The 56373-nt window shown below is 39.8% G+C and overlaps 1 protein-coding gene across 8 annotated transcripts; it reads left to right on the forward strand.

The window, feature by feature from the left end:
- Positions 1–1511: 1511 nt before the first annotated feature.
- On the forward strand, positions 1512–53985 carry PDE6C (phosphodiesterase 6C). 8 transcript variants are annotated; one of them, XM_036880115.2, is made up of 23 exons: positions 1512–1645; positions 5271–5745; positions 11525–11677; positions 11782–11871; positions 12824–12964; positions 16304–16378; positions 17272–17336; positions 17439–17505; positions 21746–21793; positions 25655–25804; positions 26374–26517; positions 27714–27782; positions 31106–31252; positions 31488–31595; positions 31987–32096; positions 37033–37120; positions 47950–48050; positions 49783–49905; positions 49987–50050; positions 50994–51068; positions 51183–51266; positions 51635–51788; positions 53690–53985. In XM_036880115.2, exons 2-23 carry the CDS (start codon positions 5293–5295, stop codon positions 53845–53847), a joined length of 2667 nt encoding a protein of 888 aa, XP_036736010.2. In that variant the 5' UTR covers positions 1512–1645; positions 5271–5292; the 3' UTR covers positions 53848–53985. The 8 variants fall into 8 exon arrangements, with proteins under 8 accessions (XP_036736010.2, XP_036736011.2, XP_057362079.1 ...); XM_036880116.2 differs by having other exon boundaries at positions 49798–49905; XM_057506096.1 differs by having other exon boundaries at positions 53580–53831.
- The last annotated feature ends 2388 nt before the right edge of the window (positions 53986–56373 follow it).

Raw genomic sequence — 56373 nt, forward strand, 5'->3', positions numbered from 1 at the left:
CAAGGAAATTGGGTAGCATTTATCTTCTGACTACCTTTAAAGGATGCCAAAATAATTGGTGGAAAAATGAATGAAAAAATTAGTTATTCAGCCGACATTTTCAGGTCCAAGGAGTCACATTAATTTTTTCAATGAAGTTTTTTCAGGGGTTGCAAAGCCATCAATCAGTTTCATCAATTTAGGTTATTTATTTCATCAAGTAACATGGGTCTCACTAACCGAATTATCTCTGAGATAGTTGATCATCCACAGCAAGAAGGAGAGCAACTATGCAAGGATAAAAGGCCCTTTGCAGATGGCTGCCAGGATGTGCCTAAAATCCCTGCGGTGAGGGGATGCCTTTCCGTGATGAATAATAGTGGGAACAGAGAACTGGGCTAAGGTGGAGCCGAAGAGTGGGTGCAATATGCTGGTCCAAAATGCACTCAAGTTAATCCAGGATGCCATTGGTATGTGTTGGTGCTTCAACCTCATGTGCATACTGTCTGTTAAAATAAGCATTACTTTCAATCTCTTCAATCTCATAATCATTACTTTCTGTTGAAATAGCTATCTGCAGGGGAAAATTTTAACAATGATGAGCTTAAATATTATGTGTGTTCATTAATACAGTATAATGTAAACTTGTTAAGTAGAAAGTTGAAGAAAGTTAAACCATTCTTTGGTACATCTGTAGCTTTTAAAAAGAGCTCCTAGAATGTTTGTTTAATTCTCGTGTTTAACAATTTATGATGTATGTCTAGATTTTTAATTTCTCAAAGGAAAAGTCTTTGTACATCCTCCTGCAGCAGCTAGTATGATATCTTTTTAATGGGTGTACTTTTTAATTTAATCTTATTTAAACTGGTAGTTTTGGGGTAGGTCACTATCACTTACTAGCTGTGTGACCTTGAGCAAGTTACTTAATTTCTCTGTGCTTTCATTTCTCACCTGTAAAATACAGATAATAATAGTACCTACCTCAGATGGTTATTGTAAGAATTAAATGAGATAATACGTGTAAAGGCCATAGCAGAGTGCCTGGCACAGATTGTATATTATAATGTTAGTGATTTTATGATCACTTTTTTCTGTGGCGTATACTTGCAAAAATATTCTGTATAAATGGAATGGAGTTTTCACATTGACTTAGTTATTGTTTCAGAGATATTATGTCTAAATAAATGATTTTATCAATGTCTAACCTCTAATTAATTAACATTTTCCCTCATCCTCCCTACTAGGTAGTGCTCTATGTAAAAAAAAAAAAATCTATGCTTTAAATGAGCTGACAATGCTGACATAAAAATTAAACAGTGACATTTAACAAAGTTACCAATTACTTTGTGGGGCTAACAATTCATTCTAAGTGGTCTGTTGGCTAATTTTTTAAAATACTGCATTTTCTTCAGTTTTGTTTGTTCAGTGCCTAGGAGTTAGCAGCCAATAAGCCAAAAATCACTAACATTATAATATACAGTCTGTGCCAGGCACTCTGCTAAGTCCTTTACAATCTGTGCCAGGCACTCTACTAAGGCCTTCCTCAAAAGGTGTCAGCACAAGCCAGGGACTCCGCAAGGACCATCTGGAGGACGAAGAGCAGTGGAGATGGTCAGACTCAGTCAAGGACAGGAGAGAAGAAGGATATTTGTGCGTGTGCCAGGAGGTAAGCTTGTGTTATTTGCCTTTAAAAAGAAAAATCTTTGTCTTTATAAAATGTCATCCACTATTCAAAGTAGTCGCCCATGATCCCTCTTCCTTGCTTGCCGTTTCTCACTAATCAACGGCCTAGTTCTGGCAATTGTTGCCTGGAATTGTTTCTCACATTTGTCCCTCCTTTTTCATCCCAATCACACTCACTCATAGCCTATGAAAACAGCCTTAAAAGCTTTTTGAATGAATACATTTTTCAATTTCACAAATTACACATGTTCATTGTAGATAGTTCAGAAAAATCAGGTAGGCAAAAAAAGAATCCCACCACTTAGAAACAATCAGTTAATATTTTGCTATATACACCCCTTATGTGTGTATGTGTTTAGAATCATTATGCAATACAGTCTGGTAAGTTACCGCATATCATAAATATTTGGTTATATCAATAAATAGACCTTTACAAAGGATTGTTAATAAATGTATATTCCTATTCTATGGCTATGTCATTTATTTCCTCAATCAACCCCCTATTATTCAATATCTAGGCTACTTCTTTCACTTTTATAAGCATGCTTTTGAGGAACCACCCCTATAACAACATTAATCATATACATTCTTAATAATTTCTGTAAGATAAATTCATAAAACAGAATTGCAGGATCAAAGCCTATGCACATTTTTAGGGTATTTAATAATGAACCAAATGCAATATAGCTTCTTATTCTGCATCCAAATGTCTAGTATTTCTTTTCTCCAATTCCTCTTTCTAAGCACTACCAGATTAAGTTTGTAGAGAAGAACCCTAGTAATGTCTTCTCCAGCCCCCAAAACCTTCCAGGGTTTAAAATCCTCAGTCTAGTCTTTGAAGCCCCTGTCATCTGGCCCCACCTGCCTTTCAGATTCATCCCTCACTATTCCCGCTGTTACTCTACACTCCATGTTATTGCTTCTGCTGTTGTTACCATCTGGAACACACTCAAGTCCTATTCCATCTCCACCCATTCTAGATAAGATTCTTTTTGTTAACTCTCCTAGCCGTATGTATGTACCTCAGTTCTGCCGTTTATCATATTCTATTCTATGCCTCAGGGATCTTTGGGTACCAGTTTTACCTCCCTTACTACACTACAAGCGCTTGTAATACAGGAACCATGACTTATTAATCCCCTGCATCCCCTCTGCACTAGAAGTGTGACAGTTAGGACTGACTGGGTTATACTGCGGTGACAACCCTCATATCTCAGAAGTTAAAAACGAGCAAGGTGGATTTCACACTCATGCTACATGTCCATCTCAGGGCAGCAGGGGGCTCTGTCTGTGACTCCCTCACTCTGGGATTCAGGGGACCCCTGCATCTGGAACTGATATGGCAGCAGGGAGAATGGACAGTTGGAGGGTCCCATGCTGGCAATTAACTGTCCCTACCAGAAAGAGACATTTAACCCAGAGGCCAAAGTTAGTCACTTGGCCCTACCAGTGGAAGAGGGCAGAGAAGAATCTTCTCATATAACTAGGAGAGGAGAATCAGAAAGGGAGGAACGTGAAATTTCTACCATAGGAGCTATTATGCTGTCTTGCTTATAATGGGCAATCAGTATGTGTTGAAAGCATGAGCAAATGAATGAATCTAAAGTAGTTCTAAAAGCAAAAGAATTCTAACTATTAATACACCATGTTACATTTTCAAATCAATTTCCATTTTTATAAGTAGAGGCAATTTAACATAAATGGGTATTTTGTTTTTTCCTATTAAGTATAAATCTGTACATGGAATATGGATATGGGTTTTTCTCTCTCTGCTTAAAGACGGAAGCATGGAGTCAGGGAAGTGTGAGCACACCACATCCTTTGGGAAGAAATAGGAGTTGCACTATTGTCACACAAAATAACCAGATAGAAAGAGTGATCAAAACTGTGTTAGAAGATGGTGCTTCTGTAGGAGGGTGGCTCAGCTGACAGCACTCCTTTCTCTTAGGAGGCTCTGCTTTATTCTAATTACAACACAACGAGATGCTAATGGAATGTTATGCAGTAAATAGCAATTTGAGGAGGGCTCTCCAGAGACTAGACTTGGGTGTGACAGAGGTGTGTGCACGACGGAAAGATGGGTGCATGACAAGGCCCTTTGAGGCTGCGAGGGAACTTGACCATGATAAGTGACACAGCTTAACAAATGCCAGTGTGAGTTCTGGTCGCCTGGGGAAACAATGTTCTGACCAAGAATCTCTCATGACCTGGAACCTGTAAACTCAGTGGGCCTTTTCTTTTCTGTAAGACGACTATTATCACTCTCGTAAGGTGAACTTTTAAGTTGAGAGAAATAAATGAAAGCATAGGGTTGCTATTTTTGAAGTGGACTTAAATATGGGTGTACCAATAACTTTCAGAGTCACTGTAACATGTTATATGCATTTTCATTCAAGAGAATTTGTCATATAAATTTTGTAGCTTTATTGAAATGTTTAGAAGACCTTGACTACATTTGAAACCAGCATTTAGATATTTGAGGAAATTGGTTCATAAAATGTGTAGTTTGAGTTATTAGTTGTACATAGTGTTTAAATATTTGAGAAATTGTGCTTAATCAATGTAAAAGCTTTAAAAAATGAATATTAAACAAAACAAAATAGTGGTAAGTGTCCTTTCCACTCCAGAAGCCCCTGAGATGTTGAAGATCCTAGCAACAGACAAGACAGGTTTTATCTGGTAGATTCAACAGATTGTACCTTGGAGCAAACACGTATGAGGTCTGGCTGTTGGTATTGAAAACAAAATCTAAACTAATATGCTTAGCAGGAAAACCCTGTTAGCAGCGGCATGGGCTGTCTTTTATGATTTCTGTCTTTTGACAAGAATTTTTAAGTTGTGGTTTGATTAGGCTTGGATCATGGGCGAATGTTTTGCCATGTTCGCCTCTCTGGAATAAGCCCAGGGTTTGTTCCTTCAGAACACTTAAAAGATCAAGATTTTAGGTGAGGGGAATTAAGCAGTGAGGGTTGTAGAGAAATGAATAGGCCAAGCAACCTGAATGATCCTAGGACTTTTAAGGGTAGATTAATAGTCCTATTATGTTGCATTGATGCTAAACCATTCCACATCCTCCCAGTGTTCATTAAAGTTGCCATATAAACAAATTAGGTCTAATTTTGCTCTAAACACTTTCCAGGTCTAAATAATCTCACTTCATATAACTGTCAGGATAAAAACAAGTCAAATTGTCAGTGGATGCTAATGTAGTATAATTAACAGATATGAGGATGGTTCCTCTGGCTGCAGAGAGCAGCCAATCAGTATGTTTCTGGGGTAGTCACTTTGACTTGCCATTTGCCTGGCTCATGTAAGATGCTCCGAGGATTCTCTTCGGACTCATGAGCTAATAATGCTTAGGGATTTCGTGCCCTGAAAATTCTTTAATCCTATGCTTCCTGAATCCCACTTTAAGCCAGGACCTTCTGTCACACCTCAAGATTTACAGGCAGTTTGAAAGCTCTGCTAAGCAACCATTCCTGTGGCCTTCTGGGGATCCAACACAGTGCCACAGTGCCACTCAGGGCTTCCTCTCTAACTTTGACCAGGATGCATTTCCTCGACCCTCTGACCCAGCTAGTTCTCTGAGGGTCTTCCTTTCCAAACAGCTGCAGCAGAGCGAGCCACACCATGGGTGAGATCAGCCAAGACACCGTGGAGAGATACCTTGAGGACAACCCTCAGTTTGCCAAGGAGTACTTCGACAGGAAGCTGCGGGTGGCGGTGCTGGGGGAAACCTTGGAGCACGGAGGCGCGGGGGACCCCACCGGCGAGGCCTTCTCGTGGGCCCTGTGCGCGGAGCTGCTGCGGGAGGAGGAGGCGGGCAGCGGGGAGCAGGTGGTGCACAGGGCCCTGCAGAGGCTGGCGCAGCTGCTGCGGGCCGACCGCTGCAGCATGTTCGGGTGCCGGGCGCGCAACGGCACGCCCGAGGTGGCCTCCAGGCTGCTCGACGTCACCCCGACCTCAAAGTTTGAGGACAACCTGGTGGTCCCTGAAAGAGAAGTTGTGTTTCCACTGGAAATCGGGATAGTGGGTTGGGTTGCTCACACAAAGAAAACCCTTAACGTCCCAGATGTGCAAAAGGTAGGTGGATTTATAACGGGGAGAAATGAGGTCTTGGCGGGGTCCTGGTGAACCAATGGGAAGGAGAGCTCGGGTTCAGGGAGCCCCAGGGCGGCGCCCCTCCTTGGGGCACTGGTTTAGCTATAACCTAGGGGGTGGGGGCAGCAAGGAAGAGGGGCAACAAGGTCTGAGGGTTACCAGATTTAAAAAGTATGAGTAAAAGATGCCCAGTTCAAGTTGAATTTCAGATAAACAATGAATAACATTTTAGCGTGTGTCCCATGTAATATATGGCATTTTCTTAGGCAACCTCACCTGGGTCTGGTACATTCCACACCTGCTTCCTTACCCCTCCTTCAGGCTCTGGGAACTTTCTTTCTGAAGGACACAGTAGAGCAGGCCACCCACCCAAGATCAGCCCCCAAGCCAGATGCCAAGACTGGGGAACTGCTCCCCACGCCTCTCTCACAACCCTTCAAGGACCCTCAGTTCTCTGGGATGGCTTGTAAATGAATTCTTTCACCTATAGACCAAATGTGCAAAAAGAAAAAAAAAATGGTACCGTTTAAAGTTCAGATGTTCATATTTGGATCATTGAAAACGTCAATTTTGGTGATGATTAAGTGCAATTGACCATCCCAACCACCCCCCAGAACTCAGAGCTTTCAAGAAATATTTCAATCATGTAAATGGGGTATTTGGACCCTCCTAAACACCAACAGCTTTCTGCACACATTATTATGCTCTCTTAAAAACAGAAAAGAACTCTTATAACCACAATGCTTGTTCACTTAGTAAAAGTTATAAAACACAAATAAACAAAAGGGAGGGAATGTAAATTACCCATAATCCCTCTGCTCGGCGTATAATCATAGGTACCAGCCTGGAGCTTCCCCTCCTAGCCCCTTTTCTATACATATTATTACGATTTGCTATTAACGAGGCGGGAAAAATGGATTATGATGGAACGGAGCTGCTGGCAGCAGTCCCTGAAGTGTTTTCTGCGCAGGAGTTTATTTCCAGCCGTGAATGGGGGCAGCTAGAGGTGGGAGGGTAATCCCCTACGGGCCTCCTGACGCTGATGATGGATCCAGAAGGCACAGAAGTTGTCAAACATTAGCGACGCTCAGTAAACATCCACAGGGGCAAGGGTTACCTTTGGGCACCATAGGGCCCTCGGTCCTTTTGGAGCCCTCCCTTAGGTGAGTTTGAGCTAGTTAAAGTTGGCTTTTGAGGCGGACCACAGCCCTATCAGGTGACAAAACTGATGTGTACCCTTCAGGCAAAATTCTCTTCAGACCAGTTAGAATGCCCACACATTCTGAGGTTTTTTCATGGGAATATACTTCTTGCCAGTCTCCAACTGAGGCCATCTCCAAAATTACTGACATCAAACTAAAGTGACATGCAAGGTTTTTTCTGACAAATTTTTTTTTTGAAGAAGAGATGGGTAAAATAATTTCTGCTGTAATACTATTAATGAGCTCAATTCTCCATTTGGGTCCTTCTAAGTACTGCATGGGGACCTTAAAGGATCAGGTGGCCTTGGTCTGTTGCTGCCCGTGTGACTGTCGCAGTCATAGGAAAGGCAGGAAGTCGGGGCACGGTAGGCATCACCTCTTCCCTGTCTTTCTTTTCCTAAGGACTCCCGGCTGTTATGGGCAGGACAGAGAAGTATGTATTGAAGACAGACACCCTCCTCAACTCAGAGGAGATACAAAGGCCTCATTTGCTCCCCCTTTCTACTGCTGCTATGCATTTTTTTTCTTCCAAGAGTGGTGCTTTTCAACTCTGAATGCACATTAAAATCAAATCGTTGCTTTTTAAAAATACCGATGTCTGAAACTCTCAACAGACCAGTTACAGCAGACTCTCAGAGGCTGGAATACAGTCAGCAGTATTTGTAAAAAGTTCCCCAGGTGATTCTAATACTCTGCCAATGTTGAAAAGCACTGGTCTACTGGGTAAGCAGATGGAGGAGGAAGTGGACTTCAAATTAACTGTGGAATACCGGGTGAAAGGGGCTCCAGGAGTCGCTAGTCTGACCCTTTCCTTGGCAGACGGGAAGCTGAGGTCACGGGAGCTGTATCTCTCATTGCATTTGACAACTGATAAAGCACTGTCTCATTCTTCATCTCATTTGATTCTGGCAAACTTCCTTGCAGAAGAGGGGACCGTATTTTTACTTCCATCCTGTATATGTAGGAATTTTCTCAAGGTCAGTTAGGCAGGATGTGATGGGTCTGGGGCCATAAACCAGGTGTTCCGAGGCCTCGCTCTTCTACCACGCCGCTGACCGCACGTGATTTCTCTCTGGTGGCAGGGTGCGTGCAGGCAAGAGAAGGATTCTCACCCCTAGACAAAGAGGCAGAGTGGACACTCCTGATCTCTGGGGTTCGTGAAGGTAGTAGTGGGGAAGTCACATGGTGTAGCATGAATGCTTTGGCATCAGACAGACCTTAGCACAGATCCAGGTCTGTGACTAGGTCACTGTGATGGATTGTATTTCTGCACCTAAGAAATGGAGTAACCAAATGTATGGATTAAATGTACATAAAGTCCCCAATTCCTAGTAAGTGCTAATAAATGACAGCTATGAAAACATTATGCTTATTATTGTTAATACATATTAATATGTATTACAATATTACAACATTACTTCTTTTATATAAAGAATGTATATGTTTATATAAATATATGGTGGGGGGTGGGAGCTGGGTATGGATGGCCAAAAAAGGGTCAATGATTAATGCCTGTTTTTAAAACAGGTTAAAGACAAGGAAACTTTTAATAACAGGAAACTGAGAGATATCCTCCTCAAGTTAATCATTTCCTTCTCTACTGGGAAAGCTGTTGATTAACTCTATGGGTGGTTTTCATTCTGACTGTGCTTTGAAAGAAAGCCCTGAGAGAACTCCTGAGTTTTCAATAATTAACAGGGTGCTTATATCTTCCTTCCCTCCCTCTTTTCTCTTCCTTCTCTCCTCTGTGTCTGACTCCTGATCTCAAGGGATAACTGTATTTAATCAGAATTTAACAGTGCTAAGTTTGGATGAGGGAGTCCAGGTGGCCTGCTGCTTTAAACAATGTTCTCCAGGTGCCTTGAGTGGCTTCTTTGAAGAGGACCATTAGGGAAGTCTAAGAATCCCAGTTATATGGGGTTTACTCAAAGGAGCCACTAAAGATTGTTTGAGCTAGTGAAAATAAAAAAAACAGAAAGTCTTACCTCATATATCCTGTAATCAGATGGATGGTTTAACTTAGGGCTTACAGATTCTGTAGTAGGCAAGAATTCCATTTTGAAACATATACTTTGTTAAAACAGCCTGTTGAGCTTAAGAACATTTCCTTGTGTTTAGAATCTAAAATAAAATCAGCATCAAGTTTTGAAGTTACACAGCGAAGCGTGTTTGCAAAGAAATGCTGCCTGACTCCATCCCAATGTGTGTGCTTCTGATATTTTGATTATTCCTTTAGTGTCCAAGATTGCTGTGTAGATGAAAGTGATCATGATCTGTTAGGAGAGAAATGGGATGTGAGCTGCTCTGGGCAAGCAGTCATTAAGGGAAAGAACCTAACAAAGTCTGGGGACATCTTAGCCTGAAAGTGAGGATGCTACCAGAAGCAGAGAAAAATAATGGATCAAGCAGTTAGGAAAGAAAGAAGGCTTTTGATGGCCTGGGGCAGAGTGCTGTCCCTCAGGAGAAAGTGTGCTTCCAGGCAGAGTAGGCCTACACCACCAAAGAGCATCTAATTTCTTTTGTGATTAGAACTGGTTATAAAAGCTAGAACTGGAAGCAGAATGGCAATTGCAAAAGAGAACTACTTCTCAGACAGGAAGGCTCAAAAAAGCCCCAGGTTTCTCTTTCCAGCATTTTTTGAGCACCCTCAGTGCTTAAAACGCTTTTGTCAGACACTTTTCTAAGTGGTCTACCCATACTATGTTATTTTATCTTCATATAACTCTAGATAGTAGATAACATCAGGATCCCCATTTCACATCAGAAATGAGGACCAAGAGACTAAGTAGCATGTCCAGGGTCACACAGCCAGGTAACTGCCTGATTTCATCCAGGAAGTCTGACTCCATCACCTTCTTCAATGTTATGCAATGCTGCTTCCTAAAGATACTTGTTTTGTGTGGCTCTGTGCTGGGAACAGTATAGAAGAGGTCTGGAGGGAGGGGCACCTCACATTTTCTTTGCGAATGGTCCCATTTCTAGGGATCCCTCGCAGGAGTGAGTCACCTGCAAAACACACAGATTCCTGGGGAAGGCAGAATCCACTTTAGAAGATCAGGACTGGGTGGGTCTGCTGTGAGATCTGTGAATCTGCATTTACCAGCAGATGACTCTGAGGCACAGCCCAGGCTGCTGCTCTGAGCTGAGCTGTGAGCTCTGTTGGCCAAGCAGCCTCTGTTCCTGGGTGGAAATTCTGGCCTGAAAGTCACACACCAGTGGACTCTCCCATTTTTAATTTGGGAAATTGAACAGAGTCCACCCTCCAAGGTTTGTGCTGCTCTTAGAAGCACCGTCAACACAGGGAAATGAAAATACTACAACTTGTGAAAGGAACATTAATTTTGGCCAATGAGTTTCAGAGTCAGGCTGAAAGTTCAGTTCTAACTGAAGAAATCTCAGGTTCAAAGGAGAGGTGACCACAGAAGGGGGACCACAGAAGACAGTCAACACCCATTTTGAGTGGGTATTCCTCTAAATTGCAGCTAATAAATCAACTGCCATCCTAGACCTTCTCAAGCCCTTCCATTTGCGCACCTCTCCAAACTCATCACTCTGCCCTTTCCATGATTAGTATGTAGAATCAGCTCTTGCATCCACTACAGGAGGCTTGTATTTGGGTAGATCCATTTCCTCTTTCCCAAAGGGAGAAATAAAGCATATGAATAAAAGACATGAGTTTGGTAGGACACTGAAAATGGAAAAATGTCTGGTATTGGCAAAAGGGTGGTCCTCTTACACATGACCAGTCGGAGTGATCATTCCAACCTTTTGTAAAATTGTTCTGTGTAAATAAAAACTGCACATACCTGTTGATCCAGCAAATGGGATTTCTACTTTGGGGGAATCTATCTTATAAAAATAAAAGCAAGAATGATTAGTGCAGCATTGTTTTCAGTAAGGTAAATAAGCTATAAACAGACTAAGTCAGTAGATGATGGCTGAGTGGGTTATGTTCCCACACCGTGGAGTATGTGCAAGAATCTTGAAAGTGACTTCACACCCATATCCACTGGCCTGGAGAGAAGTCCGTAACATATTTCTACTTGGTGAAAGCATTGGATAAAATCAGAAAATTTTATAAAAAATAAAGAAGAGAAACCCTTTGTCTAAGCATAGAGAAAGGCATAGAAGGAGACAAACCAAACTATTAACACTGATTTCCTCAAAGTAAGCGAGATGAGGAGTTTGGGGGATTATCAATTTTTTATGTTCTAATATACCAGTTGTCTGGTTTCAAGTGTACATTTCACTTTTGTAATTGAAAATGGTCTTTGAAATACACCTGTACTCCTGCACTCTCCTTCCCAGTGTGCACTTTCTGTCCATTGCAGTCCTGTGTCTTCTCCTCCCTTCCTCTCAGTGCCTCCTTTCCACCTGGCTGTGACATCACCTCTTTGCTCTTGGCCCAACCTCATGGTAACATACATAAGATATATGGTCCAGGCAGGATATATAAACCTGGACTAGAGAGAATGATCTATTGCCATTCCTTGATCTCTACTCGTGGTTCTGTGCTGCTTTGGCAAACACAAAGCAAAACATTTGAATATATTTTTCAGAACAGCCATTTTTCTGACTTCATGGACAAACAAACCGGGTATGTCACAAGGAATCTGCTGGCATTCCCAGTTGTGATGGGCAAGGAAGTTCTTGCTGTGGTTATGGCAGTTAACAAAGTAAATGCATCTGAATTTTCCAAACAGGATGAAGAGGTAATGCTAACCCTGAGTATCCAGTAGGAGGCTCAGGATATTTATTTGTTGTACACTGAAAGAAAGATATCATACCTAATTTGTTTTTCCTTGGCCTTCTGTAGGTCTTTTCCAAATACTTCAGCTTTGTTTCTATCATCCTAAAGCTTCATCATACCAACTACCTGTACAGTGTGGAATCCCGAAGAAGCCAGGTAAAGGGAAGTTGACATTAATCACTCTATACTGACCTGTTCTTACAAAGAGACCCAGAGATAGCAAGCCCAGACCCCTCCTATCCCTCACGGGAATCCAAACCATCTGGAATAGATCCCCAAACTTCAGTTCCAGGTGTCTCATAGTCTGCCCCCACCTCCCATCCCACCTCCCTGCCCCTCAATCTGTATATACAACTGTCTTGCCCTTCTTCAGTCTTTATCCTAGGTAGCCACAGTTTCTTCATCTGTGAGATGGTGATGATAATTTTAGTACCTATCGCACAGAGTTGTGACTATTAAATGGTCATTAGATGAATTAGTTCTCATAAAGTTCTTAGCATTTCCCAGTAAATAGTAAAGTTAGTAATTTGAGAAGCAAATCATTCCTCTGAAATCTGTGGCATCCTTGAACCAGGGTTAAAGAATAGCATTGGTAGCCAAGATACCTGACTGTGGACCACTCTCTGGACCTTAGGTTACTCATCAGTATGATGGTGTGAAGGGGCCTGAGAAGGACGGCTTCCAAGGTCCCTTCCCATTCTTACTGTCCAAGTAAGGTTACCTTTGATTATCTCAGGATGCAAGGAAGGAGGCAGGTGGCTTCCTCCCCATGAGGACCTACAGGAGCCAGTGGGCCACCAACAGTGGACCCTCTTCCCAGGCATCTCCATCCAATTTTAGGTCACTCACACTTTGAAGCCAAAACATTTGGACATGGGAACCAGTCATGGCTTCTCCCCCTTCATAAACCAAGACTTGCAAAAGTCTACTATCATCCCACTCAAAGAATCTGAGTAGTTTGTTGGATATGTACCTGTTCAAAAATGGAATTGCATTGTTTAGTGATAGGTATTTATTTTATTTGATGCAGCACCTGTTTTCTTTTGGCTAAGGCTCTATTTCTTCACAGTGCATTTTGTTCTGTTTTCTTTTTAATGCCTACTTTCAGATTCTTATGTGGTCAGCCAATAAAGTATTTGAAGAGCTCACAGATGTTGAGCGACAGTTTCACAAAGTGCTCTACACAGTTAGAAAGTATCTGAACTGTGAACGATACTCCATTGGACTGCTGGACATGACCAAGGAGAAGGTCCACAACTGTTCCATATGTTTTGTCTCACCTAAAATCACCTATAAAATGCACATCCCATGAAATGTGATCCATTAAAAAATGCATATGCTATGTAAGTAATCAGTTGTGAGAGATAACAAGAACGAGTGCCACGAAAGTACAATACAGAGGTAACTGTGCATTTGGGAGCAAAAAAGATCTAGGCTTAAATATTGGCTTTTCTACTTCCTAACTGTATGAGTCTTCAGCAAATCTTTTTCTTTTTTAAAGATTAATTCATAGACTTTATTTTCTTAGGGAAGTTACAGTTTTATGGAAAAAATGAACAGAAGTTCATAGAGTGCCCATATGTCCTCATCTCTTTGCCCCAACTCCAGTTTCCCCTATATTAACATCTTTCATTGATGTGGTACATCTGTTGCAGCTGATGAATCGATATCAATATATTATTAACTAAAGTTCATAGTTTGCATTAGGGTTCACTTTTTGTGTAGCACAGTTCTATGGCTATAGCTATGTAGGTATTTACATTACAAATGCATAATGTCATAGAATTACCATTATAGTATCAAATGGAATAGTTTCCCTACCCTATAAATGCCCTATACCCCACCTATTCATCTCTCTCTGTCTACAACCTCTGAACCCCCAGCAACTATGGATTATTTTACTGCCTGAATAGTTTTGACTTTTCCAGAATGTCATACAATTGCAATCACATAGTTGGTAGCCTTTTTCAGATTTCATTCTCTCCTTTAGAAATATGCATTTAGGTTTTCTCCATGTCTTTTCATGGCTTGATAGTTCATTTCTTTTCTTTTTTCTGAAAAATATTCCATTGTCTGTGTTGCCACAGTTTATCCATTCACCTACTGAAGGAGATCTTGGTTGCTTTCAAATTTTGGCAATTTTGAATAAAGCTACTATAAACATTGTATGTAGGTTTTTGTGTGGACATGTTTTTAGTTCATTTGGGTAAGTATCAAGGAGGCTATTGCTGGAGGGGTTATGTGGTTAACACTATGTTTCATTTTGTAAGAAACTGCCAGAATGTGTTCTGAAGTGGTTGTAGCATTTTGCATTCCCACTGGCAATGAATGAGAGTTCTTATTGGTCCACGTCTTCACCAGCAGTTGTGATGTCAGTATTTTAGATTTTAGCCATTCTAATAGGTGTGTAGTGGTTTCTCACTGCTTTAATTTGCAGTTCCCTGAGGACATATGATGTAGTACATCTTTTCATATACTTATTTGTCATCTGTATATCTTCTTTGTTGAGATGTCTGTTCAGATCTTTTGCCCACTTTTTAATTAGATTTTTTATTATTGGTGGGTGTGGTTAAGTACTTTAGTACTCAAAAGAGTACTTTGTATATTTTGGATACAAGACCTTTATTGGATATGTGTTTTGTAAATATTCTCTCTCAATTTATGGCTTACTTTTTCATTCTCTTCACAGTGTCTTTTGTAGAACAGAAACTTAATTTTAGTGAAATCCAATTTTGCAATTTTTCTTTCATGGAGCATGCTTTGGTGACGTATCTAAAAGGTCCCACCAAACCCAAATGTACCTAGATTTTCTCCTGTGTCATCTTCTAGAAATTTGATAGTTCTGTGTTTTACATTTAGGTTTATGATTCACTTTGAGTTATCTTTTGTGAAAGGTATAAGATCTGAGTCTATATTCATTTTTTTTGCTGGTGGATGTCCAGTTGCTCCAGCATAATTGTTGAAAAGACTGTCATTTCTCCACTGAATGGCCTTGGCGCCTTTGCCAAGACTCAGTTGACTCTATTTCTGTGGGTCTATTTCTGGGCTCTGTTCTGCTCCATCGATTTATTTGTCTTTTCTTTCACCAAGACCACACTTGTCTTGATGGTTATTTATAATAAGGTTTGAAGTCATATAGTGTCAGTTCTCTGCCTGTGTTCTTCTTTTCAGCTGGTCTTTTAACCTCCCTGATTCTTGGATTACTTATCTGTAAAATGAGGACATTTCTCTTATCAGTTGTGAGGATTAGTGAATTTATATATGAAGTGTATATGATAATAATATATAAAAAGTGTTTAGTGCATAATAGGGGCATAATAAATTATATTATCACTAACACTTTGAGGTTTTATATTCTGACAAGTTAAAATTATTTTAAAGGAGACATAATGAAATATTTACTATTATCCACACACAATATAATGTTCATTTCTATCTTGTTTCATTAATTCTGTTGGAGCTGGCCTCCTTCAACATAACTAAGAAATACCATATCATGTGTATTTCTTACTTTGCATGTGATTGGAAGTTATTTTTTCAGAGTAACTGCTCTAAGTGGGTACACACAGGACCAAGTGTCAAGAGAGCTGGTTCTGATCCTGGCCTTGGGACTTTGTAGCTGAGAGTGTTGGTCAGGATGCTTTTGGCTGCGAGTAACACTGGACCCAGCTCAAAGCACCCTTAACAATAGGTAGTTATTATCTCATTCAACAAGAAGTCCCAAGGTAGCCCAGTTCTCAGGCAGGTTAATTCAATACAGACATCAAAGACCCAGGTGCTTCCCATTTTTTCCCTGGCAAGGCCTCTGCTACCTTCAGCCTATTGGTGAGATTTCTTCTTACAGTAGCAGTATGACTGTTGCAGCTCAAGCCATGGCACATAGACAAGACAAAACTGGGAGATATTCTGGCCAGTATCACTTTCGTCACCTTTCATGTGAGGAACACTTTTCCCCAGAAGCCCCTCAGCAGGCTTCTCCTCCTTCCTTGTCTACAACATGCCTGTCCTCAGACTAATCCCAGGAACCTCCCATAGACCACCTGTGGGCGGTGCAGGGCCTATCTTCCCTGAAACAATTACCACTTGATACCCAAATAAAATCAGGCTCTTTGAACAAACATCAGGCTGTCTTGGCAAGAAAGAGGTGAGAATGGGTGCTGAGTAAGGGGCCAACACTGCTGGCCATTCTGCATGACCTAGGCCAAGCCTCTTAACCTACCTGTTTTTGTTTAATTATCTGTAAAAGAGCTGCTATCTAATGAGTACTTTTAACTATATGTCAGGTAGGTGCTCTGTATGTATTATGTATTATTCATTTAATCCTCACAATGAATATATAATATATATTATACATATATAAGTATAAATTCTGTTATTATCCCCATTTTACAGATGAAAAAAGTTAAGTGACTTTTTTCACAACCATGAGTTCATAAGCAGTATTGCTGGAAATTATACAGGTCTTTTCCAGCTGTAAAATCCCAGAATTGCAAATTTACATAAAATATGCAAGTATATGAAATTCCTGTAAGATAGGGTAGGTCATGGAGCTGTTTGTTTAATAATGTTTAAATATAATTGCCTACAGGAATTCTATGATACATGGCCAATCAAGCTTGGAGAAGTAGAGCCTTATAAAGGTCCAAAGACACCAGATGGCAGAGTAAGTGCAAACATCTTCCTTGATGATACCTGTGCACAGCAAAAGGTGCTCAAATCAGAGGCGGCCATGCAGAGAGGAAAAAGCACTGGCCTGAGAAGGCCTGGGTTCTAGTCTATAACTTCCTGGGGGAACTTGTAGTAGTAGAAAGAACACTTGACAAGGAATTTGAGGTTCAAGTTCCAGCTCTGCCCCAAGCCAGCTGGGGGCCCTTGCCTTAACTCGTTGTTCAACCTCTTACTCTCCTTTTCTGTAAAGCCAGGCTGAGTGGGTCCATGGTTCTTAAGAGGGAGGGATGCATCAGAGCCACCTGACCAGCTTTTTAAACACACTGTGCCCAGGGCCCTTCTTCTGACATGCTGGATTGGAATCTGCAGGGAAAGATTGGGTTAGATTTACTTCTCCCCGGACTGGAAATTTCACAGGGCAGGAACACCGTTTCACCACCGTATTCCCAGCACACAGGAAAGGGATAGTACTGGGATGAAATTTTATTGGGAGGTGGAGGGGAAAATGAGGGTGCAGGGGGGATATGCTCGTTGTACAGCCGAGAAGGGAAAACACTGATTGAGGTGGAGAAATTATGTGATTTGTTCTATCATCACAAGAGAAAGAGGTCAGTTAAAAATAAACAAAGATTCTCCTAAAAGCTGTTTGGGTGACTTCAACATTTAAAATTTAGTTCAGTAGGCTTGATCATGTAGATTAGTGGCCAATAATATTTCTAGTTGAATTGAAAGCTTGTAATTAGGACAGGAGTAGTTTGGTAACTTATGGTATACAAGGAAGTGCAGTTGGGAAATAAGGTACTATTTAAATGAGTTTTAAAGTATAAGTTCATCAGTGAAAAGTATTTTCTTTAGGAAACATTATTTTCATAATTTCTTCCTTCTTAGGAAATCATCTTTTATAAAGTCATTGATTACATTTTACATGGAAAAGAAGAGATCAAAGTGATTCCGTGAGTACTGTCATGAAGTGGATGCAGGTGTTGCCATTTTATTTTTGTACACAGTACATTTCTCTGTATAGAAATGATTTTCTTTCTCTGATCTTCCTCAAGGACACCTCCTGTAGACCACTGGATGCTTGTTAGTGGGTTGCCAACATATGTTGCTGAAAATGGATTTGTAAGTTATTGAACAGATTTAAATCTTAAATAATACTGGATGAAACTTTCAGTAGTTAAGAGATGGAAACAATTGTGAAAATGAGAATATACCAGGTAAGAGCAAGGTGGTCACTTCTTTGGCACAGGACATGGGAGAGCGGAGTCTTGGCAGTTGGGTGTAGGGTAACTAGAGGCTTCTATGTGAAAAGTTTTAGTTTGCATGAGGAAGATTCATCCATCTCTCAACTTATTCTGCAGTCATACACATTTCAGGCATCCTTTGGGAATCCGTTAAGAACTATGATTCATGCTGGGTTTAATTTTATCTCAAGTATAGTTACATTGTTCAGGGCTTTGGAAGCACAGAAAATTACTGACAAAAGAGAAAAATACGTAAAGAGAGAACTTTGCCCATGATTGCAATGCAAAATGTGAACTGACAAAGGAAATGAAAATTTTGCACTGATCTGTCAGGTGGCATTGAGTGGGGTGGGCGTAGGCCAGTTCTGGCTGAGAGAGGTCAGGTGTGTCAGACAACAAACAGGAGGTCTCTGGTAGATCCCAAAGGACCAGGATCACTACCGTCTGTGTCATTTTTTTGGTATCAAGAGTCCTCCAGGCAAGAATGTTCAATGCTGTCAACATTCTTAATGTTGGCATTTTTCTTTCTTCCTTCAAATCCAAGTTTCTGAAATACACGTATACCACTTATTTGCACATTTGTTTTTTCTTTGTGTTCTTCTTGTATTTTTGATAGTGTTCATCTTCATTATTTAGTAAATGCGCATGTGAATTACAGTGACTAATAGAATCATCCAAGGGTCACAGGGAAAGTGAAACAAAATCTAAGCTATCTAGTGTGTTCTTCTGCTGTTACAAATTTGCCTCTGCTTAGTGTGAAAATTGCTGGGTTCAGAATGGTGACAGAGAGTAAGAAAAATTCTATATGTGATCGCAGGACAATTTTTATATGTAGGGATGCTTTACTTTGTGGTTTCAAGGGGGCCGAAGTCCTGCACTCAGTGGTTACAGGACCAGGCCTTGACCAGGTGACACAATCTCTTTCACTCGTGTGGAGACATGTCAAAGGAGAAGAAAAGAAAAAGAAAAGTAAAACAATTTTATTTTGTTTAGGAATAAACAGCAATGTGTATATACTAAAAAATATGGTTTCAAAATTGCTCTGGAATAATTGAAATATTTTTCTAAAGTCATTCCTCAGTTAGTGGTAACAATCAAAACATTCCAATTCATTCCTTGCTGAACCCACAGATATTATAATTTTTTCAGCCTCACTACATAGCCAAATAGCTTGGCCACTGGCCCTGGCCTTAGTTTCCTTGCAGGCCATCTACCAGACCCCAGTTAGAGTTTTTATCAAGTTTGATGCAGTCAAAGCTGCTACAGCCAGTATAAAGAAATTTATACCCCAATTTTCAGACACCTTTTGTCTCCTTGGTTATTTGCTAGGTTAACAGGTTGTCTCCCAAAAATCAATTTGGAGAAAGCTGATGCATCAAAAGGCAATTCATTGAATGGCTCATTTGCCAAGTCATCAATTTTCCACGTAACCAACTTGCCAAGAGACTGACTCCTAAAGCCTCGGAGGATTATTTCCTGTTTTCAGTTCTATCACAGGTTCTCTGCCTCTGCTTTCCTGCTGCTCTGGGCCCCAGGCCTCCACCACTGACAGCCCAAGACTGGTGGCAAACAGCTGTAAATCTAGTTTAAGTTATTTCCCACCAAATTGCCTATTAGGCAATTTAGCATCCCAAAGTGATTTTTCAGAGAAGTTACCTTGAGCCATTTGCTGGGATTCCATAATGAGGGTGAACACACATCCCAGTTTGCCTGGGACAGCCCCCATTTACACCTGTTGGACTTGTGAGTCACTTATAGTCTTTTCACTCACAAAGGTGTCACCCTGTACTCTGCACTTACAGTAAGCAGGACCTATTAAAAACATGTGTATTTTGTGTATGGGACAGTTTCACACTTGATACCATGGACATTTGGGGCCAGATAATTCTTTGCAGTGGGGGGATGTCCTGGTACATCCCTTGCCTATACCCACTAGATGCCAGTAGCACCACCAACTAGTGACAACCCAGAATGTCTCAGGTGTTGCTGAATGTCCCCCAGGAGGCAAAATGGCCCCTGGCTAAGACCCACTTGTCCAGAGGACATCACTCATTTCTGCAGACCCAGGCAGAGCAATGCCTTCCCTGGAGGGCTGTCTCTGTAACACCCAGGCGGGTTATGGTAAAGAGAGCAAGAGGCCATGACTCAGGAACCTTGGGGCCTGAGCCAGTCCTGCCTTAGGTAAATCCCTTGGCAAATCCTTGACCTTGGGCAAATCCCTTGACCTCCCTGAGTTTTAATTCTCATCTGTAGAATGAGGCTCTTGACCTAATTATTTAAGAGATAAGGCCTTTGAGAATTCTTTATGCTATTTTCTGGATAATAAAAATGATCTGCAAATTTCATTGTAGTTAATTTGTGTGTATATGATGTTCCTCTAAACTGTTTAAAACTTTTCCTTTTAGCTTTTTAAAACTTTTCCCTAGATAATTTTCTCACAAACCCTTTTTAAGAGAGAGAGCAAAGGCAAATTTTAAGCCGAGCTGTCCCAGAAGTCATACAGTTGGACCTCTATGGCCTTAAGGGACGTGTGCACATGGAGTTTTCCTTAAACAGTAAATCCTGGCTCTGAATGGGAAATGACAGAGAACGGTTTAGTGATTTTTTAGAATTGAAAACATTAGACATTAAAAACAAAAATTAGATACATTTGTAGAATTAGAAGCATTAGATACAAGATCAAACCAAGCTGGAATCAAGATGACATGTTAGAGAGAGAGAGAGAGAGAGAGAGAGAGAGAGAGAGAGAGAGAGAGAGAGAGAGAGGGAGACAGAGGGGCTGGGAAGATTCCCGAATACTGAGTTAAAAGCTTGGCCTCTAGGACTTTGACCCATCTGTAGATATTCTCCAGAAGCCTGTAAAGTATGGGTTAAAACCGATACTGTTGTTGGAAAGGTCAGGAAAGAGGACCAACTGCTTTTTTGCCTCCTGAAGGATGCTCAGCCAATCCATGCTGTTTATTCAAATCATATCATAAATTAATGGATGGCACAAATAACTCCTTAAATTATTAGGTCATATATACTAACAAAAACTTGGAAAGATTTTTTACATTTGCTTTGTGATAATAGTATGAAAACAGTTGGTGTGGCTCAACCACTCTCAGGAAGCCCTTGCCGTGTGTGGCCGAGGGGCTGGCAGGGTCAGTACAGGAGGGGCAGAAGCCCACTCCTACCTACTTACTGGATCTTTAGACTTTCGGGAATTTTGTGAGCAAGTTGTTAAACTGTTGGCAGCTTGACATCTCCTGTGGTGGGAGAATTTACATCATGTAAATCGGCAAATCATGCCAACCGGGGTTTTCCCCAACCCCTCCCCAGGACTGCTGACTCCACCAGCACCCTCGTGGCGGAGCCCATGAATTTGAACAAAGTCACTTAACCTCTTTGGGCTTCTATTTCCTCACCTTTAAAAGGAAAAGCTTGAAATTAATTATTAAGCTTCCTTCCAACTTTAAAATGCTATGATTTTAAGTATCTAATATGATTTTGGTAGGAAGCAAGATACAGTCTCTCATTAAGACCCATTTGTGGATATGACCCAATGTACAGATAATTAAAAATTACCCAAAATGGAATGATTTCTTGTCGTATGAATGTGAGTAATAGTTTCTGAATTTAGTATTTAAAGTGATGTCTCATAATGACTATTTACTCTGCTGTACCTAAAAGGCTGTCTGGCTTTTTCCACCTGCTCCTTAGCCACGTTCTTCCAATCCAGATCCCACATTAGAAAAAAAGAAGAAAGAACATAGAAATTTCCCATCATTACTGCCTCACCTGCCTCAGCACAGCAGCCATTCTGCCCAGCTTTCTCCTTTCCTTGGTCTGAGTAGCTAGTTATTTTGAATTTGGAAGAGTAATCCTTCAAGGCTGGAGAGTAGGAAGGAGCAGAGATGGCACTAAATGTCATTCAATGACTTAGCAGAAGAGACACTCACTTCAATGTGTTGTTAACAAATTTGGCCTAGCTGAGGTCCAGTGTGAATAATTTGCCTGCAAACCGTCAAGAGCTGTGGAAGAAACCCTCACTGTCCCTGCATTCTTTCTTACTCTGCTTATGGGTTAACAGTTCCATTGCACACTCTTCAGGACTTTCGTCTCCTCTTGCTTTATAGATATGTAACATGCTGAATGCCCCTGCAGATGAATACTTCACGTTTCAGGTAATTTCACTCTCTACCAGGCCTCACCTGCCAGTGCTGGGGCGCTGGGGTGGACAGCACTGAGCGGCTCCATCCCAAGTCTGCCTTATGCTCAAGAGGTGCACACAGGGCTTCTGTCTCCATCACCTCAGCTGGGCCAGTGGCCACCAAATAGCAGATTCTTCAGTGAAAGGAGGGTGGGGCATGGTGGGGCGATGAGAGAAGGAGATAGGGTGTTTGTCACCCCGGCATTCAGAAGGCCCATGCCCCTTCTCCATTCTCTCCCACTCCTGGTCCTTTAGTACCTAAAACAGTGCCTGGCATCATAGGTGCTCAATAAATATTCTTTGCAGGAATAATTAGCTGGATACATCCTACTACCTGGATTCAGCCCTTTGGCAGTCTTCTCTGTCCCTTCCCTGCAGTTTATTGCAGTTGTTATCAGGAAAAGAAAATCTCCTTGCTGGATCCCTGGGGGTCTCTCCTGCCGTCAGGCCCTTGGCTTTATCTTTCTTGCTACAACATCCAGTGAGTCCCTTCCTGCCACCTCTGCCTGTCCCCTCTGCCACCCCCTCCCTGCCTGACCACTGGGGATAAACTGGCGTCTGTCTCTGCAGCCTCCTTTTCCTTGGTTGGCCCTTGTTCTGTGTCCTATTTTAACAAATGTCCAGTGGGAGCCCTGGTCCCACTGAGGAAGAGACAGCCCTCCCAGGGGGACCACTAGTCTCACAGACACACACAGATCCCCATCTATGCCTGGAGAGAGAGGCTGGCCTCCTCCAGGGAGGGGCCACGTCCTGAGCAGCAGGCTTGAACCAGGCCTGAGGAAACCTGCGCATGCTTGCTTGGTTACATGGAAGTTTCCCCCGGACCTCCCTGCTTACCCCTCTGCTCACTGACATGGAAAACATGCAAACACCATATGGTGCGTTTGCTTTAGCTCCTTCCTCCTTGCAGCTGAAGCCTAATCGTGACCACACTGTGCCCAGCATTGACCTCTATATATGTGGCAACTGGGTGTCAGGAAAGAATGCGCAGGCAGGAAAAAGGCGACAAGGACTTTCTAAACTCGCTGGCCCTCATGCAGTCACTGTCTAAACACAAAGAGAAGAAGGCTGGCTCCGCAGAGCCAGGGCTGTGGTCTGAGGTTTGAAGGCCTGAGCTTTCTCTCAGGCCGCTCTGTCGCTATTGAAGGAACAGCCATGCAAGGGCTCTGGGCCCTGGCAGCAAGGAGGCTGGGGCCCTCCCTGGGGTAACCTCTGGCCCACGGAAATTTCCCAGCTCTCTCAGACACACCAGTATGCTGCCCGTGAAAACGACCTCTCGGGCCTCTGACCATGGGAAGGATGACCGTCCAGAGGCTCCTGGGCTCAGAAATCCAGTGATTGTAGCACGGAGGCCACACATCCCACAGGCTGCTCCCAGCCATTGGCTGAGTAAGATGGGGATATAGCAGAGACCCATCTGTACACCCCAGACTCCTCTGACAGGCAGCAGTGGCCCTAGGAATCCCCAACAGTCCTGCAAACTCTACAGATGCACTGGGATCTGACACACTCCTTCCCCACCCCTCCAGCTGGGGGTCAGGGCTGCATCTTGCCAGTGCTCCCTGCCCCCTCAGGCACCCTCCCCATTCTCCTTTATGGGCATTGCCCCTGTGGGTGATTCCGAAGACCAGGCTCAGGACAGGGTGGCTGCCCTCCCCAAGCCTTCACCTCTCCCCCAACCTTCCTATTCTCTCTCCTCCTGCTTATCCCTGCCGATCCTCACTTTCCCATTTTGTACCTGAGAAGTTTAATGAAAAAATCAGTGGTTAAAAGTGAATTGCACTCAGAGCAAACCTGCACAGGCAATGGTTCTCAAACAGTGCTCCTTGGGGTTATGGTATATTAGTGTCCATTGCTCCTGTAACAAATTACCACCTAGTGGCTTGGAGCAACATAACTGTATTATCTTATAGTTCTGGAGTCAGAAGACCAAAATGGGTCACACTGGGCTAAAGTCAAGGTGTTAGCAGGACTGTGTTCCTTTCTAGAGAGGATCCAAAAGACAGATTCTCCTGTCTTTTCCAGCTTCCAGAGGCTGCCTGCATTCTTTGGCTCATGGCTCCCTTCCATCTTCAAAGCCAGCAATCAAATTCCCCTGACCTTGCTTCTATTATATACCCTTTTCTGATTCTGACTCTGTCTCTCTTTTCCATTTGTAAGGATTCTTGTAGTTACATTGGGTCCCCTGGAAAATCCAGGCTACTTCTCCTATCTTAAGGTCAGCTGGTTAGCATCCTTAATTTCATCTCCTGGTTTAATGCCCCTTTGCCACGTAAAGTAATATATTCACAAGTTCCCAGGATTAGGTTGTAGACCTCTCCAGGGTGTCTGTGGAATTAGACTAAGGAGTTCTTCCTTTAACATTACAGTGATCCAATTCACAGAAAAAGATGCACATACAATTTAAGTACAGATAATTAAAAATTTTAAGCTTCTGTCCTATTAATTTTTCTTGAATCTTAAGTTCCTTCCATCATTTTCTGTTAATAAGCTCTAACTTAATAATAGCAAAACATGAACAGATAATGAATATTTACTGAAAAACTAAGAAGCAGTCAGTGAAGCTAGTTTTGGAAGCTTTCAAAAATATATGTGGATGATTATGGTTCTGAAGTTATTTAACACACAGGTAATATATTTCCTGTTACTGATTTTGTCCCTAGTCCATATGACGGTTTAAGTATATAAATATTTCACAGTATTTTCCAAGTATGAAGACTTTGAGAACCACTGTGCACTGCCTTTTTTTTCCCAATGCTTTGACCATTAGGACACATGGCTCTTAGACTTCAGAAAACAGCAGAATTATTTAAGATGCCTGCCCAGAGTCTATGAAGCAAGCTTAAAAAAAAAAAAAAGAATCCGTTGTATGTGGTCCTTTTGCCACACTTTGAGAAATACTCCTAAACTTCTGTGCCTGCACACCCCATTAGATTGTTATCATCTTGAGGTTAGGGCCTATCATTTATTCATCTCTGTACCCCCAGCAGCTAGCCCAAGTCCTGGCACATCATAGGGGCTGCACCACAGACCAAAAGACTATCTTGATCGATCAGTCAGAAAAACAGAAAACACACTAGGTTTTTTCAGAAAACCTCTCTGGTTCAGAAGAGCCAAAGACTATCTTGATCGATCAGTCAGAAAAACAGAAAAACACTCAACAGAGAGAACTTAATGTAAGGAATTAGCTAAACATAGTGTTGTAGTACAGAAGAAATGAACAGGGAACACTGAGATAACATAGAGGTAAGTGCTTCCCGTCCCTAGGGCTGGGGAGACAAAGAGAAGAGGTTAGGGTTGTACAATACAGACACTTGGTTCTAGTATACTTAATTGAATTATTAGCACACTTTTGTGGCTATATAGTCCTAGCCACGTCCTGACACAATGCAGGAGCTGTGCATCTAACACCCCAAAATTATACTTTCTTTAAAATTAAAAGTAACCTAAGCATGTGTGGGGCAGAAGGGGCAGTCAGCCGTAAAGGGGGTAGTACCAGGAAGCCTTGTGGTGATGGATTAATTCTGTAACTCGACTCCAGTGAAAGTTGCACATATCTACACATGGGAGGAATTTGCATAGAAACACCTACACCCACACGATGCACAAATAAATACATATAAATCTGGTGAAATTTGAATAACTTCCCCAGAGTGTACCAATGTTTCTTTCCTGGGTTTGATAGTGTGTAGTAGTTATACAAGATGTTACCATTGAGGAAACTGAGTGAAGAGAACACAGGGCCTCACTGTACATTTCTTTTGCAACATCCTGTGAATCTGTAATTATTAAAAACATTCTTTTTAAGTAACCTAAGTGTCCTTATTGTTTGCAGAAAGGATCTGTGGATGAAACTGGTTGGGTCATTAAAAATGTCTTGTCCCTGCCTATTGTCAACAAGAAAGAAGAGATTGTGGGAGTAGCTACGTTTTACAACAGGAAGGATGGAAAACCTTTTGATGAGTATGATGAACACATTACTGAGGTAAGTGCAATTATAAAATAATGGAGGTAAATGAAATTCATGATATAACATCATCATTTGTTATTCTGGAGTAATATTTTTGAAAGGCAATTAAGACATGAGTCACACATGGTTGCAATCAGTATGTTGTTATTGTGTCATTTCTGTTTCCTGACTTCTATAAACTGCAACATTTTCTACCACAGTATGAATTTCGGGCTTAATCAAAATTCTTTACCAGACTTGGAAACCAGGGAAAAACATTCCTCTCTCCTTCCCCACCCCTTCCAGTCCCTTTCATTCTTGCTGTCACTCCTAATCCTCTCTCTGATTTTCAAGTTGTACTTTATTCTACTGGATGTTTGTAATTTCTCTCCTCTAATAAAGTATTCATGGTGCACTTTGAAAAACAAGGTCTTAGCCAGATTTATTGTGTGGGACTGGTTATTTGTATATTTCTTCTTAGATCAAAACAAGGAACCGGGCTGTTGATGGTAGAAGGGAGATTGATAGAAAAGCATGCAGATTGTTGCCTCAAAATCAATTTTCCTTTAATTTTAGAAAATTTAATCACATTTTATCCATTTCAGACTCTTACTCAATTTCTTGGATGGTCTCTTTTAAATACTGACACCTATGAGAAAATGAATAAGCTTGCAAACAGAAAGGACATAGCTCAAGAAATGCTCATGAGCCAGACCAAAGCGACTGCTGATGAAATCCAGTCTATTTTGGTAAGTGGGGAATTCAGTCCTGTGCACATTAGGTGGCATCTAACCACAGCTTCTGGAATTTTTACTTAGTTACCCAGACATCTGAAAAATAAGAATGAGTTTAGTTCTGGGCTAAGGAAGGGAGACAAAGAAGGAGGGGTTGTGGGAGGACCTGGGTGGCTCAGTGTACGCAGAGCCTTCTGGAACTCCAGGCTGCTTGGATGGTTGAAAAGAGGTCCTGGGTCTGCGGAAGCTGGAGTATGACATCTAGAGTGTTATCAAGGAAAAAAATATTTCCAGGAAGGAAAATCTGTCATCAATTATTATCATCCAATGATGCATTACAACCTCCCACGCTTCAGTAGTATATAACAATAAGCATTTATTTCTCACTCATGCGTTTGTGGGTTGACCAAGGTTTGATTGATCTGGGTCGAGCCTGGATCCCAGCTGTCCATTTGCATTACTGTATGCATATCTCACCCTTCTTGGCCAGCAGCTGCCTGATGAATGTTCTTCTCTCTGTGATGAGAGAAGTGTGAGGGCAAGTCCAGCTGCGCTAGCTCATTTAGAATCTTTACTCACATCACATTTGTTAAAATTCTCATTGGCTAAATGTGACCAAGAGCAACTTCATGGATAATGGAGAAGCGAGTAGATCTTACTAGCAGTGTTCTAATCACCAAGTAAAGGGAAAATGTGTCACACACACCTGCTGGCTCTATTCCCTGTGTTTCCCTAGGTGTCTGAGTGTGTGTGTAGGTGTAGTTTTCTTGGGGTAGCTTTTTTGGTTTTGTTTTTTGCTGGGGGATTTGTGTGTCAAGAGAAATTTTAATTGACAGTCCGAGATGTTGAAGAAGAGAAAGACTGGAGAAAATAAAGGCAAATTTCTCTAAACTAATAGAAAAACAGTATAAGCCACTCATTTGCCTCTTTCTTTCTTGCCTATGTACCAACAAACCACCTCTTCCCCGCTCCTCCTCCTTTTCCTTTAAGACAGCCACTGTTATATTTTGGGTGCATGAATTAATTATATTAGGTTATTTTTTAGAGAAAATTCTTCATCATCAAGTGCTATAGGTCTTCTTTGCATCCAGAATGCCATTTTGTCATGTAACTCATTGCAGCATATTTTAAGTACAATTTAAGTACTGATTTTAAGAGTAGGGGAATCAGATAGGAATCTACTTCAGACCTTAGTTGTTTTTACGTTTTAGAAATTTCAAGAGAAGTTAAATATAGACGTAATTGAAGACTGTGAAGAAAAACAACTTGTCACAATTTTGGTAAGTGTTTTGCTTCTATCTTTTAAATAAAATATTTTAGAACCCTCATTCTCATTTTTCAAGTAATGTTGAGTTTCTTCTTCTCTGGCACCTAAAAAGAAAAGGGATTTTTTTCTTAAGAGTGATTTTCTGGCTGTCTGCTTTTCTTCCTTTTTTCTCCCTCAGTTCAATCCACACGATAATTTGGTATCATAGCTAAACTAGACTACTGCAGAAGGGACTCCAAGCACAGACTCTAATGCTGTGATGGCTTGGTTTATTTGGATAGTTTGGATTACACCATGGCCATCCCGGAAGACATGGCAGAATTACAGGGGAACATAAACCTCTCTAGGCACCATTATCACCTGCCATCTCTAGCTCTGGAGCCTGGAGGCATGCCATTCACTCCTCCTGTTGCCACTGGGTGTGTGAGGTGAGCAGAGGAGAGGAACAGCCTGTGGGGCCTGGTGGGGAGGTGGAACGAGACCATGACAGCCCAGCACCGGAGAAGTGCCCGGATCAGATGCTCAGGGGATCCTTCTGGGGGTAGATGGAGCAAGCCAGCCCAGACGCAGGGGACCGGTGGGACCATGCAGCAGCTCCCAGATCCACTCACAACTCCTCAGTGGTGTGATTCCTGCAAAGTGGACATGGCTTGGGTGCCAGAGTTGCTACTCTTTGGTCAAAAGCCGGGAATTTTTTCTTTGAGTATACAGCCTTATTGTTACAGAAATTATATAAACAACTTGAGGGACTATCTGAATAGCGGTCTTATGTGTAGTGAATGTGGTGAGTGGCTCCAGTCTTGGCAGCACAAGACAAGGATTAGCCATCGTCAAATTGCAATAAACTGCTTTCAGTTCAAGGAATTTCAATTATTTCAAGTTTAGCAACTCTTTTAATAACAGGTAACAAAATATTGTCAGTAGTAGAAAGAGGAGCTTTTTTTAAATATGAGGTCTATGCTCATACAAAAGGAAAGGCGCACTGTTCACCAGCGAACCAGGGTGCCCCGCCCTGACGGCTGAACAGGGCTTCTCCGCAGGAGGCTTTCCGTTCTGCCTCAGGAACTTAGGGCCTGAAGCTTTCTTAGGTATTGCCTTTGGAAGCTTACAGTGTTTTATTTTTAATTAATACCTTCTTGCAGCCTACATCTTAAAAGAATGTGAGAAAGTCTGCTTTAAAACAATCCTATGTTTCTGGACAGGGTATAAATGTTCATACACTGATGACTTCAAAAGCTTTGAATTTTGTCAACCTCTCTGTATCACAGATTTAAAACTGCTGCTCCACAAAACCTATGATTTCTGTATTAAAGTTTTATTTATTGGTTTGCCTGTAACTACAAATTGGGCCTGGGAGTCATAATTCTGAGAACTTCTTACTTTGTTTCCTGCTAAAATGCACATTTACATTTTAGTGTGGCTGACCCTGTAGTATGTTAAAAAGCATTTTCACATTTTATCTTTACATACACTCTGAGAACTGAAGGGCAGATCCACCTCCAGCAGGGAGGCTTTGTAGCATGCCCCCACCCCCCTGCACCCTGTAACTCTTCTCTTGCTCTGATTTTTCAAAATTGTACCTGTCTGTCTCTCCCCATGAGAATGTATGGTTCCGAGGCAGGGACTGTGTCTGCTTTATTCATTGCCTTACCCCTAGTGCCTACAGGGCAGATAGGAACCAATAAAAGTTTGTTGAATGAATAAGTAAACGAGTGAAAAAGAAGAGCCTATGTAGGCCAGGAACTTGGGAGAGTTTGGAGAGAGAAAGAAAGTGATGAGAAGGGGTAACAAAGGCGTAGGAGGGGCCTGTGGGACATGGAGAAAGCAGTTTTCTCAAGTGTTACTAAGGACCGTGAATTGCATCCCCTCTAATTTTCTTTGACATATGTCGATAAAATTGGCATTGCTTTTTAATTAAAACAACAAAGATGAAAATGTTACTATTATTATTTCCATTTCACAGATGAGAACACTGAGGCTTGTTCAGCCCAGGAGCTGTGGCTAATCTGAACCCAGAAATGAGCAAGAATACTGCTCTCCTGGCTCTAGGCCATTGCTTTGCAGGAAAAAATCTCTGCCTGAAGCCATAGTCTGAGAATGGCATTGGTGAGAAAGGAGTACAGGAGGACACTGGGAGCCTCAGGGAGTGGAGAAAAGGGCAGGGGTGGGAAGGGCCAGCCCAAACTCAGGGGTTAGGAGACCTGAAACCATAATTTTATCTAAAGAGCCATCATTTGGTGTTGAAATCTGTATAAATAGAGCATGAACTGTCCCCGGGGAAACCTCAGACTTACGGAGGGATGTGACACTAGCGCAGTAGTAAGGTGTCACTGTGGACTCAGTAAGCACCTATTGAACTGAATTGCTCCTGCAAGTCCATCTGGAGGATCTGCAAAGCCCCTGCTAACTTCTGCCTCCTGGGGCTTCTCCTCCTCCTACGTGATGACCTCCTCCCTGCCTCCTACCTGTCAGCTGCATACACACCCCTCCAGAAGTTCTCCTCCTTTAACTGGCCCCAGGCTGCCTTCAGTTTCTCCCATAGGCCCAGGCACCAGACGCTATGCTTTGTGAGTAGTCTAAGCTCTCACCTTTCACTGGTCTGTATTTGTAACCATTTCAGTAAGTTAAGAGATCTTGAGCACAGGATCTCTCTTGCATTTCCCTAGAACTCATGTGCCTAGTTCACTGCTTTCTCCCAGAGTCCTGAATCCCAAGCAAGGTGTGTCCAATGAGTGTCTGCAAGGATACCAGCACACTGGGGCGGGGGGCAGGCGAGGGGGGATGGTGCTCACTGGAACATTTACCAAGCGCCTCCGTGGGAGTGCACCGCACGTTCTGGGATGCTGCAGCAAATTAGACAGACACGATCCCGGCCTCATGCAGCTCACAGTCTGGTGGGAAAGGATCATGAGCATGAAAAGGGAATACAGTATAACTGAATGAGGCAATCACTATTTACTGAGTATCTCTTGAATAGGAAAAAAGAGAAGTTGAGGATGAAAAATGGGTAAGGCTGCTGCAAGTAAATATTTTATTTCGCATTAGAGAAAGAAAATAGCCACCGCAGCTGGCTTTGGAATTGGATTCCATCACTTAGAAGGTTTCTCAATACAGTTATGTCTCAGTTTCACAAACTGGAAACTGGGGATGATTGTGTAGCCTTGCTGTGAGGATAATGTCTGTAAATTGCATCCCCAGTGCCAGGCACACAGAGGCTCAGTGAATTGCACGTGGCACCTGTTTATTGTAATTTTGTTTTATGCTTAATGTTGGCTGTGTGAGACTAAAGGGAAAAAGGTGAATGTAATTTGAAACAGTTCATCCTTATTTCAACAGAAAGAGGCCTTGCCGGACCCAAAGGCAGTAGACCTGTATGAATTCCGCTTCAGCGACTTCCCCATTACAGAGCACGAATTGGTTCAGTGTGGACTACGACTGTTTTTTGAAATAAATGCCGTGGAGAAATTCAAAGTACCTGTAGAGGTCAGATGGTATTTGAAATACTGTGTGATTCTGTTGCTGTGCTTCACTAATGTTTCCTGTGCTTCGAAAGATTAACTGCAGTTTGGATTTTAAATTATTATTAACTTTGTAAATATACCAGCTTAAACTGTGTAAACAAGATGAACCTATCTTTTTAGATAAGATTGCCACAGACTTCTAACCTTTAGAATTCTATTCCAAAGTCTGAATGGTGTTGTCTGTTTTTTGGTGATAGGTTCTCACCAGATGGATGTACACAGTGAGGAAAGGGTACCGCTCTGTCACTTACCACAACTGGAGGCATGGGTTTAATGTGGGGCAGACCATGTTTACTTTGCTGACGGTAGGTACAGAGCACTGTAAATAATTGTAAACCTGCACATTTTCCTCCTGAGCATGGTGAGAAATGGATGCGGTCCATCATTTTAGATCAGCAATTTTGGAATTCGCAGACAGAATCCCGGAAACCCCAAACTGCCCTGTGGATGATGCCAGGGAATGTGAGTAGCCCTGAGCACGTGGGTGGATTAATACTGTGACATCCACGTACTTCCCTCCTTACAGGAAAACTTAGAAGCCTGCTGGGTTTTGTCATTGACCAGAATGAGCTGCAATACTCAAGATATAACCAGCTTGCTCTGAAAGCAGGGCAGGTTCCCTTCTCCACTGCAGGCAGGTTTCACTGGACTTGTTTAGAGGTGTATTAATCCAGATAAATATATATGTATATTTAGACAGGAAGACTAAAGAAATACTATACGGATCTCGAAGCCTTCGCCATGCTGGCTGCTGCTTTCTGCCATGACATTGACCACAGAGGCACCAATAATTTGTATCAGATGAAGTAAGTGAACATAAGCAGTAATGTTGACATGTATGGGTGATGTCTGAAGGTGCCTAGGGGAGAAGACAACTTTTCCCTTAGTCCAGTCAACTCCTCATCTGCATGCTTAGGAATCTCAGGGCCACATCCCAGTCCTTTGGAGCTTCAGCTCTCCAACAAATGTCTGCTCTTTCTTCCCCTTTCCTTTCTGTTCCCATTTCCAAATGTGTCCCGGCCTTATTCATAAATGCCTTCGCTCCTTCATTTTCCAACTTCATTTAACTGAATTCGTATGTAAAGTGCACTGGTCTTAGGCGTACACTTGTACACACCTGTGTAACATTCTCCAGCTCAAGGTAGAGAGCATTTCTTCCTAGGCTCACTACCTTCACTTCCCTGGTCCTTTTGTTTCTCAAACACTCCTTCCATTGGCCTTACATCGTAATATCATTGCCATCTCCCTCTCTTGCCCTAAGAAAGTGCAATAATGAGGGTGCAGGTTCTCAGCTCAGATGGATTTGGGTTCACTGGGCTCACAAGTTATTTAAACTTTCTAAGCCTTGATTTCCTCATCTGGAAAATAAGAATGATATTAACAGTACCTAATACCTAAGGTCATTATAAAGATTAAATGAGCTCATGGTAGGCTCTTGGCAGTGAATAAATATTAGGCATTATTATTATTACTATTATTATTATGTCATTGGCATGCTTCACAATTCATCAGCAATGCCCATGGCCAGCCTAGCTCCTTGATAATGGCTTTTAAGATGCTCTGTCTGCCTTTGCCACACCATGTCCTCGTCTCTGACACACAGCCTGCCCCTGTTCAGAGGTAGTGAGGTGTTTTAAAGAGAACACATTTTGGCATCTGGGTGTGTGGGGTCCAACTACTTTCTGGTTGAGGGATCTTGGGAAAGTCAGTTTCCTTGAGATTTAGTTGTTTAGCTATGAAATAGGTACAATATCTACCTCTTGAAGACTGTTGTGAGAATCAAATGAAATTATACTCATATATATATGAATATATATAATCACATATATAAAAATTATATTCATATATACTACATAGTAGGTGCTCAAGAAAAATTTTTTCAGTGAGTGAAACACCCATTGCGAGCAGTGTCTTCTGACCTTCAGCAGCTCTACCCCTCAAGCTTGCCGGCTCTGGCTTTCAGCCAGGGAGTCCTCATCAGAGAGTTCCAGCCCATGCTGGCTGTTCTGCATTCCCATATGCAAGTCTCTGACAGTCACTGAGCCCTTGTTCTTCTTCCTGACCAGAAGTGTGCCAGCCAGTTCAGTTCCAAAGGAACTAACATGCACCGAGCACTAATGGGAGCCACAGACCAGGTGAAGCTCTTGATCCCGCTGCCTCCTTTAATCTGCACTGTACTCCACATGGGAGGTCCTATTATCCCCTTCTTTAATGATGAAGAAACAAGTGCAAAAAATGAAGTCCAACTTGCCCTAGATTAAAGGAAGCGGCGAACTGGCTGTGGCAGCCCGCCTCCAGGTCTGCAGGCACATCCCAGACTTCGGCTTTGGCCTGGCCTCTGGGTCCCTGTGCTCATCCGCGGCTGGGCATGCTGGCTCCTCCCAGCATTTCTCCCTGTAAACTGGGCAGCAGGACTATGTGATGATGGAAGGACTGGAACCTGTGTACAGGGTTCCGACAGCAGACCCCTTGGCACCAGTGCCCATGGTCCTGGCAGTTCTGCTAAGCTGCTATGACCAAATGCAGTCTTTTGCCCAATGCCCTTCAATAACGATGCCTGACAAGTCTCTTCGTGTCAAGTCTCTTATTGGGCGGGAAGAATTGCTCAGGAGTGCACAAAGATATTGAGACATTTCATGGGAAGAGCAATTCACAAAAAAGGTTGAATCAGATTGAATTATTATTCTCACACTGATGGTACAAATCACGTCACCGTAGAGTGTGAACTGAAGCACTTGGGACACAGATGACTGCCTCCTGGCTGGTCCTTATGGTCTTAGTCTGATTGCTTACCTCCACAATGTCTGAACCCTTGGTTCTGGTTTCCATCCTCACCTCCCAGCCTTAGACTATGCCCTTTGACGACTCCCCCAAAACCTTGCCATTTTCATATTTTGTTATTCCCTCAATTTCTTCTGTTCTCTGTTCACTTCACTTGTCCAGCCAGTTTGTTTTCTGCTTCATTCTCCTATGAGTTTAAAAGTTTCTTTGTTCCTTCTTCCTCTTGCTTAGTTTTCAGCTCTCTTGCTTTCCGTCTTCTTCACTCTCCTTCATCTTGTCCCTGAAAAAAATGCAGTTGTCACAATATAATCTACAGAATTTTAGAATTTATCTCAGCCCCCCATCCAGCGCAGGCCTCACCTTTCCTGTATTCCTTCCTATGCCCTGTAGTCTGTATGCAATCGTTTTCCTTAAGAACTCAGAAGGCAGGTCAGTCTATTTTTAGAAGATGCTAATGGATGAATATTCTTCAATGATATTGAACTGAAATTGGTCTCCCTATAACTTCTGTTTGTCCTAGTTGAGGTCTCTGGAGCTGCTAGAATATGTATAATTTCTCACCCATGGGTTATTCCTTTACATATTACAGGGAATCATAATTTCCCCCTCCTCTTTTCCTGGTGCAACACCCAAGTTGTGTAACCATTTGTCATATAACAGTTTACATACACATAATTGTATTTGTTATTCTGTGAGCCTGCTGCTATGTTTTTCTGTCATTCCTTAAATGCAGGTCTTAAGGTTTGGCACAATAATTCAGACATGATCTGAACTACTTTATATTTAATCCTAATTAAATTTTACCTTCTTAATTGGGTTCTTTTTCCACTCTTAACTGAAGTAACCATTTAAGTCACACGGTTAGCCAATGGATTCTTTTTTCTAATATAACTTTGTGCACCAGGACAAAACCAAGGGCAGAGTTTTAGGGCTCAGGATGAGATACATACCCCAGACTGAAGACAATTAAACAATATTTGGTCTTTGTTGTCCAGCTATTTGAGTGACTATTGAGTGTATACACTCAGTATTCCAACCTGGACTTCCACTCTCACAAACTTTATTGAAAAAAGGTTCATAACATCAACTCAGCTTCATTTTCTCTTTCTAAACCTTCTCTGGAATTTCCTAGTGATTATTTTGTAAATGCTCACACTTACAGAATACTCTATAATACATGTAATCATGTAAGATTAATGTCAATCTCCCTGTTCTGTCATCTACAGATTGTACCATTTTCTCTACTTCTTAAATTTTAGGATAAAATTTACTTGTATCTAGTCTTCAGTCATCTACCCCATTACCTCACACTTCCCCAGGCAATACTGATAACCATGCCCACCATCCCCCCATCTTCAAATTGCTCAGAAAGTTGTGATATGACTCTCTGGGTTAAAAGAAACTTTAGTGCTTTCTTACCATCGCTGCCCTCTATTGCCTATATAAACACAATATGATGATCACCCTCAGGGAATTTCGCATTGGTACAATACTATTATCTCGTACAGAATGTTTGATTTTTCCACCTTTCCCAGTAATGTCTCTTATAGCTGCTTTTTTCCCTCTGATTTGGGATCTAATCAAGGATCACACAATATGTTTAGTTGTCAAGTATCTTTAATGTCCTTTAATCTGGAATTAGTTCCTCGACCTCTTTTGTGTCTTCTGAATGTTGACGTTTTTGAAGAGTCTAGACCAGTTGTTTTGCAGATTATCCCTCAATTTGGGTTTGTCCACTTGTTTCCTGATTACTAGATTCAGGGAAAACATTTTTGGTAGAATTCTACATAGATAACGTTGTGTCCTTCTCAGTGCCTTGCAGTAGGAGGCCCATCACGTCAGTTTGTCCCATTGTCTATGAGGCTAAACTGTTTATGGATCATGTCCAGCAGATCTCTTTATGTACAGGTACACTTTCTCCTTTATATTAGTAAGTAATCTGCGAGGTGTCATTTTGAGACTGAGTATCTAGCTCCCCAGTAACCTTTCCTGACTAATGTTTATAAACCTAAAAGAATTAAAGATAGCACTCTTTTCTGACTGGAATTGAGCTTTATTCATTTTTATAAATCTCCAGTGTTGAAACAGTAGATATTTGAATATATGTTAAAATTATGATCAATTTGATATTGGTCAAACTTAGTCTGATTGTTACCTAACTGGAGTATTTAGTTTACCAGACTTGTTGATGACCTGCTAATGACTCCTTCCCTCCCTAAAGTTCTGTACTTTCTGAAATAAAATGAAACTCCTCTACTAAGGCTGCTACTTGTATTTCTGATTTCTTGCTTCCTTAAAATTATTTATTCTATATTTCATAACAAAGTCTTCACATTTTCTGTGTAGATCTTTGACCTTAGTCTCTCTCCACCTTTTCTTCTTTCCACCTTTTTGTTTTTTGGTATTGTTTCTCCTTCCTTGAACAGGAAGAATTGAAGGAAGACAGGATACCAAGACTGAGGTCCCCACTTACATAAAGTGGGTACCTAACCATTAACAAATGGGAAATCTAAGTTTAAAGTTATGTCACTGTCTTAGAGCAAGAAAGGATGATTGCTTTAGATTCACTTTCAGTTTCGTTCATGGAAATTCCTAATAAACACTTTCTATGCAAATGTCTAACTTCAGCAGGTCTGCTACTGTTTCTGTAAGTCACAGTCTACCACCCTCAGCTCCAGGGAGTGCAAGACTTTAGAGGCAGGCTTGAACAAACTTCATCATTTAAACAATGCATTCAACAAATTAGGTTTTTTAAAGGACTTTTTCCCTCAAGAAAAGTATATTCTCATCTTCTGAATCTAAAACATATTTTCCAGTGTGTTCTTTTTGCCAGTTTCATAGGCTTAGGGCAGAGGGACAGGGAAGAAGGGAAAAAAACACAGAGAGTAAAGATTCTATATTGTATGGACTTCTGTGTAATCTTTAAACAGCTAAAACTGTGGCATATCCTTCTCTGCCTAGATCCACATCTCCACTGGCAAAGCTTCATGGATCCTCCATCCTGGAGAGGCACCACCTGGAGTACAGCAAGACTCTGCTGCAGGATGAGGTACCTGGGCCTCGCTCTAGCACGGTCCAAGCTCTGCATCAAAGCACCAACCCACAGAAAGTGCTCAGAAAGAGGATGGTCTTGAGTTACGGCCTTTGACAGTGTATATAGCCTTATTGAAGTCAGTTGAGAAAAACTGCTGTATTGCAACAGTTTGTGAACAACCGAGCTGGAAGTAGCTGAGATAGAGGACAAAAAGAGCCTGGGAAAGTCACAAAATCTCTTTGGGTCTGTAGAGAAAGTAGAAAAAGCTTATGGTGAGTGTGAGTGGGTTCTGGGTGTGAATTATGTGTAAGTGTAAAGGAGAAAAGAAGGCGACATAGCCAGTGATCTTATTCCTGGGATAGGCACTGTAAGGCATTCTCTGTATCTTTGGGAGAGTCAAGCTTGTTGTGGTAGGAAATAAAGATACAAGACAGAATGGGAAACTGCCATCACCGCAGCACTGAGTGATGCTCCAAGAATTCTGGAGGGAGGTCCACCTTCAGGAGGAGGCAGGGCATAGGGAGAAGAAGGGCAGGATCAGGGACAGCTCGATGCAGGGAGTGGTTTGGGCTTGGTCTTAAATTCACTTTGATTTGCACAGATCATGTACTACTAACCTTGCATAGGAGGTAGTGGTTCTTTTACCAGTATTCTTTAAGGGGTATATGAATGTGTGGAAAAGTTGTGCATATAATTTACTTATACTTGGGGTATATGAACGTGTGGAAAAGTTGTGAATATAATCTAGTTATACTTTAAAAAAAAATCTCTTGAGAATGTTCCAAACCAAAACTAATAAGAATGAGCCCTCATTAGACGGAGGCAACACCGTTTTGTCATAGCAGAGACCTCATTTAGAGTCACACGTGCTCATTAGGATAAATAAGCCCTCTGGAGAGTGGAGCTCTCCTCAGTATCTATAATAATATTCAATTAAAGGCTCATGGGAGGGAGGGCACAGAAATAATGTCCAAATTTAGAGTTAATGGCTACATTCGTCTAGGTAATGAGAAGCCAAGAGGGAGAATTTGTAAAGGTAGAAAAGTGGAAAAAAAATACTTGAGTGTTTTAATAGCCTGTGATTGATGCAGTGCCCAGACCAACTGTGTCAGAATCACAGGGGACGGGGGTGTTGGGGAACGAGGTGGCAGGCTGTTAAAATATGATCCTGTAATATGGATGAAATTTGAACCACTGTGTTGCGTATTTGAAACCATCATAAGAATGTATATCAATAATACTTTAATTAAAAAAAAAAACAACCTGATCCTGGACTCCATTTCCAGTTTACTGACTTGGCTTTCTAGGGTTCAAGCTCAGGAAACTGAATTTTAATAAGAACTTTAATAATTCTGATGTACAGCCAAAACCTCTCCATATAGTAGGATTCAGACCATAAAATGGTAGTATCTGTTCTCTGAAAATTAAAAAGAGTAGAATTGAAAGTAATTCAGGAAGTTAAGAGTGAGTTGTTATTACTCATTTTGTTATGAGTCTTTGTGTTACTGGTTGGGACAGTCTTGTATTTTTGAGTAAGAATTTTCTACACATCCTTCTGGTGATGGGATACCACGAGCAAGCAGTGCCAAATAGAATTCACTATTTAATTTTGCTTTTATGTACTAAAGCAAAATACATTAAAAAAACTATAGTCAAACGTTTAAATGCTGAACATTGCAAGGCTCCCTAAATACCTCATGTGCTCCTTTCTGGGGTTTGAGAATTTATAATAGAGTTATGGTTTTCCATCTTAATTTTCTTAATGTTATTTACTCTGCAGTCTGAACTGGTTTTGATGGCTATATAAAGGCTGATTATTCTTCCTAAAAAGGAATATTGCATCTCAGTAATCCATACCACCTTGGCAAGGACCTGTCCACAGTGCTATTTAACTTGCTAATTGCAGACTTTTCAGGACTGTAAATACAGTCGCTAGGCAATGAGATTGCAGAGCTTTTTACAAGCAGGCAAATTGAATGCTGAAAAAAAATGAAATTTTTAGCCATCAGATGTTCTTTTTACATGTTGGGAGACAATGTAGTTCTTTTATTACTTGCTTTCCATAGAAAGAAAATGCTTGCATTAAACACTTTTAAAGGGGAATCCTTGGGATTTATCCAGCAATTTTGGCATTATGTGGGCACTACACAATTATAAGGCTTTGAACAAAAATGTCCTTATATCCCAGTGGAATTGTACTCACCACTTCGAGGATTAGAGCCACCTGTATTCTAAACCAGACAGAAATTCATCCCTTCACCTGAGTGAACAGGTGGAAATCTTGTTAGTCAAATTTGAATGCGTGTAAATTCAATAATAAAATGCATTGTAGAAATGACAAAGGAAATTGCTCAGCATAAATAACAATGCTGTTATTATTCAAAACACTTCCTTACAAAGTTTATGAAAATTCTATGTATGTTTTTTCATACCAACCAATCTCATACAAAGGAGTGAAGAAACTAAACATCCTGTGTATGATCACCAGCGAGCCGTGAATGTGTTGGCACTCGTCTCTTATGGCTGCTGGAGGTGCCACGTTGAAGGCTAGAACCTCCCGTACTTCTCTGGCCTCCCCTCACCTGAAAGCCCTAATAGGAAACAATTAGAGCCATTTCTACTGATGTGGTGTACAACCCAGAATTTATATGTTTATTGCCATTTTAATAGTAGGGGGAAACAAAAATATTTAGACTGTGAGCAAGTGAGGGCCAAGCTGGAACAGGACTAGGAAATAGGCCTCCCTCTTGTTCCGGGGCACCTGTCTCTACATCATGTTTTCAGCACAATCCCCAGGAAAACAAATGAAACATTACATACTTTTATGTTTTGAAAATTAGTGACTTAATAGTAGTTGTAAAAAGTATACATACCCACTACAAAAATTCACACAAAAGGGAAAATTTCAAAGACAAATACACACAAAAAAAATCGCTTTAAATCCTCTCATTCAGAAATAGCTATTAACACTTGATGAACTTCATTGCAACTATTCTGTAACTATATACACACAGGATGGAGAACAATTTTAGAAAAATGGGATCTTACATTTTTTCAGTCAGAGTTGTTTCTTAAATCAACTTTATTGAAGTACAAATGCATACAATAAGCTTCATCTCTTAAATGTGTACAGTTTTGAGTTTTTCAGTGTTATACCTCTGGGAAACCACCAGCACAATCAAGACACAGAACATTTCTGTCGCCTGAAACAATTCCTCATTCCCCTTTGCAGTTCATGCCTCTACATTCCCAGCCCTAAGTAACACTGAAATGCTTTTATTCACTCTAGATTAGCTTGAGTTTTCTAGATTTTATGTACATGTGCTGGCTTCTTTCACACAGAGTAGTAATTTTGAGATTTGTCCATGTTGCATGTATCAGTGATTCACTCCTTTTCATTGCTGAGTAGTATTTCACTTATCTTAATGTAATTTTATTTAAATTAAAATAAGAAACATTTTTGAAATGGGAGGAATTGCAGAACTTCAAATAAATGTATCATGAGAGGTTAAAGAGCCCTCTAACGAGCTCACGACAAATGACTATTAGAAATCATGAAAAACTATAGCTAAGCATTTAGATGTTTGATATTTGTAAATAGTGTGTGTCAACTTTAACCCTATTAACTCCCTGCTATGAAGCATGAAGCAATTATAATACTTTTACTTCTTCCCACATCTCCACCTGTTTTGTAAGGTACTTGCTGTCATCAGTATTTTTTACCTTTGTCAGTATTTATAAATTCACATTTTGATTCGTAATTTCCACAATTGTTTATTCTTAATTCTGCTTCTAAAAGGGCTCAGTATTTACCATCAATCCTTTTACTATGGTGTCTCCATTTCTGTGTATTTCATTTGACTTGATCGGTTAGATTTTTGTCTTATTTTTTCCAAGAAAGGCTATATGTGCTTAAGAATATGTTCATTACATTTGTTTTTGAAGTTCAGTTTGGCAAGCTGTAAAGGTCTTGGGGCACACTTTCCCTTCCCTCACAGTTGGAAGATTTTGCTACATTATCTTTTGGGATTCAAGTGTTGCCCTAAAGAAGTATACATGGCCAATCTGATTTCATCCCTTGCATGTGACTTTACTGCATAGATGCTCATATGATTATTAATATTTTAGTAGCTTCATCTGAATGTTTTCTTGATCATTCTGTGCCAATTTTTTTTCTGGTTATGGATTACACTTATGGCCCATAGATTTTTTTATTTCTATGTCAGGGAAGTTCTCTTACATTGTATCTTTGAACATTTTTCTAATACACTGGGAATGCCAGTTATGTATTGTTCAGTCACCTTTGCTATTCATATCTATTATATTCTTTATAGCCATTTTTGTGTATTTATTCTTTTCCATTTTGTTTTGTTCAATTTCTTCAATCCTATGGACTATGTCTCTTGCTACATTTGTTTGTTCTATTTGAGTGGCATTTAATGTGGACCTCATCAACTATGATGCTTTTTAGTTTTTTTTCATTCTACTTCTGAGCTTTGTTAGTTAATTTTCTGTTTTACTATTGTTATACAGTATCTTCTTTGAATTCTTGTGTTTTTGAGACTATGGATAATTATTGGTGTAATTTTTCAAGTTCTTGGTTATTTCCTTTAATGTTTTTTTCATTTGCCTCTTTTGTGTTCCTTTCTTCCTTTTTTTCTTAAATTTGTGTGTGTGTATGAATACACTACATTTATTTGGTCAACTATATGATTTTCTTTTTAAGGCTATTATAAATAGTGCTGCTATGACTATCTGTGTTTTTGTGAACACATGCATGCATTTCTGTTTGGTATATAACTGGAAGTAGAATTGTGTATGTTCTATACTCTATAGAGAGAGTATGCATGTATTCAACTCTAGTGGATAGTTTTCCAAAATGGTATAATGTACATTTCTGTCAACAGTGGATGATAGTTCCTGTTGCTCTACATCCTCTCCAACACTGGGTACTTCGATCTTTCTCATTTCAGTCATTCTGATGGGAATGCAGTGATAGTATGTTGAATATAATTTGTATAAAACTAAATAGCAGTAGTTATTCTGTAACATCTGAGCTACAGCTTCATATGTTTATTGGCCTTTCAATATTTTTTGGGGGGGTTGCCTGATTTTGCTTTCAATTTGATTTGTAGGAATTCTTTATATATTCTTATGTGTCTTGTTGGTTATGTGTATTGCAAACATTTTTTCCCTGTGAGTTTCCTTTTTATTCTCTTAATGGTGGAATTTGATAAGAAGTTCTTAATTTTAACAGTCCATTTGATCAAACATTTTTTTCAGATTAGCTCTTTTCCCTCCTAAAAAATATTTGCCTATTTAAGACCATGGAGATATTTTTTTCTCTAAAAGTGTTAGTTTTACCTTTTTCATTTTGAGCCACAATTCTTTTACAATTTACCTTTATATATGGCAGGAGGTAGAGATCAGGATATTTTTCTTACCATGTGGAAATCCAGTTGGCCTCGCACCATTTATTTAAAAGGCATCTTTTCTCCACTAAACTTCCATGAGACCTATAAACCAGCTATAGGTGTGACTCTGTTTCTGTACTCTATTTTGAGCCACTGATAAGTTTGTTTCCCCTTTGTCACTACCACATTATCTTAATTACTATAGCCTTATAATAAGTCTTAATTTCTCATAGTATAAATTCTCCAGCTTTGTTCTCCTTCAAGATTGCTTTGGCTTTTACAATCTCTCTGTACTTCCATATGAATATTAAAATCAGTTTATCAACTTACAAACACACATGCACACACACATATATACAAACCTGTTAGTATTTTGGTTGGAGTTGCATTGACTATAGATTATTTTGTGTTCTTGTGGTCTTTATGTAGAGGTTTTATGCTTGCTCCCTTTTGAAAATTACTCACCCCTTAATGGAACCAACTATCTGCGGAAGAATAGTATGGATGAAGGGTAGGAATAAGCTGGGCAAATCCTCAGCTTCCAAGTTATTCTCAAACACCCTCTCACCACTTCTATTTCTTTCTGGGGAACACACGTCTTTGCTTTTGGCTTTCCAGAAGTTGGCAGGGCTCATATAGAGCAAAGCTCATGAAGCTGCAGGCTCTCCATGTTAGGATGGGCCACTGCTGTCTACGTTGCTCACTTCACTTCTGGTTATGTATGGAATTCTTTTTGGTGTAGCAGACTAAGGAACAGGAGTCAGGACAAACGTGTATCAGCATAGTTTTTCCATCAGCTGTGGCTCTGTGGTGTCAAACTCGGACTTCAACGGAGATCCTCACTTCTGCTGTGTGCTGTCCACAACCTGAGATCAATTGCTCTAATTAACGGGTCACTGGCTCTGCCTTTGGTAACTTAAAAAAAAAAAATCAGCATGTGTGCATATATGTTTAGTTCTCAATTTGTTATAAAAGTTTTATTAGAGCTTCCAAAAATACATAGAACATTACAGAAAAAGAAAACAAGGACTAATGGGACAATAAAATCAGGTGAAGCATGAAGATGAAGGCCCAAAATGGGCAGTGAGAGAGTACAAACCACATTTATTAGGCATGGGCCACAGATTTGGTCAAGAGCTTTCTAGCAACGAATACAAAACAGAAGCAGGATCTTTTATATTAAATCGATATCTATAGCTTAAAAAGAAACCACTAGGAAGCTCTTTTAAGAAACTTGGTTGTGAAAGGAAGAAAAAAGAAAACAAAAGAATATAGAATTAAGAATGATTTTAAGTGAAAATGAAAATAAATGAAAAAAAGATGAGTGAAATTCAGGCATTTTGTGCTATTTACAAAGAAAGCAGCACTGAAAAGTTGAGTGCATACCTTTTTTCTTAATTATATCAATTTTTGCTTATCTGAAAATTGTTTAATCCCCCCTTCAAATTTAAATGATAATCTCGCCAGATAAAGTAATCATGGTTCCAGGCCCTTCTGCTTCATGGCATTAAATACATCATGCCACTCCCTTCTGGCCTGTAAGGTTTCTGCTGAGAAGTCTGATGTTAGCCTGATGGGCTTTCCTTTGTATGTGATCTTATTTCTGCCTCTGGCTGCTTTTAACAGTCTGTCCTTATCCTTGATCTTTCCCATTTTAATTACTATATGTCTTGCTGTTATCTTCCTTGGGTCCCTTGTGTTGGGGGATCTGTGGATCTCCATGGCCTGAGAGACTATGTCCTTCCCCAGATTGGGGAAGTTTTCAGCAACTACCTCCTCAAAAACACTTTCTATTCCTTTTTCTCTCTCTTCTTCTTCTGGTATCCCAATAATGCGAATATTGTTCTGCTTGGATTGGTCACACAGTTCTCTCAATATTCTTTCATTTTTAGAGATCCTTTTTTCTCTCTGTTCCTCAGCTTCTTTGTATTCCTCTTCTCTAGTTTCTATTTCATTTATTGTCTCCTCCACCATATCCAACCTGCTTTTAATACCCTCCATCGTGTTTTTTAATGATTGGATCTCCGACCTGAATTCATTCCTGAGTTCTTGGATGTCTTTCTGTATGTCCATTAGAATGTTGATGATTTTTATTTTGAACTCCCTTTCAGGAAGAGTCAATTCCTGAGTTCTTGGATGTCTTTCTGTACGTCCATTAGAATGTTGATGATTTTTATTTTGAACTCCCTTTCAGGAAGAGTCATGAGGTCCATATCATTTAAATCTTTCTCGGGAGTTGTATTAACAATTTTACTCTGGACAAGGTTCCTTTGGCGTTTCATGTTTGTATATGGCGCCCTCTGGTGCCCAGAGCTCTATTCTGGAGCTGCTCAGCCCCTGAAGTAATGTCAGGGGTTGCAGGGGAGCGGTACTGGTGCCTGGGGGTAGGAAAGAGCTGTTCCCAGCCTCCTGGCTGCTGTGCCTGTCTCCACTTTCTGAGCCAGTGGGCCAGGCACACAGGTATAAGTTTTTGTCCCAGAGCAGCCAAATATGGATCCCTCCTTTCCACAAGCAGCTGGAATCCCAGTCTCCCCAGGAACTCTGCCTGTATTAACTTTCCAACCCAGTAGTCATGTGAGTCTCATGAAAGCACCATGAAATGTAGGTTTGTGCTCCCAGAGCAGATCTCCGGAGCTAGGTGTTCAGCAGTCCCAAGTCTTCCACTCCCTCCCTGCTCCGTTTCTCTTCCTCCCGCCGGTGAGCTGGGGTGGGGGAAGGGCTCGGGTCCCGCCAAGCCACAGCTCCGGTACGTTACCCCGTTCGCTGAGGTCTGCTCTTTTCTCCAGGTGTGTGCAGTCTGACGCCGTCCTCTTTCCTGTTGCTCTCTCAGGATTAGTTGCGCCAATTAAATTTTCTAATTGTATCCAATTTTAGGAGGAAGCCTCTGTCTCTCCTCTAACACCGCCATCTTTAATCCCCAAATTTGATGTGTCAATTTTAAAAGTATGTCATTACACATCTTTTTTTAAACCCAGTATTGGTTTACTTTGTAAAGTGAAAGACCTTTTCATAATCTGTCAGCTGTTTTTTAATACAGCTATTTATTATTTTGGATTGGAAAAAGTTATGAGTTAGAGAGAATATAACAGTATTAGTCATATTTTTATATGTCTTTACATATAGCTTTTTCTCTCACACACATATATTTAGCAAATAGCAACAGGTATCCAGGTTTACAAATATAAGCAACATGCATTAAAATAATTGGTGCATAAAAAATATTGATTTTACTTGGTTATTGGTTGATTACACACTCCACAATCTGACCCTTGGTAGAGACAAGAAGATCTATCCTAAGAGATTATTTATTTAAATTTGGTCTACTGTTTTGCTACCTATGACACCCTCTCTACCCAGTTCTATAATGTTTTAATTTGGCTTTTTTCTAACTTCCTATTTGCTTTTTTTAAAAATTACATATATTTAAGGTGTATAACATGATGTTTCAATATACATAGTGAAATGATTACTATAGTCAAACTAACATATCCATCTCATTTTCCCCTTTTTGTGCAGGTGTGGTAAGTACACCTGAGACCTACTCCCTTAGCAAATTTGCAGTAATACAATAAGCATTAAAATGACTTCATGTGCTATTAAAATTGTCTAAAAGTTTATGGCACTTTCACACATGACACCAACTTCTTCCCCTAGTTCAACAACCAAGGATGACTTTAAGTGTTACTGGATCTACGAAGTATGTGTCAGAATCACACAACACACATTACTTTGGGAACGTAACAACATACAGCAGTGAACAAATACAGTGACTCACTGATGTAAACATACCACTAGGTCACCACCAGTCCAAGGGAAGTCAACCATTGTACCAAAGTCAGGGGCAGGTTAAGTGGGATTAAAATGCCACAAATGCCCTATTTACTCTTCTTACCTCCTGGCCAATCCAGACCAGGTTGAAAATAATCTGTATCCAGAAGATTTGGCTCAGAGTTTATGCCCAAGGGGCTGCTGTGAACTGTCTCAAGTAAGAAATTGATTTTGATCAAGACAGGCTTTCTTTTGTTTATTGCAGTTTGGAGTGTTCAAAGCCATTTCTTCATACTATTTATTTAAGACTAACTACAGTTGCTATTAGGAATTATTTAACAAAAAATATCACAGCTTCCCTTTCTATTACTTGCATCTTCTGTGTATTTTTCTTGTCCTGGGATTTGTTATAAAAAGATGACTTAAGTGAAGATTTGTATAATACAGAACATACTAGCTAAAACTTGAGTTTATGTCCATTTCTTGCTTTCTAATATTTCAGTCTCCTGGAATGAGAGAGAGCCATATCTGGTCTTGGGTTTGCAATTCTAATTAACCTGGAGCTAGCCTCAAACTTTACATAATAATAATAATGATATAGCAATAATTAAATTTCATAGCAATTTACAACATTGAAATGTATTCCCAGTTATTATCTCCTTTGAGTTAACATCCCACAAATACGTATTTATCATAGACTAAGCATTAGGCAGTTAGCAGGACAGCTAATATTATCCTCGTTTGAGAAAACAAATACTCAGAGATGTTGAGTGATATGTCCAGGGTTATACAACTACCAAGTGGCGAAGCTGGGAATCCTTGTTGGGCCTGGGATGCTTGTTGAGAGGCAGTGTAATGCCATGCTGCATTGGTTTAGATATCAGCTCTACTGTGTGCTAGCTGTTTAACCTTGAGCAAGTTATTTAACCTCTCTGTGCTGTGGTTTGTTGTGAGAGTATGAGTCTTCGTAAAGCTCTAGCACAGTGCCTGGCATTACGTGTTCGCTGCTATTATTCGGCCCTTAGTCCAGTACACTCTGCTGCATTATGCTGCCTCCAACTCTACATAGGTTAATAGACTATTTCCTCTTCTTTCCAGTGGAATTTTTCTGTATTTCATAACTATCAACTTCATTTGCAAAAACCATTACACAAGAAAACATTTTTAGAATTAGGGAGGATTTCATTATTTTTTTCCTATGTCTACATGAGTACTAGTGTAATTTGCAGTACTTGTAAAATTTGCAGAAAGTTTTCCAGTAGTTTCTATTATCACTCTGAAATCTGGTGGATAATTCAACATGTCTAACAATTGCACATCTGCCAGATATTCCTTATTAAACTCCTGAATTAATAAAAATTTTCAATCTATTATTTTTTTAATGGTCCTGGAATAAACTGCTCTTATTTACTCCAAAAATCTATACATTGGTAAATGGGTATTTGTTAATAGTACCTATTTTATAGTTCAAATGACCTCATTCAAAGTACAGCAGAGGAATAACTTAATCCAAGAAAGAAAACTGAAAGCAAAAGAGTGAGTGAAAGACCTAGTTTTTTTTTCCTATATAATAATCTTTGTTAAGCATCATTTGGTTTGTTTGTTGAGTCAAAAGCAAATTAATGATTATGCTTTATGACTTTGTGAATTTTCATTTTACAGAGTTTAAACATCTTCCAGAACCTAAATAAACGCCAGTTTGAAACAGTTATTCATTTGTTTGAAGTTACAATAATAGCAACTGACCTGGCTTTATATTTCAAGTAAGTACAGAACTCTGTATACTCTGTGATCCACTACAGTCAAGTTAAAAGGCATTTAGTTACATACATATTTATTCATCTTCCTTTTGGGTTACCAATAGAATACCCTCCAGATGCCTGATAGTGTCTTTATAGCCATCTGGAAACCTTATAAAAAGCTAAGCCCCTAATATTAATTCATACATTATCTGAAGAAGTTTGAATTGAAGAATACGCAGCAAGGTCAGCACACTGCCAGAAGGTGGCCCCACAAACCCTTGCGAGGTGGCCTTCTGTGCTGGTGCATTCATCATGGTCTGGAGTCTGGTGTTTAGAGTTCAGACATTTGAGCTCTGGTGTAGGCTCAGATATTTGATCCTGCCAGAGGCTGGGAGCTGGAAAAATTTTGAAACTGATGCTACTGATGCACATTAACCAAACTCATAGAATTCTGAATTATATACTGCAGAATGCTAGTCTATAATAATTACCAAGGAGATCAGATCCTCCAAGCTTCTGAACATTTTCTTGTCCATGAACTATAAAGTTGCTTGATGAAAATGGATTACAAAAAGGTGAACTGGTTATAGGATCCAAATATTTAATGACTTGGATGGGGAGTATCAAGTTATACTTCTTGATCCTTCCTAATTAAAAACTTAATTATTAAATAGTACAAAGATGAAGAGAGTTACTTAAAAATAATTGATACCCAAAAATTCCAGATTCAACAGATGTTAAGGTTATATCACACTTTTTAAGGTCTTAGATCTTTTTTTAAGGATAAAAAAAATGCAATTGAAGCATCCCACTCCCACTCCACCCTGAAGCCCCTGCTTCCTCCTTCACAGGTATCACCATCCTGATGCTAATGTGTATTTGTCCTTTCCATCATGTTTTTATATGGTATTGTTATGTGTCTTTAAAAATTTTCCATGAATGGTATACTATATGTACTTTTCTGCACCTTGCTTTTTCCATGCAACATTATATTTTAAAGATTTACCTTGGTGGTAAGTGGAGATCCATTTCACTGTATATTCAACTGTATGAATATACCATAATTTAGTCATGCTTCTATTCATGAATTTAGATTTTCATTGTTTTATCATTGCTTACAATATTATATTGTATATCCTTGTGTGTGTCTATACATATATACATGTTTCTTTAAAGTACATACTTAGACATGAGATTGCTGTAGGGCCTGTATACCTTCGATTATAAACCACATTGCAAAACTGCACTTGAGTAGTTGTGCCAATTTAAACTCCCAACAGCTGTGTACAAGAGTTCCTATTATCCTATATCTGAACTACTCTTGATCTGGGCACCTTTAATTATTTATTTACTGTATTAACCTATGTGTGAGAGGTATCTTATTATTGTTCAGATTTTAATTTTCCTGTTTCCCAGTGAGATTGAGCATCTTTTCATATATTCTGAGTTCTAATTTTTGGTTGGTTTTATGCATTACAGTATCTCATCACAGCCTGTGGTCTTTATGTTTATGTCATGATTCTTCTGTCATATAAAATTTTTCATTTTAACATATTCAAACATTAATTGCATGGCTTGTTTTTTTTTGTCTTAAACCCTTTCAATGCCATGTTTACATGGCCATTACCTGTTCTGCTATGTGAGTATCTTATGTAAAGTAAGAACATGAGATCTGCAAAGCACATATTCAAGTGCTTTTTAAAGCTTAAATCCTTTTTAATCCCTGGTCTTATATGCTAAAATTGTTGCACAGCTGTATCTTTTTTAGGAAGAGAACCATGTTTCAAAAAATTGTTGATGCCTGTGAAAAAATGGAAACTGAAGAAGCAGCCATCAAATACATAACCATTGATCCAACCAAAAAAGAAATTATCATGTGAGTAGTCAGAATTTTATTCCTCTTTTGGCAAAGTAACTTTTGTATTTCTGTGGGCACAATTTTTGTTTCCTCCCAAAGGGCAATGATGATGACTGCATGTGACTTGTCAGCTATAACGAAGCCCTGGGAAGTACAAAGTCAGGTGAGTACAATTATGTTTCCTTTACTGTCATTCTCTCAGGCACTGTCTAGGTCCCATGCAGAAGTGAACAGGAACTGGAGGAGTTAGGACAAAAGTTAGGACAGAAGCCTGTTGGGCTTCTGTGAATGAATGGCAAATGGCTTCCAAGAGATCACAGATGTCAGTAAGACAGCAGGTCATTTGGTCAGGGCCCAAAACAAGTAGAGTGTCTTGGAAAGAAAATGCTTTCTGCAAAGAATTCCTTATCATTAAACAGACTGTAAAGAGTTCATATAAAATTATTCAGAGAATGTTTGAGTTTTTAATAGATCAATCAGCAGAGAAAAGGATGAATTTTTAGGGCTTTCCCCTATCAAGGGTGGTTTTGCTTGTACAATCCCTTCTTCAGTGTGGTGTCAATTTTTACAAGGCACTGTAAAAAGAAAAGAGAAATGTCCCATCATATTCCTCTTGGCGAGCCTGGCTTATGCCAATGTAAGGTGGCTAGCAGGTGTTCAACAAACTTGATAGTTACCAGGTTTTTAAAAACTATATACACTAACCCTCAGATACCCTCTGTAAGGAGGTAAAGCTGTGTTCTAATCTGTGTGTAGATAAATGCTAAATGCTAACATATAAGCAGCGCAAGAGGAGGATTTGGGAAGCTTTGGAGCTTGAAGCATAAAATAATGGAATTCAACATCCTCCCATCTCCCTTTTTATTGCTGAGAGGTGGTAGAATGGCAAACAAAACAGGAACCCCCAGAACACTGAAGCAGGAAGAGAAATTCCCCTTCCCATTTCAGTAACAATGTGTAAATAACATCTTTTTAAAACCAAAGAGTATATGGTATGACACCTCAAGTATTAATTACAAACTCTATCCTTAAATGTCATCCATTCTAATAACATGGAAATTCTCTATTAGTAAGTCACTCATGAACCAAGTCTTCCTTATTTGCAGGTGGCACTTCTGGTTGCGAACGAGTTTTGGGAACAAGGAGACCTGGAGAGAACAGTGCTACAGCAGCAACCTATCGTAAAGACCCTGACATAAAAACGCATATTTGTTGAAAATTATCAATACAAATCAGTCTATTTTGTTCACTGAATCTTACAGAACTATCTTTACGGGATTTATTTCTGTTTCTAGCCTATGATGGACAGAAACAAGAAAGATGAACTACCTAAACTTCAAGTTGGATTTATTGATTTTGTTTGTACTTTTGTATATAAGGTAAGTAAACAAATTGAGTGAATACATAGTCATCTAGATGAGCAATTTTCTTTCAAACTGTAACAAAAATCAAAAGCCACCAACATGGGAAGCAAGTAAGGGTGTTCTTGTTTCTCCAAAGTAGTTTGAGGAACTACCCTAATCTCTCATCCAAGGGTAGAATAAAAAGTGAGGAAACTCATATATGAGCAAACTGAACAGACTTACTTAGAAAACAGCACCCGGCTTTCCTGTTACCAAGGCACCGAGTTAAGATCTTAGCAGCTCTGAGCACTGTGACAATTCCTTACAGCCCCTTCTCTGCATATGAAAAGTACTGAAAATCAACTATGTGACTTAAATAGCTTGTGACCTACAATTCTCTCTAGGAGTTCTCACGGTTTCACAAAGAAATCACACCTATGCTGAGTGGTCTTCAGAATAACAGAAGAGAATGGAAATCCCTAGCTGATGAGTATGATGAAAAGATGAAGGTAATAGAAGAGGAAATGAAAAAGCAAGAAGGAAACATAAATGACAAAGGTTAGATGAGATGTTCTTCCTTCTAGTAAAGTAGTTAGAGGTCAGGCTGAGTTTAATCTCACATGACAGAAGCCTAAAAAATAAAAGCCAACAGGAAACTTGCTTACACAGGAAACTATTGTACACAAACTGGTGATTATAAGTTGATTAGTGGTTTGAGGGTTTTTTTCCTCCAAAGATCTTACATATAATACCAGATGGCATTGACTGATCCCGAAGTAGAAGTTGGGGCTAGGTTTCTTTAACCACTGTAGAAGGCTCCTGAGGTACTTCTGCAGAATACTGAGTTTTTAGAAATAATTTGAAAACCAAAGAACCAGCTGAGAAAACAACTTTAGTCCCAACTTGATGGGGATTCCAAGCCTTTGCCTATGCTTCAAATGTTCCCACGCAATGCTGTTTTTCCCCATGAAATTTCTACTACTCAGTCACTCTGTTAGGTTTAACAATTATCTTCAGAAAGTCTCTTTTGAGATCCTAAGATCAACTGTTAGTTCATCAGATGATTCAAATGTCATCATGGAAGTAGAATGCTGTCATGTTTTCATATTTTGTCTTGAGAGTTCAGCGCTCAAAAGGTTCCCTAAGAAATTTTTATTGTTTAAAGAAGAAATAATTTCTATCTAGAAAGGCCTTGTAAAAAGAACATACATTCCTTGTAGTTGGTTCTATAGTGTTTAGTAGTATTTTCAAAAAATTCAGAGGGACAAAATATTTTGCTTAAAAGGTTAAGAATATCTTCAACAGAATAAAAGTAGTCGTTTCTGACTCCTTGATATCCATTCTGTATTTATGGGTGTCTGTTCTGTACAAGGCTGTGTCAGGCAGGCCCTGGGTAAAGGTGGGGTCCTTATCTCACAAGGCTTACCATCTGGTGGGGAAGCTAGACATTAAACAAATAAATGAACAATTGATTATATAACTAACTATCGAGGAAGCATGAGGTGTGCACCTGGGGCATCAGGGAAGGCTTTTTTGAAGAAGGCTGCTTAGGCTAACTCTGAAAGCAGTAGGCATTGGCTAAGCAAAGAAGAATAAAATATGTACAAAGACCTTGAAGTGGAAATAAGCTTGGTGCAACTGAGCAACTTAAAAACTGGTGGAGCTGAAATCTGGAGAGCAAGGAGGGCAAGGTACTCGGCAAAGCTGGAAAGGCAGGCAGCTCTGGTAGTGTGCTGCCTGGGAGGCCTTGCTAAGCATTTGTCCTCCCAAGGGCAATGGGAAGTCAGTGAAGGGATTTAAGCAGGAAAACAAGTTCTGATTTGCAAATCTGAAAGATAACAAAAGAGCAATTTTTACTGAGCAAGTGAAAAGCAAAAGTGTATTTCTTAGTACAATTAAATTTAATCTTTATCTCAATTTTATGGTGAACAGGTCCTTTAACTGGCTCTTGACATTTTCTTTTAATATTCAGTATACTGCATACAGATTTTTTATACTTTCTTTGCATAAAAAGCTACTTCTAATTTTCTTCCTGATGAGTCTCTATGAACTGAGAACATTATTTTCTATTTTCTGGTGCAAAGCAACAAGTCAGATTCCAAGATTGTGTGCATCAGTGGTTCTCTTGAGAAACAGATGTTAACTGGCTTATCATTCATTAGAGTCTGTTCTTTAAATTGGCCAATTCTGAACATGAATTCAAGTTTTTAAATGGTCAAATTCTTGATACTTGCTCTAAGTTAAAATTATTTACTTTGATATAAACTGATACTAATATCATGAGAGTACTAGAAGAAAAATACTGTATATCCGGACTTCTAATAATACTGCTTTTCTCCTTTTTACTAGCAGCAGAAGATTCAGTAAGTGGGGATGTTGACAAAAAGTCCAAAACATGTCTAATATTGTAATATAATTCAACTGGCCTAAATTTCAAAAATTTCTACTTTGGAAAATAGAAAACATTCAAAAAAATATCAGCAAATGTCATTCAGCAAACCATCAAGTAACAGTAAGAAGCTCCTCAGAGAAGAAGCTATCCTGTACTGCCAAGAGAAAATATATTGCTAGCTTGAAAACAGAGGGTAAAATAAAGTTCAATGAAAGTGCAAAATAAGATGAAAGTAAGTGTATTTGGGGCACCAATTTGTTTTAAATTAAAAATATGTAATCCTGAAACTAGCCACCAATTTTTTTTTTTTTTATGTTCTTGCTAATTGTATTCATTTGCTAGGCCTACCAGCACAAAACACCACAGACTGGGTAACTTAAACCAATGGAAATTTTTTCTCTCACAATTCTGGAGGCTACAAGTCCAAGACCGAGGTGTTGACAGGGCTGGTTTCGCGTGAGGCCTCACTGGCTTGCAGAAGGCATCTTCTCCACGTCTTCACGTGGTCTCCACTCTTGTGTGCCAGAGTTCTAATCTCCTCTTTTTATAAAGTCACATTGGATTAGGGCTTGTTCTTATGACCTCATTTTATCTTAATTACTTCCTCAAATGCCCTATCACGAAATACAGTCACATTCTGAGGTTCCAGGGGTTTGAGTTTCAACATATGAATTTGAGAGGGCTCACAATCCAGCCATAACAATAATTCTGACTCATATCTCAAATATTTTCCTAAACTAAAAATATCTCAACATATCTTAATGTAAGAGAAAATACAGTATGGAATATATAATATATGTAAATACTAACAGAACAATGAAAAAGCATGTCAGATGTTTCTCCAGTGGAAATGCTTACCATCTTTCCCAGGGTGAAGACCATACCACTTCGGGCAACTTATCTATGATGTCTTTGTCCTATGCCCATCCCTTCCCTCAAGCCTGAAGTCAATTATTTTATGTGTAAGAATATTTTGAAAGAATTATCAATTTATAAGATATTACCTGGATAATCCTAATGCAAGTTAAATCAGCTAATAGATATTATATATTAGGAAGCATGTAATTTAATGATGTAAGAACTTTACTATCAAAAGCAGTTTGGAAGGATTTCAACAGAGAAATTATTTTACAAAAATGATTACTAGCTAAAACTATCTCCTAGGCACTCTAAATATTGACTTGTCCAGAGAAATTAAGGACACACAACTACTGCTACTACATGGACATCAGAGAAATTTAAGATTTCTCCTTTACTTATCTATAATCATAGACCAAATTACAAAACAGACTACAATTACACCATAGATTTTGTTGTAAGAAGACACTTAAATTATAATAAATTGAATTGTCAGTCTATGAACTAACCTCAAATGTTTTGTTATTCAGGAGATATTGTTCAATTGTCAGCAGCCAAGAAATAAATCACCATTTGTTATATTTTTCCAAGTAGAAATAGTAAGATTTAAAATCATAAGATTGCTATTCTCACATTAGAATATGAGGTCAATGAGGGGAAAGATTTTTGTCTATTTTTTTCATTGCTCTATCTTGGCACCTAGAGTAGTGCCTGGTACAAGGTAGGTGCTCAGGAAATATGAATGAATGCTTTGAATAAATGTCATTAACAAACAGGCAAAATGAGGAATGCCTAAAAGTTAATAAAATATTTTTAGGGAGAAAACATATACACCCAAATGAGCATTGTCTATTTAAGTTGTCACCTTGGGTAAGTGATACATGTACACCTTATCTCCATTACTTAATTTCGAAGTTGCACTTCTACAGTTATTTTAGAAACTGTGTAAGAAACTCTCTTCCTTTAGCCTTATGTAATTTTAGAGTCCATATTATCAGTCAGCTCACACAACTTGCCCTCATCATTCACTAAATTGAGGTGTAAAGACATACTACCAGTGAAGGTCTGCAAAAAACAGGAACTCTGCTTAAAAGTATAAAAAATATAATTTCATATCCGGACTCAGTAGTCCACTGAACACCACTGATTGCACTATAGCAAAGTCTGGAGAAGGTCTGCTGGACAATTAAGCTTTAACTCATCACCTTGAGACCTTTTCAAAGATTTCTTAAGAATATAACTCCCATTACCTGTCACTGTATATGGATTAAGTGTTGTGATTATATATGATCTAAATTTGTAAATGTACTTGATGGCCATAAACCATACTTGCAATACCAAATATATGGATCTATTTTAAAGGGGCTTTTAGATATTCTTCCTAGTCATTATTTACTTTTGCAGGAATTTTATTTTCTGATGGTCACTAAACTTTATTATTTTTATCATAAAAAATATTTTACTACTTATATTCTATTACTAATATCAGTTTTGCTGCTGGACATTTCAACACTTTTTTCCTCAAAATCAAGATTTTTTTCCCTCAGAAATCAAGATACTTTTTTATTCACTGTAAGTAATAAGATGAACAAATTTCTTTAAGAAACGAGGGTACTTTCAAGCAATGTTCAAGAGTAATAAACTAACACTGGTTCACTGGTTTCTGATTGTTTGGAAATGACTCCATCATTACTTCCCAGATAGTTACTTTGTAGCAATGTCCAACACAGTGCCTCAGACAGAACAGAAGCTTGGTAAATAGTTGTTGAGTTTATGAATAACAACTATTTAATAAAAAGTAAATGTCTGATACTCACCATTTAAAAGTAAGACACTGAATTCTTTATTTTCTAGTTTAAAGCTAATTATTCTATGTTTAAATGTCATTTAAAA

Source organism: Manis pentadactyla, chromosome 8 (assembly GCF_030020395.1).
Source record: "Manis pentadactyla isolate mManPen7 chromosome 8, mManPen7.hap1, whole genome shotgun sequence".
Taxonomy (NCBI): Eukaryota; Metazoa; Chordata; class Mammalia; order Pholidota; family Manidae; genus Manis; species Manis pentadactyla.

Bases quoted from the DNA above. Each gene is read 5' to 3' on its own strand.
- PDE6C (XM_036880115.2), top strand. From the start codon at position 5,293: ATGGGTGAGATCAGCCAAGACACCGTGGAGAGATACCTTGAGGACAAC. The intron at 17,506-21,745 runs GTAAGTTATTGA...CTTGCTTTATAG, and splicing joins ATGTTGCTGAAAATGGATTT to ATATGTAACATGCTGAATGC. The intron at 26,518-27,713 runs GTAAGTGGGGAA...TTTACGTTTTAG, and splicing joins ATGAAATCCAGTCTATTTTG to AAATTTCAAGAGAAGTTAAA.